Source organism: Manihot esculenta, chromosome 9 (assembly GCF_001659605.2).
Source record: "Manihot esculenta cultivar AM560-2 chromosome 9, M.esculenta_v8, whole genome shotgun sequence".
NCBI lineage: Eukaryota > Viridiplantae > Streptophyta > Magnoliopsida > Malpighiales > Euphorbiaceae > Manihot > Manihot esculenta.
In genome coordinates, this window is record NC_035169.2 from 17,262,494 (window position 1) to 17,334,582 (window position 72,089).

General features: G+C 31.7%; 2 protein-coding genes across 2 annotated transcripts; one reads left to right on the forward strand and one right to left on the reverse strand.

Moving 5' to 3' along the window:
• Window positions 1-22,527: 22,527 nt before the first annotated feature.
• Window positions 22,528-23,178, forward strand: LOC110622274 (60S ribosomal protein L27-3). Its single transcript, XM_021766736.2, has one exon. It carries the CDS (start codon window positions 22,584-22,586, stop codon window positions 22,989-22,991), a length of 408 nt encoding a protein of 135 aa, XP_021622428.1. The 5' UTR covers window positions 22,528-22,583; the 3' UTR covers window positions 22,992-23,178.
• Window positions 23,179-25,875: 2,697 nt separating this feature from the next.
• LOC110622273 (myosin-6) lies at window positions 25,876-39,916 on the reverse strand. Its single transcript, XM_021766735.2, has 7 exons — window positions 39,759-39,916; window positions 35,984-36,076; window positions 32,186-35,434; window positions 31,862-32,104; window positions 31,608-31,766; window positions 31,202-31,360; window positions 25,876-26,397 (listed from the first exon to the last, which is right to left on the reverse strand). Exons 2-7 carry the CDS (start codon window positions 36,059-36,061, stop codon window positions 26,140-26,142), a joined length of 4,146 nt encoding a protein of 1,381 aa, XP_021622427.1. The 5' UTR covers window positions 36,062-36,076; window positions 39,759-39,916; the 3' UTR covers window positions 25,876-26,139.
• Window positions 39,917-72,089: the final 32,173 nt, after the last annotated feature.

The window sequence follows — 72,089 nt, forward strand, 5'->3', positions numbered from 1 at the left end:
GTTTCAAATTTTCAAACTTGCATTATTGGTGCTCCTTCTCATTCAACCAAATACATCACAATCCACATGCCAGGAGCCCTATATATAAGCTGAAGCCGCCTCCTTAACTCTTATATTGTTCTAAAATTTTGTGCTAATTCTGAAACTAGCTAAACTTTTACAACTAGATTAGGAGCTTTAAAATCAATTGTCAAAATCCTATACTTATCATCAAGAACAAAAATTTGTCCCTTGTAATTTATTAAATTGATGCAAGGAGAAGAACCCACATCGATTTTTGTCCATTCTTCATCTTCACGTCTGCAGCAGGCTAATCTTTTATCTTCTCCAAGGATTTATAATGTCAAATGTGATTTTTCTATCTTTATAAACACTTTTCAATATTTCAATACTTTCAATAAAAGTTTTCGGCTTCTAGCCTCTTGTTTCTATTATTTTATCTTAGCCAAATGTTATTAGTTAAAACTCCTGAAAGAGTCTAATCAGTCCAAACTCTACCGTTTAGGCGGTCAATAAGAGTTTTCGATTTCTAGCCTCTTATTCATATTATTTCGTCTTACCCAAACATTATTAGTTAAAACTCCTAAGAGAGTCTAATTAGTCCAAACTCAACCGTTTAGGGGTCAATTTTGCATTTTGATTATTTTTTTATAATTTTTCATATAAGGGCTTTTCTATTATAAATAGCATTTCCTTGATTGTTTATAAGCACTTTTCATTCTTTCAAGAATTTTAATAAGAGTTTTCGGCTTCTAACCTCTTATTTCTATTGTTTCGTCTTAGCCAAACGCTATTGGTCAAAACTTCTGACAGAGTCTAATTAGCCCAAACTCCACCGTTTAGGAGGTTAAATTTTACATTTTGATTACATTTTTGTAATTTCCCATATTAGGGTTTCTCTGTTATAAATACCCTTTCCTTGGCTGTTTATAAACACTTTTCATTTTTTCAAGAATTTCAATAAGAATTTTCGACTTCTAGCCACTTGTTTCTATTTCTAATTTTCTATCTTAGGGTTTTTCAATTATAAATAGTGTTTCCTTGGTGGTTTATAAACACTTTTCAATCTTTCAAGAATTTCAATAAGAGTTTTCAACTTCTAGCCTCTTGTTTCTATTATTTCGTCTTAGCCAAATATTATTGGTTAAAATTCCTGACAGAATCTAATCAGTCCAAACTCCACCATTTTTGGAGGTCAATTTTGCATTTTGATTACTTTTTTGAATTTTTTTATAATTTTTCATATTAGGATTTTTCTATTATAAATAGTCTTTCCTTGACAGTTTATAAACACTTTTCAATCTTTCAAGAATTTCAATAAGAGTTTTTGACTTTTAGCCTCTTGTTTCTATTATTTCGTCTTAGCCAAACGTTATTGCTTAAAACTCTTGACAGAGTATAATTAGTCCAAATTCCACCATTTAGGGTGTCAATTTTGCATTTTGATTACTTTTTTGGATTTTTTTATAATTTTTCATATTAGAATTTTTCTATTATAAATAGCCCTACCTTGGCAGTTTATAAACACTTTTCAATTTTTCAAGAATTTCAATAAGTGTTTTCAACTTCTAGCCTCTTATTTCTGTTATTTTGTCTTAACCAAACGTTATTGGTTAAAACTTCTAACAAAGTCTAATCAGTCCAAACTCCACCATTTAGGGGGCCAATTTGGCATTTTGATTATTTTTTTTGTAATTTTTCATATTAGGATTTTTTTTATTATAAATAGTCTTTCCTTGACTGTTTATAAACACTTTTCAATCTTTCAAGAATTTCAATAAGAGTTTTCATCTTCTAACATCTTGTTTCTATTGTTTCGACTTAGCCAAACGTTATTGGTTAAAACTTCTGACATAAACTAATTAGTCCAAACTCTACCATTTAGGGGGTCAATTTTGGAATTTGATTACTTTTTTGTAATTTTTCATATTAGGGTTTTTCTATTATAAATAGCCTTTCCTTGACTTTTTATAAACACTTTTCAATTTTTCAAGAATTTCAATAAGAGTTTTCGGCTTATAGTCTCTTGTTTCTATTGTTTTATCTTAACTACTTATTAAGATTCAATTGACACTGGTCTTAATAAATTTTATTGAGTACATAATAAGTTATAGTACAATTAATACAGTTTGTTTTGGATGCTCTATCACTGTGTCCAGTTTAGGTTCACTTGTAATTTACATCATCTTACCTATAAATTCAGAATTTGATCAACCATGAAAGTTTTAGCTTTTTTTCTCAGATTTCATTTGGTATATTTTAGGCCTAATTTTAATAATTATACAATGAGTTATGAAGTTGCTAACACATACGGCCCTATTAAAACCTATCCTGTCAGGTTTGCACTTTTAGCTCTCATGTTAAATTTTTTACTTTATACCTTTCAAACACCATTTTGAAATTCATATTACATATTTATACAATCAACGAAACATTTTAGCAAGTAAAATCAATCCCTAATTTCACATATTCATGAGAAAATTAAAGGATAACAGAAAATCATACAAACACCAAATATTTCTTAAATTTCTCTTTCTTTTCTACTTCTACTCTCTAGATATCCCCTTTCTCTTTGATATTTCTTCACCTAGGTCAATTTATATCTTACGGAAGGATTGAATAAATTATAAATTACAGCTTTATAATTTAAATTCATGCATAAAGAAGTAATAAGATGCTATTTCCTACACATTTTTAAACTCACCTCTGATTTTCAAGTTTGGTGCATATGGAACCCTAAACTTTTCTTCTTCAATTCCTTCAATATATATCTCTTTCTTTAGCTCTTGATCTTAGAGTGAATTTTGGTTAAAGAAAGAAGTTGATTTGGTGAGAGTTTGGTTTGGAATTGGTGGAAGAAAGAAAAAGTAAGATTTTTATTTTCAAATGGTATAAGCTACGACCATAAGGTGGGTGGAAGAAAACAACCCATTTTTCATTTGCTTTGTCATTTCTTTCGTACTTAGTTAGGTGACACATGAAGGGTTTAGGTGAAGAGATGGAAAACATAAAGGACTAAATTGAATTTTGTCTTTAAACTTTCCATATTCATACTTTAACCTACTAAACTATTTACCATATTTCAATTTAGTTTTAAACTTTCAATATTGATAGATTGATCAACTAAATTATGCTTTTAGCCTTTAGAAACCAATTTTACTTAGGTAAGCACGTCGAATTTTAACAAACACCTCAAGTGAGCACGTCGGGAAATTTTAAATACCTCCCGAAAGTGACTCAGTCTAGACTCACTAATCACACTGTCTACTTTATTTCTAAATATGTTTGTTTTTTTTTTATTTGAGTTTTTTATGATTAAGTTATTAACAGTTTAGAGTTATGCAAGCACCTCCCCTAAAATAGCTCGGGGTAAGTTAGCACCCTTCCTAATGCCACTTGCTCTAATTGTAAAATAGTCTAACCCATACCTAGTGATGTCATTATTTCTAACTATGAGTTTGAAGATATTACACTTACTTATATTTATATTATTAATAAATAAAATAAATAAATTATCACAGAAATTTATAAATATTTAAATTTAAAATTATTATGAAATATAAAAAATAATTTACTCTAAAAAAATTCAAATTACCTTTTATTTTTTTAATTAAATACCAATTTTAATATTAACCTCTCATTTAACAACTTATTAGTGTTATTTAAAAATGTAAATATTATTATAATTATAGATATTAGATAATATTACATATATAAAATAAATAATACAAACCATAAAAGTACATTGAAATTTTAATTTATAAAGAACTAATTAATATTTTTTTAATGAAACTTAATTATAGAAACTATGAAAATATAATAATTACCAAAAGTCACTCAAAACTAATAAAGAATTATAAAATATTTTTTCAATTAATTTATAATATTATTTAAACCTCATATCTATAAGAAAATCACATTTAAACTTTAATATATTTTATTATTTTTCTTATTTTTATTACATATATCATATTATAATAGTTGTGTTTTTTTTAAAACACGTTAAGAATTTTTAAGAGATTTTCTAATATTAAAGTTTGATCTTTATAAAAGAAAAAATATAAAATTATTTATGATTTTGATTGATATAAAGGATTTTAATTTACTGTTTATTAAGTTTAAATGTTAATTTTTTTCAAAACTTTAAATTATACTTTATTTATTTTATGAATTTTATAAAATTATTATATTTATTTATAAAAATATAAATTAACATAAATTATTTATAAAATAAATTATTAAAATATAATATTAAATTATTTATTTAATGACTAAAATAACTATTCTGATATTTATTAAGAGTTTTATTATTTTTTTATGGAGATTTAACGATGTTAAATTTTAAAACTTTTTGTATTATTTTTAATAGTTTAAGTTTTAAAAGATTAAATAGACCATTTTTTTATAGAAAATTAAATAATTTTTTATAAAATTTTTAAGGACCAAAAAATCATTTACTTAAAATATATATTTAATGGGTCATTTACCTAAAATAAAATTTAAATATATTAAAATATATATTTAAGGACTAAAAAGTCATTTACCTAAAATAAAACTTAAATATAGATTTTTTACATACACTTAAAAAATAAACAAAATATAATTTATTAAATTAAAAATAAAAATTTTCATTGAGTTAATTAAACTAATATTTAAATTATTTAAATAAGTAAATATTAATAATAAATCTAGATGGAGTTTGTTCTTAATTTTTTATTAATTACCCATATTATATTCAATTATTTATATATTTAATTATTTAATTATTTATGTCTATAAAATATATAAAATTTTCAAAGTGATATATAGCATGCTGATGTGGAATATTGTATCAAAGTTTAAACGTAAAGGGAAAATATAATATTGAAAATTAAATATTATTAGCATTTATTTAATATGCTATGTAATTCTTTATGTAATAATGTAAATTATAAATATTTTTAAATTTTTGTTATTAAATAATTATATTTTATAAAATTTAATTTGATAATTATATTTTATAAAAATTAAAGATTGAATATTTATATTTTTATAAAGGTTAAGTATGAAATATTAAAATAATGTGTTAAAATTTTATATTTTTATAAAGTTTATAAATCAGATATTAATATGTAAAGTCAAGTTAATTGATATATTGTTAATTGATATATTTAGTGTGATGATAATGAACCACTCATGTATTAAAATTCTTATAATTTTAGAGTAAACCCTTACTTTTTACAATCTCTTTTTTTTTACAGGAGCAATCATTTACTCAAAATCACATTCAATATAATAAATTTATTCAACAATTTTCACTCAATCTCAAAAGATAAATCAATTACAGCTCAAAATTAACTTTCAAAAAATTAATATTATAGCTCAAGGGTTAGAGAGAGAGAAAGAATGTAAAAAACTTGAATCTCAATAAATGTATGCTTAGATGATTATTGTAATTTTTTCAGATAAAAAACACATTATATTTATAGTTTTAATATAAATATAGTTGTTAGGGATGTATTAAATGCAAATAGAGCCGTTTGTATACTAAAATAGTTGTTATTTCGTACTAAAAAAAACTCAGGTTCGGTAATCTAAGGTTAAAGTTCAGCGGCCAAATCTTTGGAAGTGAAAACACAACTTTTTGAAAACAGACTTTCGGCAGCCTAAAATCCCAACTTTCGGCGAACGAACATTGAAAATTTTACCTCTATTTCTCAATGTTCGACGGTCTAACATTGACTTTAGGGGCACAAAAATATTTCATTAAATTTTTAAAAAATCATAATTTATACTATAAAATTTTGATTTTCAATATGTTTGTATCCTTGTAATCTATATTTTAAGATTTTTTAGTTTGATAAAAAAATAATTTCAAAATTACTCTATTTAGAAAATTTTACTTTAATTCCTCAAAGAGTTATGGAGTAAAAACTTAAGTTATAAACTTTCAATTTTTATTCTATTTGAATTTTTATAATCTATAATTTGAAATATCTTATTTAATAGAAAAGTATCTTAAAAAGGCTCCATATGTCAAATTTCATTTTGGTCCCAAAAATAATTTCTTAAAATTTGCCATATTTATAAGTTTTAGAATTAAAAAAAAAAAAAACTTGAGCCAACACAATTAATTAATTGAAATTCACAATGCATAATCTAAAAATTATATTTTGGTCCCCTTTTTTATAGTATGCTTCCAATCTTGGCACTTTTCGTTCTTGAAAATGAAGCAATTTCATTTATTTAAATTAGAGGTTTACAAGCTCACACAAACACTTCTAAATATAATTAGTAACACACCAATTGTTTATTAATCATCAAAACAAGGATTAGAACACTTAGGTCCAATAATCTCCCATTTTTATGATGACAAATCATTGGTGGATGATAAGATTATAATAACAAGTGTAGTGTGTGGATTTTAGAAATTAATCCCTCTTAATGCACTCCCCCTTAATGCACTTCCCCTTAATGTGCTCCCCTTTCAAAAATAATTTATGTCATGTTTGAAATTTGTTGAGACACATAAGGGAGGTTTTGACTCAATAAAATGAGATGCAATGAATCCTACATAAATGAATGAATCTATAAAAAAAAGATAGAATAAACCAACTCAAGGAGAACTATGAGAACTATAACCATAAAAGAAATAAAAAAAAACGTTTATAAAAAACTTTATGACTTAAAAGAGTCAAAAGAGCCAAGTAAGCATCAACCATATATATATACACTCACTTCTCAATCATCAACTAATATGTATATATCTCCCCTTTTTGACATTATTAAAAACTAAAAGTACTAAAAGGGTATAAAAGAGAAGTAAGAAAATATATATTAATGAAAAATTTTAATTAAGAAAACAAATCATAAGGATAAAATTAAAAGATTTTCTAAATATAAGAAAATAAATCATAAGAGATATCTAAAAATAAGCAGAAAATAATAAACATATAAAGTGTTCAAAGATAAATATCAAAAGATGTCAAAAACTCAATTTTCTTAAGTATTTCAGTATGCCCTCAAAAGTGAAGGTTAGGGACCAAAAGTATCTCCGAAAGTTAGTTAAGAGGTCGAAAGTGTTTATGAAACTGGAAATTTTTTCTACATAATCATTATTTCAAAAGTTTCAAAATCATTCATTTTTTCTTAAATTCAAAGTATTTATTTTTTTAGTAAGACCAACTTTTAAATTATTTGAAATAATTAACATATACTTGAAAAGTTAGAAAATATTTGTAAAATGAACCAAAATATTTGAAGTAAAAATGACAATTTTTTTAAAATACTATTCACTGCACTATTCATAAAATTTCAATATTCAACCAATAGGAATTTTAACAAAGAGTTCATTCCGAATATATTTTCAAAAGTTTCATATATATAAAATAGATTAAATAATCTTGAGAAAACACTTTAAGAATAATGAAATTGTATCAAAGATCTTGAAATAAAATTTGACAATTTTAAAACAGTATTCACAATAAATATAAAAACCACAACAAGTTCGCATTATAGAGAAAAATAATTTAATAACCATTTTATATATAATGCTTAAACTTGATAAAAGACTAAAGATATTTTCAAAACTAATCAAAACCCTTAAAATAAAAAATTTACCAAGCGAAAGCACTATTCACACTATTATTCACTAAAACACATAAACCATCATGAACTTGCATATCTAACAATAAAAAAGATATCAAACATATTTTACATACTCTCAAATAAGCTAGAACAAGTAAAAATATCAAGAACACACAAAAAAAATTTCACATATTCAACAAACAACACTATCTAACATTCTCAATTCTCTTTTAATGAAATTCAATCTTTATTTATTTAAAGGTTTAGTATAAATATTAGTTAGTTGGTTGTTTATATCCACAAACTCAAGAATAATATCATCATTTAATACATGATTACGAATGAGATGATATCTAATGTCAATATACTTAGTTTTAGAATGTTGAATATGGTTTTTGGTCAAATTGATTGCACTTGTACTGTCACATGTAATAAGAATATGATCAAGGGACACTTCAAAGTCTCTCAGTTGTTACTTAATCCAAAGAATTTGACTACAACAAAGATCTACCGCCAAACATTTTAAAAAATCTATTAGTTAGTATATTAATTTTACTCATTTAATATTTTACTATTTAGTCTATGTAATTTAGAAAAAATTATTAGTTGATTTCTAAGCGTTATAAAATGTCTACTAATTAAAACATTTGTATCAAAGATTTTTAAATTTTTTTTACAATATCTACCAGCTAAAAAATTAATGTATGAACTAATTAGTAGATTTTTTAAAATGTTAGAGATATTTTAATATATCTTATAAAATAGAGACATCAATTAATGAGTTTTTTCATAATATAAAAATTAAATAATAATTTTTTTTAAAAAAATTATTAATGATAAAAGTATCAGATTAGTTGGCAAGCACATATGTTATGCTTTATTTCCCCTTTTTGCTAGGTGTTTGGTTTTGAGCAAATATCAATTCTGATGGATTTTATTTATTTTCCTTTTCTGTAAGAGCTCTGACTCCTATTCTCCAAAAACAACGTTAATGTTGGCATTTGACATTCCACGCATGGTTTGTTTTATTTTATCTCTTTTAAGTATAAATATGGATTGTACTCACATATTTAATTTAGTGGGTAAAGTGCTAGTAAATCTGAAAGGTCTTAAATTCTATTCTCTCAATTTCTTATATAAAAAAAAAGAAAAAAAAAAGTATAAACATCAACTTAAATAGATTGGAGATCATACAAGAAAGAACGAAAGCAGTGTAATGGAATGTCCTCTCAAAATCAACAATTGATTTTTGTCAGTTTCACTATCGAAATGGTATTTTCTCTAAAAGGCGTTAATTTTTATGGGTTCCTGAATTATTAGGCCAAACGGCATTCCAATAATTTACTTAATTTTTTATGGGTTCTTTAATAATTTTGAAGGATGTAACCTTTTCTCTATCCTAAAGTTATAGTTAATTATGAATAACTATTAATTCTAAATTTTAAAAATATATTAATTGATCCTATCAAAATATAAAAAGATATAGGAAAAATATTAAAATTCTTAAAAAAGAAAAAGAAAATATGAATAGTAAATAAAGGGAGAGAAATGGCGTTATCTTTTTCTTTCAAATTGATATACCATTAGATAGATATAGTTATAGAATTTCAGCTGTAGTTTAAGTAGTTTCATTAATTTCTGCTCCTAAACTTCTTTCAGTTCTATTCAAAAAGACTACAGGCAGTGAGCATTTTTACTATCATTATCCTTCATAACAATAAAAATAATGTATAAAATTAAATTAAATAATAAGTAAATAATTTAATAAAAATTTAATATATATAGAGATTTGCAGCTGAAATCTTAAAAATAGATATAAAATTTTTTAAATAAAAAAAAGAAATTAAATAGTAAAATACCTATAGATAAAATTATATAAATTAAACAATATGATATCATTTTTTTTAAAAAAATTAAACAGTTTAATTTTATAAAATATTTTTATATGAAATATTTTAATTGAATAATTTTAAAATGGTGATAAATTAGTAAATTGTTTTAATATTACAGTGATTTAATGGTATTTTTTTTAACATTTGAAGGAAAATTATCTAATAAAACTTTAGATCATTTGAAAATTTTAAGAAGGGCATGGTCCCTCGACCCACCGCTGGCTCCACCAGTGTTTATTATTTAACTTTTAAGTGTATAAGCGTGTGCTCACTTCCGTTTGTAAATGTTTAAATCCAATTGGTAAATAACTTAAATATATAGGCACTTGAGAAGTAAGAAGGAAAAGAGAAAAGATGAAGAGTTGGTTTAAATTTCAATTCAAATAAAATTAATAATTAAAATATTATTACAATTCGAATTTTATTTTTAAAGTTTTAAATAGAATTTTTATTAGAAAAACCACAGCAGACTCCTCTTGCATAGAAAGGAAACAAGCAAATAAAATTATTTTATTTATAAATATTTTATTGTTAATATAATAAAAAAATAATCGTTTGTACAGTTTTATTCTTATTAAACAATTTTAATAATTATTTATTTTCATATTTCATTTGAATAGCATTAAAATTCTAGTTATTATAAATAAAAATTAATATGTTAAAATCATTTGACGCAAATTTAATTTATTAAATAAAATATTAGTGCTAAAATATATTTAGAATGAGCATTTTTGGCTAAAAATTTCAATCATGTACTACAAGTGAAAGCTATTAAATATGCCATTAATGTTAAACATATAGAATTGTGGCTAAAGATTTTAATAATTTCAGTGCTACAAGGTATTAATAATAGGAGTATTGTCGCTAATTTATTATTAATTACAAATTTAATAACCATATAAGGTTGTGTATGGTTCTAAAAGTATTCAACGTGTACTCAAAATTAAGCTTAGATTTAATATATATATATATATATAATTTGGACAATTGGTTTTAAAAATTTTAAAAGTTTATATATTTTAATAATTTTATTCAAATATTTCAACTTTGATAATTTAATTCAAAATTAAAAATATCTTGATAAATAATATCCTGATGATGTACCACTACATATAATTTTTTATTATTATTAAATATATATATTGTATAAAATGTATTAAAAATAAAGTTAAATATTACCCTACAAAGAATCTCAAAATTAATTAGAAACAAACTTTGTGGTAATCTTTGTTTCTAAATAACAGTAAAAAATTTAACTTTAAAATTTATATAGGGGTAGAAATAAATTAGAAAAAGCATATTACAATTGATTATTTATTCAATTCTAAGAAAAAAACGAGAGAACTCCATTTCAGTATCCATATGTATTATAAATTAAAAACATAATTAAGGATATTTGGATTCCTTATAGTGATTTATATTTTTTTTACACATTTTACTTTATTTTAATTAAATTATGGATTTAAAATTTATTAATAAAAATAAAAAATTATAAAATAAAAAATAAAGGTATATAAATTTTTTTTCCCTTTTTCTTTCCCATATAGAAATATGATCCTATTTCACTGGAATAAGGACCGACGAGCTTTTCTTTGTCACCTTAAGTTTTTCAATTTTTTCTATCTTGTTAAGGAGAATTATTATTAGATTTCTAAATTTTTAAATATTTACTAATTTATTCTATTTCAAAATCCACCAATTAAAATGTTTCTATATTTAATAAAATCAAAAATTTTTAGTTCTATTATCAAAAAACTATTACTCAATTTAATTTAGTATTAGTTAGAGAGATTAAATAATATGAATATTTAAAATTATAAAAATTAAGTAAGATCTACGATTAAAATTATAGAGACTAAATAGTATAAATAATTTAAGACAGCTAATGTTTTTTTTAATAGAGAGAGTAAATAGTTGAATTTTACATAAGGAATTTCGAAATAGAGATAATCTGGTTAATTTTATAAAAGGTGGATAGACTTAATAGTAATTTACCTTTTATTAATGATAACTTTTAAATGCTCATTCAAGGTTTGTATATCAACGGACACTAAAATATTATAATTAGGGTTGATTGGAATGTGCTTTCTATTAGTTATGTGCCCTACAGTCAATCGGTCTGTTGTAATTATACATTATTATTCATAGATTTTTAAGTATTTAAAGGCAATTATTTATTTGTTCATTTAATTAAATCCTGAGTAAAAATAAAGTTTATAAGACTATATTACTGTCCAAAAAAAATTAAAATGTGGTTGTAATTGTGAGATTCTTATTGTATTTAAATAGTATCTCTAAATATTTCTGATCAATGTTCTTATCATTATTAGAGCTATTGAAACTAATACATATTATATTTTTTTTCCTTTTAAAGAAATAATTTATCTCATAGATATATGAGATATCTATAACTAATATGTAGATGCTTAATTTATAAACAAGTATATTTCTTGTTTTATAAATAAGTATACTGAACTGATTTGTTCGAAAAATTCATATAGAGAATAAGCTGTGTATATGAATTATTCAAATGATAGTTGTGTAAATGATCCTTTAATTTGAAATCAATAAGTTATTTTATATAACGACTTTTATATTTTGATTTATCTTATGTATTAAATAATACATTAGTAATAAATGAAAATAAATTAGATAGAATAGAAACTACATGAAGGTGTTAATGCATTTTGACTTGTTAAATTAATAGTCTCTATATTCATATTAAAAAATAAAGTATTTTTATAAGTTTGATAAACTCAAAATATAGATATTAAAACATTGATGGTTAAAAAATCAATGAGTATAAGTGTTAGTTTCAATATAAGTTAAAAGATAATAAAATAGTATATCTTTAAAGTTATTTTAGTAAATTTTTTTATAAAATTAATAGAAAATTAGATAAATGGACTTTTTATTTTGATAAAAAGACAAAATATAAAAATAAAGAGACATTTATTTAATTTGCATGATTAAATGAAAGAGGAAAGAAATTTTCAAAAATAAAAATAGTGTTTTTTTTATAAAATAAAATTAGTTTAATTAATAGCATAGGATTCCATATATGTTTACCAAATTTATCAATGCTTTCTTATCTCTCAAACAAAGTGACACAAAAAAAGCAGCAGTAGGGATGGTTAAGGGGCATAGTCCCTCCTAAAATTTTTGAAATTTTTAAGAATATATAAATAAATTTTTCTAAAATATAAAAAATTATCATTAAATATTTATATATTTAAAAAATTTACCGGCTCATTCTTAAAATTAAATTATCATTATATTCTATAAGATAAAATTCTTTAATTCATTTGTCAAAAAATAACTATTATTTAGTTTTTCATCTTCTATATTATTTTCCAATCTAAAAAATTTACATTTTATTTTTAAGATTTCACATTTAAATCTCTATTTAAATTTTTTCTTAAATTATTTACTGAATATTTAATTTAATTTTATATATTATTTTTATTATTAAGTGATAATTTTTTTCACTTAATTAATAATTAATCTATTTATATGATTGAAATTATACAAAAATAAATTTTAATAGGTTAAAATATTTTTTTTAAAAGAAATTAAATTTCAATAGTAAATTCTGTATTAAAATATTATATTATTTTAATAGTATTATTTTTTTTATGGATTTGCATGATACAATTATAGTGAAAAGAAATTTTTTTTAGTAAATATTATTAAAAGTTGATTTTAATTATAAGGATGAATTATAAGTAATTGATTTATAAATTATATTAAAAAAATATACTTGTAAATGCTGACATTATTAAAAATATATTTTAATTAATAAAAAATAGATGAGAATGAAACTTATTTAATTATAATGGCTTATTATTTTTTTATAAAAATTTACTTTTTGAATATATATTTATTTTATAAATTTTATCTATTTTGATTTTTTACGCATATAAAACAAGACAATTTATTTTATTGACTTTTCAATTATACCATTTTAAAAATATTAAATTTTATTAAACATTAAAAAATATTTTAATTACTTATTTAGAAAAATAATAATTAATGATAGATTGATTTGAAAATAATATAAAATTAAATAGGATTGTAATAGTTAATTATATATTATTATAATAATAATAAATAAATAATAATTTTAAGAAAACAATAAAAAATTAACAAAAAAATAGAACGGAAGATATTTATTTAAATTGAACCTAAACTGAATTTTTCCATTACTCACAGAATAAACCACGACCCATCTCCTCAATGAATTATATGCTACAACTCCAGAATTATCTACATAGCACTATAAGTCAATAAAAATTAAATAGATAATAAATAAATAAGTGAATGCTAAAAGATGGTATCTGATATTTTTGTATAAATGTTTTTATCCTATTTATTGGCATTATAATGCATAAAGTTTAGAGAAACCTATAACTTTATATTATCAAAATTAAATAATTTAATTCTTTGCTTTTGTGGTTCTTCCATAATTTTCTATCCAAATTCCTATTAGTTTTAATAAAAATGATCAAAATCTTCTTTATTATATTTTCAACCTGAAATACATAAGCTCCTGTGATTTTATTTTATTATCAGATAACTTCTAAATTTAAACTTTATGTTTTTATTTTATATTTTAGTATATATAAAAAAATATTTTTATAATACTATAATTACATATTATCAAGTAATATTTCATAATCTAATGGTACTCTTTCAATATTTCATAAGTCGAGGAGATGGGTAATTATCAAAGCATATATTTCTATATCTATTTGTGTTGGGTTTTCAATTGAACTGAATCTAGAGGAAAAAATAAAAAGATAAAATTTTTCATTAACATGAAAAAAATAAAATAATAATATTGAGTAAAAAATAAATACTTTTTAATTTTCCTTTTAATAAAAACATGAGATTATTAGTTTTGGTTGGATTGTCGTAAACCACAAACTGTATAAGTGTCTAGTCTCTAGCGATGTTTATACAGAATGACAATCTTAAAACTATTTTAAGAGTTTGAGAAAGGGAGAGATTTTGAGTGCTCGCTCTCTGCCTTTCCTATAAAATTTAGAAACTCTCAAAAAGTCTCTCCTAAGGTCTCATAAGAGATCTTTTTATACTCAAAACCCTAGTGTTTTAATATAACAATATTTATTTATTTATTTAACTAATTAAATAAATAAATTACAACTATGGTCTAAAATTTTTATAAACAGACCATATAAATTTTATACAATTTTAATTAACTCTCTACTTAATTAATTAGATCAAAATTGTAATTTTTTCAAATTATAATTTTATCCCAATATCAATTTATATGCAATCAAGTCCTACTTGATTTAACTTCTCGTTTTATTTTCTCATATAATTATTTATGTGTGTGACCATTAGGTTTCAAATATGTTGGCAATAAATATAATTAACTAATTAATTAATTTGAAGGTCAAGAATATTGTCTAACAATATATCAAAACTATCCAAATATTCATGATGTCAAAACTAGTTTGACTTAACCTTTCAGTGCATGGTTTCTCAGTGTAATTAATATTCCTTTATCACAAATGTCCCAATTTAACATTTAATATATTAATCGTGTCTGCAATATCAAATCATATTAGAACTCATATATTAGCCATTGACCGATTGAATGAAATTTCAAATCTCAATTTACTAATTTCATTCCACCTTACATAACGATTTCATGATCAATACTAGCAGAGAACAAATGTGACATTCTCTAATTTAACCTTGGGTGATGAATTTTATTTCAATCATATAAACTCCTTCCTAATATATCCAATTTATCTTCATTCGTTACTCATTAACTAAGTAATATGTAAGATGAATCAAAATATAAAAATCTCTATACAAGATTATTTATTAATTTCAAGTCAAAGGATCACTTACACAACCATCACTTGCACTTATTTATAAAATAAGCACCTACATATTAGTTATAGATATCTCATATATCTTAACCTATGAGATCAGTTACTTTTCTCTAAAAGGAAAGAATATAATATGTATCAGTCTGAATAGCTTTAATTATTGTCCAATCATAATAAGAATACCAACCAAGAATATTTGGAGACTGATTGGTATCGAAACCTTAAAAAATAACCTATTAAAAACTAACATAAAAATAACCTATTAAAAACTAACAAATATGAATTGTGTATAGAGTGAATATGGTCGAATTCTCAGAGAATTGACACTAAGAATTTTCAAACAATGAACTAGAAAAATAGGCAATAAAAGTAAAAAGAGAGATTTTGATGATGAGTTAAAATAAAAATCAAAACAATTAAAATAAGCGATAATCAAAGGAGAAATAAATTGATGTAAATAAATTCTAGTCAAAATTTAGGATCCATTTCAGTTTTGGGAATTGATCATAGAAATAAAAATACCTTTATTTATTCTAATAAATTAGTTCTAGTTATAGAAGACGCTTTTTATAATCAATCTTTCCTTAAGTGTAAATTAATTAAGAAACATTCGCTAATTAACTTTAGTCAACAAAGCCCCCAAAAAACGTCTTTAGGATTTTAATTTATCAACCGCCTTAAGAATTAGAGAGACCTAATTCTAAACAACAAAACAAACTGCATGGTGAATTCAAGTTAGATCATGCAATTTTTTAGTGGGTTACAGTAATTGTTACTTGTTGTTGAATAACTTAAGCAATTACGGACTTCAAGCATTCAAACTAATTATATATCACTTTGAAAATATGAACAATAGGCCCTATTGATCAAATAACAAAGCAATAATAATATTAAAAATTGAAATTGTATAAATATTGAAAGAATAAAAGATGAACAATTATGTTTAGATCTCACAATTCATGTATAAACTGAAATTTCAATTTAACTCCAACTAGAAATAAAGAGTTTAGTCACTCATGATTTTGAAAAAAAAATACAAAAGAGAAGAATGAAACATCATTATGAGTCTCTAGAAGAAGATCTAACCGTATTGGAACACGACTTGTCCTAACAAATCTCACGGTGGCATTTCAGCAGCAAACATTACAGTCTCTGGTTCTTGTTCCATTTGTACATCAGTCTGTAGTTCTTAAACTTCTTTAAGTTTATCTAACTCTCACTACTTCCTTTAAAAGAAACGTTTTTCTAGAAAGATAGCATATTTTAAGACACTTTTCTCTCAATGAGATAATGGAAATAATATCCAATAATTTTTTTGGATATTCCACAAATTTACATTTATCTGACTTAGCTCCCAACTAATTAGATACCAGACGTTTCATATAAGTGCTAAATTTCTAAATTTTTATGTGTGATAAGACTTGACTTTTGTTAGTCCACATCTCATATGGAGTATTATCAATAGATTTGGATGAAACTTTATTAAGAAGGTATATCACAAGTTGTAAAGCATAAATCCAAAAAGGACAAAAGTAAGCCTGCAAAACTTATCATGGGTCATACTATATATAATAAAGTATAGTTTCTCCTTTTTGAAACTCTATTATATTGTGGTATTTTAGGTGGAGTCCATTGTGAGAGAATCTCTATTCTCTATTATTTAATCACAAAATTTATGACTTAAGTATTTATTAGTTCGATCAGATATAAGTGATTTAATACTTTTGTTTGTTTCTTTTCAACTTTAATTTTGAATTCCTTGAACTTTTCAAAAGATTCAGATTTGTATTTAATTAAATACACATAACCATATCTAATATAATAATCAGTGAATATAATTAAATATAAGTGCTTACTAATGGCTTGGATAGTTATTGGTCCACATACATCTGTATGTACAAGATCAATAATTCTTGTGACCTTTCACCTTTTCTTTTAAAAGGTATTTTACCCATTAAACAAAATTCACTAGTTTCATATGATTCACAATAAAAAATTATTAAGATATCATTTTTTATGTAACTTAGTGATTCTTATTTCATTTATGTGAATAAGTCTATGATAACAAAGATAAGATAGAAGTTGATTATCTAATTTGAATCTCTTGTTATTTATATTGAGAATCGGCCTTTCAGAAGAAATATTATATACTATATAAATTTCAGTTCTATAATAAACTCTTTTATTATAAAAAAAAACAAGTATTTTTTTCAATAATAAACTTGAATTCATTATTCAAGGCTAAAAAAATGAAGCTAAAATAATATTTTTGCAAAGTGCTAGAACATAATAAGAATTATTCAATTTTAATATTAAGCCAGAAGGTAAAGGCATATAATAAGTTCATATAGCTAATACAACAACTCTTGCTCCACTTGCCACTCGTAAGTCCACCTCTCCTTTCCTCAATCATAAAATTACTTAAAGCAGAAACTTCTTCCTTTAAGGGTTTTCAGCAGTTACAAATATATTCACTAGCTCAAGTAGGGTAGCATCCAGTTTGCTCATGTTAAAATTCCCAATAAACTGAGCAAAGCTAGATGGCAAAGATTGCAAGACCAAGTCAACACTTAACTCATGGTCTATGGCAAAACCTAATTGGACTAATTTTTTCTATGAACCCTATCATCTTCAGACCATTGGCATTGACTGAAGAGCCTTCTGTCATCTTGCAGCTGAACAATTCTTGAGATTTTATATCTCTCAGTCCTATCTTGAGAGTTAAACAACTCTTTGAGATAAAACATTATGGTGCGAGCGTCTATGTTCTTATGTTTCTTCTGAAGCTCAAGGCTCATGCTAGGTAACATCACACATGCATCTTGCACATCATCATCAATATGACAAATGTACTTATCCTTAACAGCATTAATAGCATTCTCATAAAGAACACTAAGTATGTCTTGATCAAGAACATACAACCTCTTTTGAGAATAATTCTCAAACTGCAGTATAAATCCAAGAAGTTTGTTTAGCATCAAGTATACTACGTAGGATAAAATATTACTCATGGTGGAATTAGATTCTACTAATGCAAAAATATTTAATTATTAGTCTTATATATTTTCTTAATTATTAGATAAGGTCTTTAATCTCTAATTAGCCTCTCCCTATTTTATTCAAATTAACAGGCCTATGTATTAATTCAGAAAATCCAGCGTTAGATTTCCTAATAGTCTAGAATCCCATTTAATTTAAATAACCTTGGATTTATCAAAAAATTATTATAAATTAAATTAGGTAGATAGTATAATTTATCAATCACATCTCTATGCGACTTTAGATCAGTTAGGTAACAATTCTCTGTCTTTATTATATCTTATATATTATATACCTAACACTTACTCTAAATTTATATGATCATGAGTTTGTCCATCCAAATCAAGTAATTTAGTTAAGTAGAATCATTGTTTAGAAATATCAAATATTTCATAGTACTGAATATATTCGGATGAAATTAATTTTGGATTTAGCCAACAAGTTAATCTAGACTTTTTTATATTCTTATGATTTATCTTTTAATTTGCATAAAGAAAAAATTACTTTTCTTTTTAATTCATCCTAAATTATAAGTTATTTATTTCTTTGGGATAGTAAATTTATTCTTTGGCTTCCTAATATTTCTATTATTTAACACGTATTAAAAAGTAAAATTTATTAATTTTGAGAATAAAATAGAAATAGAGTAATAAGTGTTGGTAATATATTAGAAAAGATAATATAAAATTTATTATTTTAATGATATTTTAATATATGTGAAAATAACTATTGGTCAGTCTTTCTAGAACTTGGGATGAACAATAAGAATAACTCAATTTTTTTGTGTTCTGGGATGATGAGAATTCCATTACAATAAATAAGATATAATTAGTTTTAAATAGTAAAAAAGAAAATAAATAATCAATAAAAAAGGAAATTAAAGTTTAAAAAGAAAACATAGTTTGGTAATAATAGAAAAAGTTAATTTCACTCATAATAAATTTGTAATATATTTATAACACAAAACCTATTTTTAACTCTAATTATATTTTTATAAATATTAAAATATTAAAAAGTTAATAAAAATTTAAAATATCAATTAATTTTCTATATAAAAGTGAAGATCAAAATATGTATTTATCTTTTAGTTTATGTAGAATTCTTTATAGGCAATTTATGAGTAAACATGCTAATGTGACAAGTATATATATATATATATAATCACTGATGCACATAGCAATTTAATTTGGAGGACCTAATTAAAATATTTAACTTATAAAAATAATACACTTAAAATAAATATAAGAGAATTTCTTACAAAATATTAATAAAGTGTTACAATTAAATTATAATATTGTTGATCTGTTTTTTATTAACTAAAACATATTCATACTAATTTCATTATTTTTTTAGTTTAATAGTAATTTCATTATTAATAATTGTAAATATATATCTTTTAATTTAAATCAAACAATCATTTAATAGCTAGTTTTTAACTTAATTGCGAGCGTTTTCTAATGATACTTATCTCAAAAAATAATAATAATAATAATAATAAAAGAATTCTTTATATTATAGCAAATAGTTTAACTAATAAATATAAAAAAATATATATACTTTTTTATGGTAACCATCTTCTTTGCAAAAATCTCTAATTCTACTTGTATAAAAATAATTTTTTAAGTTGATATTTAAATTCAATTAAATCAACCAAAGAAAATTCAAATGGATAAAACTTTTATCCTATCAACTAATTTATCTGTCAAATACAAAATCAACCTTTAAAATCTAACACATACTACATATATATAAAACTAAATTTATACTCACTTTGTCATATGAACCATAAAATAAAATAAGATTGATTATATGCTTACACCTTTATTTTAATTGAAATAAACATATTGAACACTAAATTAAAATTTCACATATTTAATAGAGTTAATCATTAAAAAAATTATATATTTTTTATTTTTTTAATTATACTCTATATTTTTTAATAAAATTTTAATTTTTTAAAATTATTTTAAATGCACCTAACAATCACTTATACTGTTAAAAAATTAACGTTGCATCACACCACATTTAAAATTATTTTATTGCAATTCTACTCTATAATTTTTTACTAATTATACTCTAAATAAATCCTATCCTTATTTGTATATATAGTTAGAAACTTATAAAATTAACAAAATTATCATTTTTTACTATTAAATATATTTAAAATTTATTATTTATAATATTATTTAATTTTTTATTAATAATTTTATAATAATAATTTATTTTAATTTTATTTTAACTAAAATTATTATCAACCGAATTTTTTTAATCTATTTAATATACTTATTAATTATTATTTAAATTTACTTTTAAAACTATCATAAAAAAAACTCATTTAAAAAAACTATCATAAAAAATAATTTTATTAAATATATTAATTATAAAATATTAAAAAATAATTTAAAATAATATTTAATATAACTCAATTTAAAAATATCAAAAATAATAAAAATAATTTTTTAGAATATTTTTTTAAATTATACTAATATTTAGAATAAATTTAAAAAAAAATTATAATATATAAATTAAATATTTAATTGTCTAATTTAATTTGATTAAATGGTTAAAAAAATATACAATTTATTTAAAATTATAAATTCAGTCTCCACTCTTCTATTTTTTAAAAAAATTATTAATAAAATAAATAATTATAAAATTTTTTATATTTTTTAGTTATCGTCCTATTTTAAAATTTTAAATTATTATTAATTTTATTTTAAAATTCGCTAATGTAATATCAACATAGCGAGCGAATGTGATAATTTTGTGAGTTGTTAATGGAACACGTAATAATAAAATATAATTAGGGTAATTTTAATAAATTTAATTAAAAAAATATAAAATATAATTATAATAAAATTAAAGTAGATTTTCTCTATTTAATATTTAAACTTATAAAAATAATAACAATTAAATATAAATACTATTATAAAAATAAGTTTAAAATATTACTTTAAATCATTATTTTAAATATTTAAATTGTAATCATAAATTAATAATAATAATTTAAAAATTGCTATATTTATTTTGACGGGTAAGTATAAGAAAATAATTTATTAATTTTTTTTATAATTAATAAAAAATATAGTTAAAATTATAATTTTATTAAATATAAAATAAATTTTTTATTAAAATATATTATTATATATTATAAAAAAGTATATTTCATTTATAATAATTTTAAATTATTATTTTAATATTATTAAGGTAATAATTTTACTGCTAAAATATAATTACTTAAATTGTAAAGCATAATTGTGAAATTTGGCTCTGATCTGACCCCTTAAAAAATTTCCTTTTTAACTTCCCGTGCATTAAAATTTTTCCCTTTATGTGTCTTTTCCACTTTTATTAATTTAATTTAACAATTATATGATTACAGTGTTTAATTGTCTTAAAAACTTTGAATTAACTCATTCAGAAAAGAAATATAACAATTACTTTGATGTATTACACTTACTAACTATCTAAGAAAATTACTTTTATAAAATTTAATATCCTAATATTATATTTTATCTTCGTTAAATTAAAAGTATTTTTTTAAAAATATTTTTAAATTTATAAAATTAAAATACAATACTAAAGTATTTATTTTTAAGAAATCAAAAAATATAAATATTAATTTTGATAATTTACAAATTAAAAAATATTTTATATTTAAGGATATTTTGATGATTTTAAAATTAATTAACAAAAAATAAGACAAACGAGACTTCTAATTAAACATTGTTATTTAAATTATTGATTTTTTAAAAATAGAATCATATATATATCAAATTTGACATATCTCCTACACATAAAAATAATTATTTAATTATTCTTTAGAAAAAAACAATTTGTAGGATGAAAAAAAAAATCTGTCCCTGCAGGTTAAAAAAGTCTTTAATTATAAATTTTGGTTAAAAAATTTTAAGTAATATAATATTTAAAATATAAATTAAAATTCATTATTAAACATTAAAATATTAATTTAATTTTTTTGAAAAATTAGGTCTATTCTGTTCAAATTTATATATATAAAAAAGATGTATTTGTGCGGAGGCATATTTAGAGTTTATTTCAAAATAAAAAAGGCCCAGAATTAAATTTAAAAAAAAAAAAAAAAAAGAGCTAGGGTTGCATCTCAAGTTGATGCTTTCTTGTGTATATAAATACAAACACATCTCCTCCTCCGCATTTCCTCTAGGGTTTAGAGAGAGTCAGAGCTTCAAACGGCGAGAAGATGGTGAAGTTTCTGAAGCCAAACAAGGCGGTGATCATCCTCCAAGGCCGTTATGCTGGTCGCAAGGCGGTGATCATCAAGTCCTTCGATGAGGGAACACGCGATCGACCCTACGGCCACTGCTTGGTTGCAGGGATAAAGAAATACCCAAGCAAGGTTATCAAAAAGGACTCTGCCAAGAAGACGGCCAAGAAGTCCCGCGTTAAGTGCTTCGTTAAGCTCGTCAACTACCAGCACTTGATGCCCACCCGCTACACTCTCGATGTCGACCTCAAGGACGTTGTATCCGTCGACGCATTGCAGAGCAAGGAGAAGAAGGTTGCGGCTTGCAAGGACACTAAGGCGAGGTTCGAGGAGAGGTTCAAGACGGGCAAGAATAGGTGGTTCTTTACCAAGCTCAGGTTTTGAGCTTTATACTAAGGGGTTCAGTTCGTAGAATTTTCTTGGTTTCTTTTGCTTAAATTTTACTTTTATGAAATGGGTATGTTTTGCTTTTGAGACTTGTCAAGTGGTTATTGCGAATTTGATGAACTTTTTCAGATCTATTGGGACGAGTTATTTATCAGCATATACAATCTTAGTATCTTTTTATGGATTTTGTTTGATTAGACTCTACTTTAACTGCGATTGCATTTTCTAATTGGTTAATGGGTGTGTATTTTTAAGAAATTTGTTGGCCTATGGAAGCATTGATTGTAAGTTTAGGTTCCTTGTTAAAATGGGTTTGCTATCAGCATTTGAGAAATGTATAATTTTACATATAAATGTGGGTTCTGGGTTTCTCCCAATCTTTATTAATTGAGACTCTGCAGTTTTATACAAAAATATCCATTAGTAGATATCCATATTCATTTTCTTGGTTTCTTTTGCTTAAATTTTGCTTTTATGAAATGGGTATGTTTTGCTTTTGAGACTTGTCAAGTGGTAATTGTTAACTCTAATCTTACTGTGAATTTGATGAACTTGTTCAGATCTATCTATTGGGACGAGTTATTTATCAGCATATACAATCTTAGTATCTTTTATGGATTTTGTTTGATTAGACCCTACTTTAACTGCTATTGCATTTTCTAATTGGTAAATGGGTGTGTATTTTTAAGAATTTTTTTGCCTATGGAATCATTGATTGTAAGCTTAGGTTCCTTGTTAAAATGGGTTTGCTATCAGCATAGTGGTTCTTGGGTTGATAACGATGGAGCTATATTATAGGGTAGAACAATTGAAGACTACTTGGAGTTAAACCTCCGTGTAGAACCAGGGAGAAAGAAGTGTTGAGGGAACTATGTTGTGTTTGGCAGTGAAATGCATTTGGTCCTAAGTGTGTTTGGATTCATGGTTTCAATAAAATTCATGATTTTTTGATGCCACATGTACTCATTTGCACTTGTTATAAAGTTCACAAGTGATATTGGTTATGTCTTGAATTAAATCATTGGCCTGGATTGTGTATTAGGATAGTTGAGTGATAGTCTTTTGTTCAATTTAGCATAAACATGTCTGTATCACTATTCTTTTAGGGAAAATCACAACAAAGGCCTAAGTTCGAGTTGAATAGAAATTTCTGAGTTTGATATGTTCTTTTTGCAACGTGCATGTATTAAAAATTGTTAAGATATGCACTCAACGTTTTGCTCAAGTTCTTGAGGTTGATGCATGAATTGTGCGTAGAAATTTTTATTTCCAACTCCTTTTCTGTTTTCTCGAGCCATCGAATGTGATGGGATGTTTCAGTTTGCATTGTATCCATATTATGCTAGTTTTAAAGGAAATTTCTTAAAACTACATTGGTGTATCTGCACTTTGCCAATAACATGTTGTATAAAAGAATTTTTCAGTTTTACCCTCTGATTAGTATTGATTAGTTTGTAAAAAAAGAATTCACTTGCATGATTTTGTTTTCTTTAAAATGAAAATTTTAAAGATAACAGTTTGTTTTCGTCCAATTTGCATTGTTTGATATTTTTTTTTTTACAGGTTTACTCCCTTCTTTTTGGGCCTTTCTGATTTCTATTTAATCTGGAAGTTTTATATAAATTAGAGAGTGATCCTACATTTTGGTTGAATCATATCCATATTATTGCTTGTAGTTTAATTCATATATTGTTTCTCCCAAATAGTTTAATTTATATTTTTTTGACGTTATTAAGTTGAAAATAATTACAATATGGTTGGAGAACATATCAATTTGACTTGAGGGTTTGTGTTAATTTTAACATAATTTATACATGGAAAAAAAAAATTATCCGTAAAAATAAAGCAATTTGGTCTGTGAAACAGTTTGAATGACTTCTTTCATTTTGCTCTCCCGTCACTTGAGTTTCGCATATTAGTTAGGACTATGCAAGATTTTTCCGTCTCAAACAGAATCAGAGAATGGTATTAGAATCGAAAAAGAAAAGCCATCATAACAAACTAAACCATACTCAATTGGATTTACATTTATTATCTCGGTTCGATTTATAATTTTTATAATTTTAAAAATGTTATACATATACTTTGTGTGGTTAGAATTGCATCTGGATTACCGAAGTTATATTATTTATAATATAAATACTCTTTATTGGGAATTATATATTACGATTATTATTGTTTACAGGTTAATATTTTTATTTTTATTATAATTTTAATTTTAAAATTAAAATAGAACTGAAATAAAAATAAAAATTATATTAAAATCGCTTAGAATTAAACTGATTAAAATTGAAATTTAATTTCAAATCTAATTTTTAAAATTCGAAGAATCTAAAATTCAGATTCTTAGCTAAAATTATATCAAACGCAGAATTAAACACCCTATTACTAATGTGTGATTTGGTTTATTTTTTTCAAGTATACCGTTTTGTGGGAAAATGACTTTCCAACACTCACCTAATATGTTACTAGTATAGACTGGTAGTTCAGTGATGGAATGCTTGCCTTGCAATTCATGCTGTAAATGCATGAGATTACATATATAAATTTTAGTAGTTGTACTTCTATGCTTGTTTGGAATAAAAAATAATTTCAATTCAATTTAATTCAGTCATTTTTTATTAAATTTTTTATTTGAAATAAAAATTTTATTTTTTTAATTTGCAAAATTTTTATTTTAAAAAATAAAATAGTATAATTTTATTAGAATTCATTTGAATTTTTTTTTTCTTATAATGAATTATGCCAAACAGTGAGTTAGGGAACATTCTCACCTAATCAATTTGTCAGCTACATCATTCTGCAGGAACTGTTTGGTATAGCATTGCTTATATGAATGACATTTGAAAGGCCCGAGCAGAATATATGCAACACAGTCAAATAAGACCAAACCCAAACTTGAATATTACATGAAATAACCATCTTTGCATTCAGGTAAGAGATGATATTGAAAAACAATTTCCCTTACCAACTTCAAACACCTATGCTAGGAAAGTATGCAAGCAAAGGTTTCAATCTGCTGTGCGTAATCTTAAATAGAAACAAGGATCATTACAGAAAATAATTTAAAAAAAGAACAATAGCAGATAAACAAATAGGAAACAAAACCTAGATACATGAAAAACCAAGACTCATAACACCAAAACTAATACCTCTTCCCTAGGATTATGCCGATGATGATAGATACAACACCCACTCCCAGAATGAACTTAATGTTCATGCCTTGAGAGACCTCTTTAGTTTGGACATGCATCTCCGAAGAGGATGATGACGTTTGCGCAGTCGCAGCAGCCTCTAACTTTTTCTTACTCTTCCTTTTTGTTGGAGCAGAAATCATTGATCCAATATCTCTGGATTTGATTTCTGTTCCATCGTTGTGTTCAGCCAAATTACCCCCATCGTCCTGCAACAGATTAAATTTAAATAACTGTTTGATTTATGCTAGGAGATGTTGCTTATTTTGACATTAGTAGCTAGGCTTCTGATGTACACAAAGTTGGCATTTTTGCCATACTGAGCTCAAGAAATCATATAAAAATCTTCAGACCATAGAGGCCATAAAGAAACAAAGAGCATGTTATCATGCTGGAGTCTGCAGATAACTGTACGAGTTTTTAGCACGGTTAATGCAAAATGATAATTGATTTAATTCAATTACATTAGAATACATAAATTTATAAAATTTAAATTTATAATTGTTAGAGCTTGAACATAATCTGTACATAATTATAGGAGATTACATAATTATAAACTAAGTGATTGATAGAGGATTATTAGGAATTGTCTTAATAGAATCTTGTAATATGTATATATATACACTTACTTCGACGGAGAAATATAATAAAATTGTGCAATTGTTCCTTATCTTATTACATGGTATCAGAGTTATTTCCGTAGAAACTTAATTTTTTTTTTCTTTCCTATCAAGTTTTAAATTTTTTGAGACTTAGGATTCGTGTTCTTTTGAGTTACCCATCTAAGGTAATATTTGTCTCTCATCATCCACCTAGGGAGGACATCCAAGTCGTCTTGCAGTCCTCTTATCAGATCTGTGGTTCGTTTGAGTGTTGGGTGGAGACGTTTTTGATACTGTTCATGTCGAGTATTGTTCACACCGGGTACTGTTTCACTGGGTTAGGTTTCGTTATTTTCCTTTAATTCGTTTGAAGGTATAGAAATATAGAGTTTTGGTTGAAATGATTTCTAACAGTAAGACCCATGTTATTAAAATTATCCTAACGTCTTCAGTAGCGGCTGAGACAGGTAAAACATGTCTTATTTCCTCTTTATATAAATGGGTCATTGATTCTGTATTATGGATCATATGACATGTAATTCTCATATTTTTACTAGTTTTTTATCTCATAAAGCACTTTCTCCTGTTTTATACCTGATGGGTCAACATATAATATTGAGAGTATTGAAACTGTTAAACCTACTCTTTCTATTACCCTATCATCTGTGCTAAATTTACCTAATCTTGTCTTTAATTTAATCTTTGTGAATAAACTTATCAAAAACCTAAATCATTGTATTTTCTTTTTTCCTGATCATTATCTTATTCTGGATCTTGTGAGGAACAGATTATTAGTAAAGGACATATATTTGGGGGTCTCTACATTTTGGATGCATGGGTGCCTTGGTCTGTTGCCTGCTCCAGTATCGTGTCTCCGTTTGAAGCACACTGTCAGTTGGGACACTCTTCTTTACCAATTTTAAAGAAGTTATACTTCAATTTCATGAGGTATCTTTACTGCAATGTGAGTCATGTCATTTTGCAAAACATTATCGAAACTCTTCAAGTCCTAGAGTCAATAAACGAGCTGAGAGTTTTTGAATTAGTTCATTCAGATATTTGGGGCCCATGTCCGGTTGAATCTAAGATTGGATTCAGATATTTTATAACTTTTGTGGATGATTACTCTAAAATGACTTGGATTTATTTTATGAAGCATCGTTTGAAAGTGTTTTCTCATTTTTTTACCTTCTCTACTGAAATCAAGACTTAATTTAATGTGTCTGTGCAAATTTTGCGAAGCAACAATGCTAAGGAACATATGTCAGAATCATTCTAAGCTTATGACTCAATATGGTATTCTTCACCAATCGTCATGTATTGATACACCCGCTCAAAATGGGATAGCTGAAAGAAAGGATCGAAATCTCCTTGAGACTGCTCGAGCTCTGTTGTTTCAAATGCAAGTTCCTAAGCAATTCTGGACCGATGCTGTCTCTACTGCATACTTTCTTAATCATATGCCCTCCATAGTACTAAACGGTAATACTCCTTATAATGTCCTCTTTTCTAAGAAGCTATTATTTCCTCTTGAATCATGACTATTTGGCAGTACTTGCTGTTCGAGATGTCAGATCTCATGTGACTAAACTTGATTCTAAAGCTTTTAAGTGTGTTTTTTTGAAATATTCTCGCCTTCAAAAGGGATATTAGTGTTACTCTTCAGATCTTAACAAATATATGATCTCAAAAGATATAGCCTTTTCCGAGCAAGTTTTTTTTATCCTGTTGCACAAACATCTCCTGATTAAGAGGATGATGATGAGTGGCTTATCTATAGAATCATATCTGATAGTGAAACCTCTTCGAGTATACCTTCTGTTGTACAATCTGATGGTAACATTCCTCCTAGTACTCAGCCTCCTGTTAAACCCTCAGTTGTTTAAGTTTACTCTCGGAGATCAGTACCTGATGATACATGTCCTGCACTAAAATCTTCTTCGCCATCAGATCTACCACCGAGTGACCTTGACCTCCCCATTAGTGATAGTGTAAATCTATCTATTCTGTTGCTAACTTTCTATCTTATGATCATCTGTCTCCTTCTTCTACCTCCTTAATTGTCTCTCTAGATTTCACTTCTTTGTCTAAGATAGTTAAAGAGGCCCTCACTCATTCTAGATACCGTGATGCAATTTTTGAGGAGATCAAGGTTCGAAATGAAAATCATACTTGGGAATTAGTTGATTTACCCTCTAGCAAGAAGGCTGTGGGCTATAAATGGGTTTTTGCTATCAAAGTCAATCCAGATGGTTCCATAGCAAGGCTTAAAGCCCGTCTTGTCGTCAAAGGTTATGCCCAAACCTATGGCATTGCCTATTCTGACACTTTTACTCCTGTGGCAAAAATGACCTCAGTTCGCTTGTTCATCTCTCTAGCTGCTTTCCAGTATTGGCCTTTACACCAGTTAGATATTAAGAATGCATTTTTATATGGTGACCTCTAAGAGGAGGTGTATATGGAGTAACCACCCGAGTTTGTTATTCAAGGGAAAAGTCTGCCATTTGAAGAAATCTTTGTATGATTTGAAGCAGAGTCCCCGTGCATGGTTTGGCAAGTTCAATGAAATTGTTCAAAAATTTGGATTGGAAAAAAGCAAGTGTCACCATTCAGTCTTCTGTAGAAATTCAGATATTGATATTATTCTCCTTATGGTATATGTTGATGATATTGTCATTACAAGGAATGACAGTACAGGGACCTCAAGCAAGTGTGACCATTCAGTCTTCTGTAGAAATTCAGATATTGATATTATTCTCCTTATGGTATATGTTGATGATATTGTCATTACAGGGAATGACAGTACAGGGACCTCAAGCAAGTGTGACCATTCAGTCTTCTGTAGAAATTCAGATATTAATATTATTCTCCTTATGGTATATGTTGATGATATTGTTATTACAGGGAATGACAGTACAGGGACCTCTTCTCTCAAAAACTATTTGCATGCGAGTTTTCATACCAAAGACTTGGGTCAGCTTACGTATTTCTTAGGAGTCGAAGTCTTGAGAAGTAAAAGGAGAATTTTCCTGTCTCAAAGGAAGTATGTCCTTGACTTACTTGTAGAAACTGGGAAGATGGGAGTTAAACCATGTAACACACTAATAATTCTTAATATATGTCTTACAAAAGATGACAAGAACTCTTATGATGATCCAGAGAGTTACAGGAGGTTGGTTGAAAAGCTGAATTACCTTATGGTAATGACTTGCCCAGATATTACCTTTGCAGTAAGCATTATAAGCCAGTTCATGTCTGCACCTATAGTGAAACATTGGGCCGCTTTAGAACAAATTCTATGTTATCTAAAAGGGACTCCTGGACTCAGTATACTCTACAGTGATTATGGGCATACTACTCTTGAGTATTTTTCTGATACTGACTACGCGGGATCCAAAAGTTATACAAGGTCGACTACAGGCTACTGTGTATTTATTGGAGGAAACCTAGTGACTTGGAAAAGTAAGAAGCAGAATGTGGTATCCAGATCCAGTGTCGAGTTAGAATACAAGGCCATGGCTCAATTCACTTGTGAGATTCTGTGGATAAATCATCTGAAGGAAGTTGGTATGGATGTTGCATCACCTACGAAACGAACAGACTAAGCATATTGAAATTGATTGTCATTTCATCCATAAGAAAATTCAAAAAAATTTAATATCCACCAATTATGTGAAGACAGGGGAGCAACTGGGTAATCTACTGACCAAAACTTTAAATGGGTCTCAAATAGAATATATTTCTAATAAGTTCGGCATGATAAATATCTATAATCCAACTTAAGCGGGAGTATTAAAGTGTGAACATAATCTGTACATAATTATAGGAAATTACATAATTATAGGAGATTATGCAACTATAGGAGATTACATAATCATAGGCTAATAGGCTAATTGATTGATAGAGAATTCTTAGAAGTTGTCCTAATAAGGCCTCATAATCTGTATATGTACACACTTGTTCCAATAAAGAAATATATTGAAATTGTCTAATTATTTCTTATCTTATTATAATAATATATCATTTATCTATGTACAGTAAAAAATTCTAATCAATATAATTAAAAAAAAAAATTCTAAATTAGACCGGTCCGGCTCGAAACCAAGTTTCAACCAGACGGTTAAGATTCTAATTAAAGGAAAGGGACCGGGACCGACCCTCTAGTAGAACGTTTTGGTCCAATCCAAAAACCAAAACAGTTTAATCAGCTTGATCTAAATTTGATAAGCCGATTCACAATCCAAATCAGACCCTGACCAGGCCTAGAGAGGGTAGCAAAGTTTTAGCGTTTACTTAGTAAAAGAATAATTTTATTTTTTATTTTTTTAAATTGAGCATTTCCTTGTTTTTTCTTTAACTTTTTGTCAACCACTGGCGTGGGTTCAGACAGGATAGACGAACATAAACTGACCTTGTGTAGTAACTTTTCATCTGCAAGTTGCAATTTCTGCTCAAGCTCCTTCACTTTGTTCTCTAGAAGTATGATTGCTTTGTTCTTAGCATCAAGGTCTTCAAGGGATTTCCTCATAGCTGCTTCTCTTTCTAAATCTTTTTGAGAATTTGCTTCCTTCTGCTTGGTTTGACATCAAAGATATGTTTTAAAAACAGTATTTTTGAATATCACATGCACATTTTCCAAATATCAAAAGCAAGAACAAATTTTAAAAACTGAATCCATACATACGAGATGCTGGCATATGACCGCCTGGTGTTAAGAATATGAGAAGATAAAGGTAATTCTTATTCTAAACTTCATGTAGTTCAGTTAATTTAAATCAGCAAAAACCAAACCAAAATATAATATTTAAATGCCTAACCTGTGCAGTAACAATGCTCTGAGCAAGTTGTAATTCACTCTGAAGCTGAAGAACTTGATCATTTAACATTTCTCTATCATGGACTTTCTTTGCATGATCTTCCAGTTTCAAGGTTAACTCAGCTTCTCTTCCAGCGGCAGATGCCTGAATGCTTTCAACCTGTAAGCAGTAGTATTTAGAGTTGATCGACTTCAATTAAACATCGAAGCCTTATTTGTGAGTTCTTTCTAATTCCATTAGTTGATAACAAATACCTCTTCTTTCAGACGAGCCTCAGCTGCTGCTAATTTTTCTTCAAATTCCTTGACACGGGTTTGCAATGCTGACTTCTCCGCAACCTCCATTTTGAGATTTTCAATCTCAGATTTTAGGGCTTCTTCATTTGCTTTCTGGTCTTTCAATTGACCTTCAAGCTGGATGATCACTGATTCAAGTTCCTTCTTTGCATTTTGATACGTGTCACTGAGAAGGTTGTTCTCTTCCATGACTGAAGATATCTGCAATTAGCAATTTATTAAGTCAGAAGATTGTATGCCAACTGAATTTACCCATCAGACTTCATAAAGGATTTAGCAAACCTGAGACTGTAGTTTTTGTCCTTCATCAGTAAGCTGCTGAGTTAAATTCTCTAGGGCCTTTTTTGAATTGTGAAGCTGTTCTACTGTTTCATCCTTCTCCGACTCTGCTGCAGACAGTTTTGACTGTAAATCGCTCAGTTGGGACTCATTTGAGGCTAGGTCCTGAGTGAGCTTCAAATTTGCCTCCGCTAGTGCTGCACTTTCTTTCTCAAAGTGACTTGACCTGTTTTGCAGTTCTTCAACAATACTTTCCAAATGTTTCAATTTCAGGCAAGTCTCTTCCAGCTCAAGTTTCCGAGTTTCGGCTATTGCAGATGCTTCATGAGCCTGTTCTTCATACAATTTCATTTGGCCTTCAAGTGCATTTAGCTTCTCATTCAAATTGTTTGTTTCAGCATCCTTCTGAGTTAGTTTCTGGATGGCCTCCTGTAGCTCCGCTTCTGCTTGAACCATCCGAGCTTCAGTTGCCGAATGAAGTTCCAGAGCCCTTGAGTGCGTATCTGATATTTCTGTGATAGTGTTCATGTGAGAAGCAAGTTGCTGAGATGAGGCTTCCTTCTCAGAAACCGCAGAATTGAGCAATTCCTGAAGTTCATTGACCTTGCTTTTGAGTTGGTTGTTTGTCTCAACGAGTAGTTCATTATCTGAGGAAGTGTTAGAAGCTCTATTTTCTACTTCTATTATCTGTTTTTTAAGTTCCTCATTTGAGGTTTCCATAGAAGCCACTTTTAGCAAACATAAATCCAATTCTTCCTTCAGAAATGCAGATTTCCTAGTTGCTTCAGCTACCTGCTCTTCATATAACTTCACTTGGTCTTCAAGAATCATCTGTTTCTCAACTAGGGTTTTTGCCTCAGACTCCTTGCTGGTGAATTTTTCTATCGCTTCTTGAAGTTTGAGTTCTGAATCAGTTGCCAGTGATTCTTGTAATGATTCAAGCTCAGAGTGTCTAGCAGTAGCCTGCTCTAATAATTTTTCTTGTCTCTCTAGCTGTTCCTCAGCAGACTTGAGCTTCACCATTGCATCACTTTCTTTCAGTCCAGCGGCCTTTAGATCATTTTCAATGCCCTCCAACTTCTCCTGCATCACAGTTAATTCATTGCGTAGGACTTCCACAAGATTCTCAGCATCGGCCAGCTTCTGACTGGAATCAATTGATGCATCTTCTAACTTTTTCTTTTCATCTGTCGCAGAATTCAGGCTTTCCATTAGCTCTCTCTCCTTTTCATTGGCTGTCTGCAGTGCAATTTCAAGGCTTGATGCCTTTGCTTGGAATGCCTCTAGCTCAGCTGTGAGTTCAGATACTCTGTTAAAGTATCTGTTGGACTCTGCTTCTGCATCCACACATTTGTTTTCTAATGTGCTAATCTGCTCTTCAAGTTCCTGAATTCTATACTTCTCTGCTTCGAGTAACAACTCCAAATCATTTACCTTTTTGCTGGCATCCTCTACTTTGGAATTAGACAACTGGAACAAATCTTCAAGTTCAAGGCTGCGCTGATGATTCATGTTCGCTCGGTCCTCATGTTCAGCACACTTCTCTGTGGCAATCCTCAGCTCAACCTCAAGCTCTGTACTTCTTGTCGATGATTGATTTAGGGAAGATTCAAGGTGGTTTATCTTCTCCTGGTATTCCTGCATCTGGTGGCTCAATTTTTGCTTTTCCTCCTCCAGTTCTTTCAATGCAGCACTGAGGTCAGTTATTTTCAGTGAGAATTCTCTCAATTCTCTCTCAGCATCACTGCTTTTCAATTCAGTTAAATTCAGTTGTTGCTCAAGTTCCACATTCCTCTGCTCTGCTGCGATCAAGCATGTCTCAAGTTCTCTCAGTTGGGAATTTACATTTTCTACTGCTTCATGTGAAGCTCGGATTGAATCCTCAAGCTCCAAATTCTTTTCAGTAGCAGATGCTGCAGCAGCTCCAGCTGCAATGTGAACCTCTTCCAAAGACTTCAATTTTTGTTCAAGCTCTGCATTGTTTGACAAAGCTTGAGACAAAAGAAGATCCGCTTTAGAGAAATTCTCATCTGAAACCTTCAACTTGTCTTCAAGGTCATTGCATAATTCTTTCATTTGTGCTGCATTACTAGTGAGATCTGTCACAGTTGCTTCAAGAGCTTCTTTTTCTTTAATTACTTTTGCCAGTTCTTCACGTATAGCTGAGACCTGTCCCTGGTGGTCTTTAATTGCTGCTTCAACCAATTCCCTTGCATTGACTTCCTCTTGCAGCTTCAACCTAGTGCCTTCTAACTCTGAAACCTTTGCTTGAAGATCGTCTTTAGTTGTAGTGAGCAAATTCTCCAATGTCAAGATATCTTCCTTCACCTGAGATTCTGAAGCTTTCCTCAGATCTAGTTCTTGGGTTAGTTCACTAATAAGAACCTCCTTTGAAGAGAATCTTTGCTCCATGTCCATCAGTTGTGATTTTGAAAGTGCAAGTTCTTCATTAACTGTTGCAAGTTCTGCTGTAGTGTCCTTAAGGGCTTGTTCAACTTTCTGGTTTTCTGCAATCTTCTCATATAGGCTCTTGACTTCCTCCTGAAGGGAAGCCATCTGACCTTCAATTTCTTTTGCACTTGATTTTGCTTCTTCAAGCAGCCTCTCAAACTCCACAGCCCTTTGTGTCTCAGATTCAGCATGTGAACCACTTTGTTTGTGCAACTCCTCAAACCTCTTTGCCTCACCTTCAGAAAATTGTAGCTTTTGCTCCAACTCTTGCAAACTCTTTCTAGAGCTCTCAACCTCAAGGCTGAGACTATCAAATGCTTCTTTCACCTCAGTCAATTCCTTGTGCTTCATATCTTGTGCTTGCAGAGCTTCATTCAAAGTGCCAAGCTGTGAACTATATTTCTCCTCAGCATCAATTAGCTGTTCTTGCAATTTCCTGTGATCAAGCTCAAGCTCCACATACTTCTTTTCACCAATCTCTAACTTCTCATTTGCAAGCAATACCTCTTCTTTCATCTTGGTATTTTCTGATTCAGAATGCTTTAATGCGTCAGCTACTCTTTCCAATTCAAGTTCAAGATCCCTAACCTTCTCCTGTGCTTCCAATAATTCCCTGGTTGAACTGCTTAAGCTTCCATCTGTGGCCGATGGCTTCTCCTCATCTGCATTTGCTGGCTCAACTGTAGGAGAAGCATCCTTGACATCAAGTGATTCCTTCTCTACTTTTATGAATTCTCCATCAGTCTCATCCTCTTCTTTCTTCCCTGCTTTTTCTACTTGTGGCAAGTCTCCATTTGTTACCTGATTAGGATCAATAATGATTTTCAGTGAATTCAGAATAATATGAAGGGTTAGTTTGCTGGGAATCCCACATCGGAAATCTATGAAATGAAAGGGTTAGTTTAACGATTGGATTGCACTACAGAATAGGCCAGTAATTTTGATGTGTAAAGCACTTCCTGACCTGTATAAGCTCGTATTAAAATGAACTAAAGTTTAATTTGTTTGACCCCCTGTTCAAAATTTAACATGGTTGTTTATTATAATTCTAATTCTTGAAATTATATGGAACGATAAGCATGGCTAGACATCCTCTTGTTTATCGTATGAAAACATTATAGGCATGTACATAAATTTTTTGTTACTAAAAAATATAAACACAAAATAATTTAAAACTTTAAAAAAATTTAAAAAAAAAAAAGGAAAAGACTAATCAAACCCTCAATAACATATTTGAATGTCACTTGAACTCAAACGAGAAATGCTGGACCTTTCCTCTTCATAATCATGCATTATCAATCTATTTTCATAATCATCTATAGCAGATTATATATATTATATATGACTTACATTGACTGTATCGGCTTTCTCCTCTGTATCAGCCTTCAGTACTGGTACTTCAGAAGCCATTTGAGAGTCGACTTCCATACTATATTAATACCACTGAAATTTTCAAGTTAATAGTTAATAGGCAAATCAAGGAAAGATACAGCAAACGTAAATGTGCTCGTTTATGGCAGGAGAAAGACAACAAAATACTGCTATATTGTATAGAAAACATAGAAGAGTGTTATTTCATAAGCAGCAACAAGATGATAATTATTAGGGTAAATTGCACTTTAGATCTTGAATTTTAAGGAATCGATCATATATTTTTAAAATCAAATACTTAAACCTCTATACAATCAATTTATGAAGTCATTCCATGTATAATTCCGTTAGTCAACAAGTCAAAAGAGAATAACATTTTAAATATCTAAAATAGATTTTATATTATGTAAACTATACTTTAATTCCTGAATTTTAGTATAATTGATGAATTAATTTTGTATTTTTAAAACTAAATACTTAAATCACTCTATATTTAATCCATCTAAAATTACAGTTCTATCCATTATAGATATTAGTTCAAAACTAGTAGATAATCAAACTTTTTCTAAAAATACAAATTCTTTCTAAAATACTTTTTTGTAAAATTTAATATCTACTTAAAAGTTATTTAGTACCACTTGAAAATAGTGGAAGTTAGTAAATATTTTCTGAAAATTTTGAAATTATAAGTATTAAAATATTTTAATGAATGGAAATTGAAAAATAAAAAATTTTAAAAATTAGTTAAATGAGATATTATAAATAAAAGTTAATGGGGATTTAAACGTTTTTTCAAATAAAAAATGAAAGATCAAGATGTTTAATTTATAATAGATGAAGGTTAGATGAGATCAAACGGATTGTAAAGAGATTTAAGTGTATATTTTTAAAAATATAAGAATTAATCCATTAATTATGTTAAAATTTAAAAATTTAAAATATAATTTATCTATATGAAAATAATAATAAAAATATTTCTGCACTTTTAACGGTAAAAATAAATGGAACAATCTCTAATTTAGAGAGATTGATTATATAAAAATATAAGTGTTCAATTTTAAAAATACAAAGAATCGATCTATTAATTACGTTAAAATTTAGGAATCAAAGTCTACATTACCTAATTATTATTGTTATTATTTAAAAAAAAGCTCGGGGATCTTGGCTGTGAAAGACAGAAGTGCAGCACATGCTATGGTACTAGATTTAGAATAATAAATAAAAAAGAAAAACTCTGTTAAATGGCAAGTGCATCAGCTGAGCTGGTAACCTAATTATGATTTTTTTTTTCAAATTTCAACATTTAAATGAGTGTCAAAATGGTAATGCAGAGCTGAAAACCATAAAGGGCTACCTAACTAAAAAACAGTAGTCTATACTCACATGTAACAGAGCCGAAAGCTGTTTTCTTTTAGTGTATGCATTTTGGCGTTTGCTAAAACAGCTATTCCTTCCTCTGCCTAAAACATTTGTTCTTTTAACCGCATCTTAACTAAAATTTTACGAGAACCCCAATTGTTCATGTCTTCAATTCAATATATATTGAATTATGAAAATATAATTACACTCAACGAACTTCACACTTATATTGTTACTTCTAAAAATATATTAAATAATCCCTTAATTTTAGAAAAAAAATTACACTACTTCAATTTATTTGTTACATTTTAGCTTATATTACAAGTAAAATAATTTGCTAGTCCATTAAAATTTAAATAAAATATTACTTTTAATCCTTTATAATATTAAGGATGAAACATACTGTTATTTTAAAAATTAAAAAATTATTAGGATTAAAAAATATATATATATTTTTAAATAGTGGTGAAATTAAAAAGTTGATAATAATTAAACTTATTTTAAAATATAAGAATTCTTTTGTTAAATTTCACAAGCTTTTTATAATTTATTCTAAATAAATAAATAAAAACCTAGTATATAAGGACCCGTTTTAAAGTTCATCCTTCTATAGAAAAAAGGGGAAAAAAAAAAAGGAAAAAAAAAACACACTACACAAGGATCCATTCCAAAAAGTATATATATAGAAAAAGAATCGTGTAAGATCCAAAATCACCTGCATTACTGCCCAACATTTGACACCATTAACGTGGCGGGGCCCAAACAATACTCTAAATCCAAGCATACACGTAAGAAGGCCCTCTAAATCTAGCGCAGTAAAAATTTTCCGTTAACAGTAACTCAAAAGGTGCAATCTCAACCGTTAATTGAAGAAGATGAGATGCACCAATCAAGCATTAAAGAAATACCCAAAGAAAAAAAGAGAGATTGCTTGTTTCCGATTCCCACTTCTTTTCTTTTTCCTTTTTGCAATATATATACAAAAATTAAAAAGAACCATAATTGGGTGGATCCCACTAAATGGGGTATTCCATCCCCATCTTGATCGTGCTTTTGCTTATTTTGTTTTGTTTTCTTCTAATTTTCCATCTTAAAAGCTTGACAGCTCAATATACTGAACATTTTCTCCTTTCATTAGGAACCTTAACTGCAATTTCGCAACTTACAAATCTCCTAATTCTGTCTATAGTTGTTGAAAAATAAGGAAATGGAGCAATTAGTTAGGGAAAACTTTTATCTAACATTTAAAAAAACAGTTCTAATAGAGTATTGTTAAATTTTTTTTTATAGTTTTTAATTAAGTGATATTTGTTTTATTCAAAAAAAAAATTAATTGATATTTTAATAAATTTAATTATTTTTTGAATGGAAATAAATTTAATTGCTGAATATAAGACATAATATATAAACATAATAGTAAAGACTAACTAATGGTTCATTTATCCTATATTGTAATAACGTAAATACCAAGTTAAATATGGTGAGGAGTAACTTAAAAGATCAAGTAGAAGGTGGGGCTATCTATAGAATAACAAGTGGGCACAAACTTGATAAATTTATATAATATAAATAAATTTTGATAAATAAAATTATAAATTATATAATTTATTAAAAATAAATCAAAATCTCGCTAAAAATTTGAAAAAAAAAATTGAAAATACGTTCTTATTCAAAAAATAAATAACAAGAGATATTTCAATTAAATTTTAAATTTTTAATCATTAATCCAAAAATAATATTGCAACCATGGTTTTATGCTTCCTTCCAACTTCTTCATATGAGATTAGATCTGTCCTTTACCTTATGGTGTAAAGTAACAAAGTAGCCTGCAAATAGCATTTTTTTTATTCTGAAATAAGCCATAAAATTATTTAATCATGGAGACAGTTCCAGAATAATTTAAATTCCACCGAACACCAAGCAGTCAAAGAGGAGGGAAAAATAAAATAAATCAAGTTTTATTTAATCAAAAGAAAACTAAATGATCAATCAAGACTAGCTACTTCTTCTTCACCTCTCTTTTTGCTATGAGTCAGTATATTCATTCGAACACGAACTTGATATTGATCAGACTAAAAAAACCAGGAAAAAATAATAAAAATCACCATTGACAAGAGTTGATCGTGATCATGATCCAACGATAATCAAAAAGAAGGAAAATAAAAGGATTAATTAGAGATCTACTTGATACACAATTATCATCATCTTATCTACACCATCAAAACAAAATCAGGATAGCAAAATTTCAATCGCTATTTCTAAATCATCAGTAACTGAAAAAGAAAAATAAATTGGAAAAGAGGAAACAGATGCACAAAAGGAAGAAGAAGAAAAATAAGAAGAAGAAGAAGGAAGGGATTGAAAAGGAGAAAAAGAAAAGAGATTAATTGCTTACCTGAGAGATCGAAAGTTGTTTTCCTATGCGTTTAGATTTTGAAAACAAGAGAGGAAATGGAGTCTCTGAGGGGATGATGATCAAGGAATTGAAATTAGTGAGAGAATCTTTTGCATATAAAGGTGGAGAGAGAAAGAGAGAGAGAGAGAGAGTGTGTGGAGTCCACTTAGTAGTAGGTGGGTCCTTTTATTACCGCCAATCACACCACGGTTTTTGTTCGGCTCCAACGCTGCTGATTTGTTTTGCTATCAACTTGTTGCCTCTGCATCTTCCTTTATTTACCATCTTGTCCTTGCCGCCGGTCCCTAATTTATAATTTATTGTTTTGGAAAATTTTTTTTATAACTTATTTATATGGAAAATGTAATCTTTAAAATTTAATTATTTGTGTTTATTTAAACAATAAGTTACGCGTTTTAATGAAATTAGTTATTTAATTTTTCTAATTAAATTATTTTATAATCTGTTAATTATTTAGTCTTTCATTAATTAATTAATAGTACTGAATACTTTTTTTTTTTGAAATGGAATAATACTGAATACTTGTAATGTGAAATTGTAAGAAATTTGTGATTTTATATTTGTATAAATTGAATAATTGTGTTTTAATAATGTAAAACTAATTTATGTACAAAGACATTTTAGTAATTTTACATTATCTATGATTTAAATAAATAGTAGAATTAAATTGTTAACAATTTAAAAAGACAAATTCTAAAAAATTTATAGTTGAAAAGAATAAATTAATATATTTTTTCAAAATAAACGAAATAAATAATTGATTTCACTAACTGATAAAGATTAAATAATAATTTTCAAACGTAATTTACACTGAAATATTCAGTTACAAAATCAAAATTTTGATTTTGAATTTTTTATCAAAAAAATTCAAAAATTAAATTTATGAGAAATTTTAGGAGTAATTATATATTTCTAATTAATAACGTATTAATAAATTCAGGTTTTCTTTAACAAAAATTCAATTTCAAATCAGCATCGACATGAATTGTTTAGAGCTCAATTCCCAAAGTGTAACGTGGCTGTAAAATATAGTATGTTTTAATTATGGTTATAATATAAATTCTGGCAAAGAAAATTATATTTATAAATTTAAAAGATAAGGATAACGTATGATTTTGTCATTCAGATAATTTTGTTATCAAATATTCAGATAATTTTTATAAGATAATTTATGATATAATTTCTGATATTTATAAATTATTTATCTTTAATTAAAAGAAAAAAATTTTAAATTTTTAAAAAGTAAAAAAAAAAATAGCAGCTACACAGACACTATTTTTACACTCTTAAAAAATTTAAGTTATTTAATTAAATTATTCCAACCAAGGTTTAAAATTGATAAATTCATTTTAAATTAAAAAACTTAAATTATTACAAAATTAAAATTATAAAATTAAATTATTATAAATTATTAAAATTAAAGATATTAAATTATTAAAAAAATTAAATTAAATACTAAACTAGCTATTCAATTAAAAAAAAATTATTTTTTTAATCTTAGAATATAACAATTGAGGAATAGAAAGTGTCATATAATATAATTTAAAATATGAAAATAAATGTTAAATATATTAAGGTCCTTTGCATGTTTAAAAAGAGAATGCATTTAATTTTTGGAGATAAAATTATTTTTTTATAAATCAAAAAATGAATATATGGATCCTGATTAACCAAAAAACTTTTGAATTGATAATTACTTTACTTATTTGCATAAAAAATTTATATTTAAAAAATATTTTTTATAAAAAATATTTTTTATAAAAAATATTATTTCAAAAGTGTTTTTCATGAAATATATTTTCAAAATATTTAAAAAATAAACTTATTTTTCTATTGTCTATGCGCAATATTAAAAATAAAGAATATTAATAAATTTATTATAATACTGTTAATAAATTATAAAAATTTAGAAAATAATTTTTTTTTAAAAGAAAATCATTTTCCTTAAATAAATTTAATTTTTTATTTAATTAAGAAAATATTTTTTTGTTAATTAATTTCTTTAATTCTCACACGTAAAAAAATATATTTTTTTTAAATAATATTTTTTGTAAAATAAAGTGAGACTCAATGTATAAAACAATTGTATATTTGTGAGTTTTTGGTAAGTATTAAGGTATGTCTTATTTTATAGAGAGAAAATCATGAAATAATAAATTTTTAACGAAAAAAAGTAATGTGAATAATATTCATAGGTAGACTCTGACGTTATATTCGTTGTTCAAGAGAAGTATATTCAATTCTTTTTTAGAATCAGCGAAGGACCCAAGTATAGGTCAAGGGCCATGAATTCACCAGATTTTTTAAAAATTTTTATAAGGGTATTTATAATTTTTATTAATTTTAAATAAATAAATAAAAATTATTATTTAATTTCTAAAATTTAAAAAAAAAATTATTAATTTATCTTATTTAAAAATTATTCAATTAAAATATTTTTATACTTTATAAAATAAATTTTTGAATTTTTATAAATTTATTAACATATTTTAAATATTTATATCATTTAATTTATATAATTTTAATTATACATATTATTTAATATTTATATATTTAAATATTTATGTTATTTATCTTTCTACTAAAAATAAAATATATTAACTAACAGTTATTTTAACTAAATAATCTAATTTTATAAAATATATAAACATTTTAATGGAATGATTTTTATAAAAAGAAAAATTATTAAAATTTTTAAAAATTTAAAAATTTAATAATAATTCTCTTATAAATAAAATTTCAAACACCATTATCATTTTAAAACAGTCATTCTATCTTAATTTATATTTTTTTCTCTATTTTTTATTCAATTTAAAAAATTTATATTTAATTTTTGATCTACTTAATTTTTTATTTTTGAAATATTTATAAAATAAGGTATTCATTAATTATTTAATTTATTAACTTAATATATATAGTTGAAATTAATCCATTAAATATTTAAATTTATAAAATTATGATAATTAAATATAAATTAACTATTAATATATATAGTTGAAATTAATCCATTAAATATTTAAAATTATAAAATTATGATAATTAAATATAAATTAATTATCATTAAAAAATATTAAATTTATAATATATATTATTAATTCCACACTAAATTTATTGATTATATTCTAAATTTTTATAAATTGATAAAATTAAATTATAATAATCTTATTATTTCGTAAAAATTTAAAACATAATTATAAATATATATTTAATTTAATTTATTCATATGCACTATTCTAAAATTATTTTCATTTATTTTTATTTTTGTGATTGAAATTATATATTATATTATTTAAATTTAAAAAATAAAATTTAAATTTATAAAAAAAATAATTTTAAAAGTAATAGTTAGATTGTTTAATAGTTTTATAAACTATTTAATTTAAAAAATAAAATTTAAATAAAAAATGAGTTTAATAGTTACGGTTATATTTAAAATTTAAAAATTTTTAAATATAAATCAAAATATTAAAATTAAATAGTATTAAAATTTATATGAAAAAAGTTTAAAAATTTATATTTAATATTTAATATAAGTAAATTAATTTAATTTATAAAATTTTATGTGTGTAATTTTTTTTATTTCTCTATTTAAAATTAAAATTTACTAATTAAATATTTTTTATAAATTAAATAAAATTAAAATTTTAATAAAATTGAATCCTAATTTAAATCTTCTGGATCCATGACTCACTAGACCATTGAATTTTCTATAACTTTATTTTTTTTAAAACAAATATTTTTTTTATAATTTTTTTTTCTTATTTGTATGTTTTATTTTATCAATTTTTATTTTCATGCAAGTATAAAAGTCGCTTCGGAAAAGAAAAGTATTAAAGTTGAGCCTTAAAAATGGTTGACCAGAGTTGCCACCTAACGTAGCCGCGTTGCTACGACATATTCTCCTTAATTTTTTTTATATTTTTATATAAAATTAATTATATTTTATTTAAATATTTTAAAATTGTAATTATCTCATAAATATTAGGTATTTAATTTTATTATATATACACACACTCGAGCTTTTAAATTGCTTTCTCAAAGTTTGCACCTAACTCGATAAGGGTATTTAAAAGTCACCATCTAATAAATTCCCTTTTAGCTTTATTTTTTACATAAAAAATTAAATTGTCTTATTAATATTAAGTTTTTAATATTTTTAATTTTCAATATTAAAATAGTTATTAAAAATTTTTCTTTTTACATTTATTAAAAAAATTAATAAATATATTATAAAACTCTAACTCATAATATTTATACATCTAACAAACAAAATAATAAATTTATTACAAATAAAAATTAAATTGTCATTTTTAAAACTTATTTTTATAATTACAAAAATATAGTAAATGAAGAATTTATTACTGACAAAAAATGTTGGAATTTTTCATAATGTATAAATAAATAAATAACTGCAAAATATGCTCATGAAATGTTTATACTTTAAAGTTCACAATTCTATAATTAGAGATTATTTATCTACAAAATGTTTTTTTTTTCAAATAAAATGAGATTATTATTTGATTTTTAATTTTATACAAAATTATAGTCGGCAACTTTGATTCTGTCATAATTAAAATTTATATTTAATTTTAATAAAAGTATAATTATTTAATAATTAGATGCAGACATGACTTGGTGCTCATTTGAATTAAAATTTTTTTTTTGGCCCAAATTTGAATTGAAGTTGAAATTCGTCAAAAAAAGAAACAAAGAGGTTGAATGGTCAAAGCTATTTTTAGAATATAGTTCTAAATTCCATATAAGATGGTTTACAATTATTTTTATTATTTTAATATTCATAAAATTTATAATATTTAATCTTAAATATTTTTGATACGCTTTAATTAGAATACTTAAAATGCGCTCTTCTTAACCATAACTCATAGCTCTCTAATTTTTTTTAAAATTAAATGTTAAATGTTAATTAAGAATTTTTTTTCTTTTCCCCTTTTTGAAAGCATTTTCAGAGATTGAGACGGCTGATGGCCGAAGGGTTTTGATGGTAATTGGAACCGAAAGAAAAATGTTTGGCTTTTGGGTCTCAAAGTGGCGGCCACAGACGACCGACCAAACCGCCCTCCTATGCGTGCAAATTGTCTTTTCTTAACCTGATTTTGACATTTGCTCTTCCCATTTTAGAGTTTTTATTTTAGGATAAAATACTATTTATTTTTATAAAATTTATTATTTTATTTTATTTTAAAATCACTCAATTAAAATAATATATATTTTATAAAATTAAATTATTTATTTTTATTAATAAAACTGTTAATTTGTCTTAAATTATTCATATTGTATAATATTTATAATTTAATTATATATATTATTTAATATTTATAATTTTAAATATTCATATTACTTATTTTTTTATAAAATTAATATAAATAAACTAATGGTTACTTTAACATAATAATTAAATAATTTAATTTTATAAAATATATAAATATTTTAATTAAATAAATTTTAAATAAAATAAATTAATAATTTTTTTTTTAAAAATTCAGTCATCTAATAATAATTCTCATATTTTATTCCTTTTAATCAAATGCTGCTACTATAGTTTCTCATTTTAAATAAAATAAAGCCCCAACTAGTTTATTTCGCAATTATACTAAAAGTAAAACTGGACCAATAATCAGCTTAATTAATTTTATATTTGAATTTTAAATTGAATTAAGCGACTTAAAACAATAAAAATTTATTTAGTAAATTAATCAATTAGTGATAAAAACATTTCTTAAATTTCAGATTTTTATTAAATTCTTTTAATTTTATTAATTACACATAGTATTTTAAACTTGCATCAGCATAATCAAATTTGAAACACATGAATTAAAATGGGTAAATCACCAACATTGCGTATTGCCTTATTTTAGAAAAAAGGCTTATCTACCAAACCTTTACGGTAAAATTTTTTTATTTTGGATGATAGTCTATTTTTAAAAATTTTTATAATTATGTTAATTTCTAAAATAATTTATATAATTTAATATAAAAATTTAGACTTTTACGTTTAATCAACTAAAATTTTCTATTTTTAAATTTTTTATAATTATAATTAATTCTTAAAATAATTTATACATTTTAATATAAAAGTCTAAACTTTTGCGTTTAATCAAAAATAAAAATAAAATTTTAAATTTTAAATTAAAATTTTTAAATTTAATATAATTATATTCAATTTTTAAAATAATTTTGACTAATTTTAAATTAGTACACACCTCATGCTCTTATTTCCTTTTTTAAATATTTGTTGAACCTATATAACTAATTTATTAGTTATAATTTACCACATACCTCAAAAACACTTACATTTAATTATCTTAATTTATAATTTAAAATTAATTAAATTTAAGAATTTATTCAAAATAGGAAATTGTGATTTTAGATTTGAAAATTCATTCGAAATATGAATTTAAATTTTAAATTAGAATAATAAGAATTACGTATTTTTAGAGTATATGCAGTTAACTATAATTAAAGAATTACTTATATAGATTTAATTAATATTAAAAAATAATAAATAATGTATGATATAATATGTGTATCAAAATTAGTCAAACTTCTTTTAGGGATGATTGTAACAAATTAAAAGTTTTGGCTATAATCATGATTAAATATAAAGTTTTAAATTTTTTATATTTGATTAAATGAATTATTTTAGGAATAATTACAATTGCAATTAATTTAAAAAATAGATTTTTTCATGTAAAATTGAAATTTTTAACTATAATTATAATTAAACATAAAGTTTTGAACTTTATAATTAATAAAACTTCTAAAATAGTTTCACATAAAAGATTTTATTTGGTATTATTTATTTTGTAAAAAAAGAATTCAAATGAATTATTGTAAAATCTTGGAATATTTCAGTTTATTTTAAAGTAAAATTTTTAAGTTAAAAAGAATTAAATTTTTTTCATTTAAATAAGAGAATTGGTAGAAAGAAATCAATTGAATTTATTTTTACGAAATTCCTGATTTCAAACAAATGGAATAAATATTAAAAATTTACTCGAATGTAAGTTAATAAGTTTAGAGAGAGAATTTTCTTTTGATTTTTCTTTTTTCTTAGGGTAAAGCCCTAGTTTATGCTACCTAGAGTGTAGCTTCCCCTGCTCTCTAAGAAGGGGAACATTGCTGTCTAGATCATGAGTGTACCCTCCCTTGTTAGAGCAGGATGTAAATATTTTTTTTTCTTTTGTTTTTTGTTTTTGCTGTAAATTTGGTGCTTCCATTTGAGGGTTTGGGAAGCAATCTACTTCACTGGGATTCATCCATCTTCTATTGAAAGCACTTCAAATGACTATTATTTTCTTTTATTGCACATGGAAGAGTCATATGTTTTTATGTTGCTCAGTGCATCTTTGGGATCACTAAGCTGCTCCTCCCATGGATGTGACTCTCAAAAGCCATAGAAGTTAAGGGCTTTAATTGTGCACTCTTTTGTTTGCACGATGGTTTTCGAGTTTGAGATGTACTGAGTTTTTCTTAGCTTATTTTGGATTGGTTAAGGCTTGCAAATGGCTTGTATGTGGGTTTTTCTTTATTTTTTAGTGTATTTTCAATCGGGTTTGATATTTATAAAGTAAAAATCCCTTTTTTTCTCAGCTTCAATGTTCTGGTTTTCCCTATTATTAATAGTCTAGTGGATAGGTTATGGTTTTGTACGCTTTTTATTTGTTTTTCTTAATGCTGAGTTTTCTTTAAGTAATATCTTTAAATGTTTCTGATCGATATTTTTATCATGATTGGACAATGATTAGAGCTATTGATATTGGTACATTTTTTTTTTCTTTTAAAAGAGGCAACTGATCTCATAGGTTGAAATATGTGAGATATCTAGAACTAATATGTAGGTGCTTGTTTTATAAATAAGTGCACTGAACTGACTCGCCTAAAAAATTTATATGGAAAATAACTTGTATCTATACATTACTCAAGTGATGGTTATATAAGTGATTATATGACTTGAAATTAATAAATAATCTTATATAGAGACTGTTATTTTTTGATTCACCATACACGTTACTTAGTTCATAAGTTAGAAATGGGAATGAATTGGATATATTAAGAACTGGTGAAGGTGTTTATGTGATTGAGATAGAATTCATCACCCTAAATTAAATTAGGGAAATGTTTCACTTGTTATCTGCTAGCATTGATCATGAAATCTTTGCACAAAGTGGAATGAAATTAGCAAATGAAATATGAAATTTCATTTAATAGGTCAATGGCTAATAGATAAGAACTAATATGATTTAACATTACATATACACTCTATGTATTAAATATTAAATTGGGACATTTGTAATGAAATGATATTAGCTACACTGACAAACCATATACTAAAAGGTTAAGTCAAACCACTTTTGACATTCTGAATATTTGGGTAGTCTTGACATGTTACTAGATAATATTCTTGACCTTTAAATTAATTAATTAGTTAATTATATTTTTTGTCAATATATTTGGAACCTAATGGGTCACACATATAAAGAATTGTATGAGAAAATAAAACGAGAAATTAAATTAAGTAGGATTTGATTGCATATAAATTGACATTGGGATAAAATTGTAATTTGAAAGAATTATGATGTTGATCTAATTAAATAAATAGGGACTAAAAAAAATGCCATTGAGAAATTATCCAAAATTATTCTAAAATAATTCTAAAAAATAAATAAGAATAAATAAAGAAAGAAAAACTCTAGGGTGTGTAAATTCCTCCTATTTTTTGACTCTCTCATGATCTCTGCTATATAGAGGTATGAAAAAGTGAGTAAAAAAAATCCTCTAAACTCTGAAAAGTGTAAAGTATTTATAGCTGTTTGAGACTCTCACTTGTTTCTCTAATGAAAAACTTAGAGTTCTATATTTATTTATGAAAATATGGAGTAAAATATGAAAACACAAGCAACCATAAATTATACGGGGCTGCACCATGTTTTCTCTACATAAAAATCCTTTTTGCATATCTTCTTTAGCGAAACATGGGGCAAATGCTTAAAACATAGAATCAGGTTTGCTCAAAGGAGCAAGGTTAATCGGTTTGCACTTTTAGTAATATAGTATCCTTGAAAATCAAAATACCACACCATAGAATCAGGTTTGCTCAAAGGACTAAGTGGAATCTTCATAATCCTCTCTATATCAACTAAATAAAAAAAAAAAAAGATATGAGGGTCCAATTCCAACTCCTATCTCCTTATTGAATTAATGAGTCTACTCTTGCTTCCTTATGGAGAAGAGAGATGATTTTAAAAAAATGTGGTTGATAAATCTATGGGTCTTTTCAAATTCGAATTAACCTACCATCCTGTTAGGAAACCTAAAGATTACTGCAACCCAAACACGCAGCGGAAAAATTAAAAATCTCTGTTTTCTTTCCCGGGATCCGTGTGCTTCGTTTATTTCGAAAGGAATGATAAGGGATTGACCTGTTAGACTCGACGAGAAGATACAATTCCGGATTAATGGTGTTGCTTTTTCAACGAACATCCTCAATGGTATCAACACGAACGTCTTTTACCCTTCTAGAGTGCTAGCTCTCTCAAGATGGATAAACTATGTGCTCCACAATCTGCAGCTTGAAACGATTTCTCAAAAACGTTACCCCCACAATTCGCAGCAGGAGTTTTATACGTTTTAAAACTTTTAGTTTTCCTACAATTCTTTTCGCAAAAGAGTTGTGTTTATCACCCACTATCACAATCTCGCAGATACTCAAATATCTTACGTGACAGTTTGTTTTGATAAGGAAACTGAAAATCTTTTATCTGTAATAGTTACAGATAGACTGCAGATCTTTTAAATATTATTATCTTATAATAATAATAATTAATAATAATAATAATAATAACATCTTTATTATTATTAATTATACTAATGGGCTTTTAGCCCATTAATATAGCACATCAACAATGTTCTCTTGTGTGTAACCCAATTGTAACGACCCGGGAATGGACCGTCACCGGCGCTAGGATTCAGGTCGGCATAAGGCCGCCAGAACCCGTAGCAAGCCTGCTATACTCTCTGTGTACCTGTAAAAACTCATACATGATCATATATTTTCTGTGAAAATAAAAACTTTTCTTTCTCTGAACTATGGCTTAACCTGTGCATGCACAATCTCTATACTTTGTATTCTATACCCCTGACTAGAGCTTGCTCTAGATGGGTTAAATCATACCTGTTAAGCCTGGTTTTTCACCTGTTTGTAAAACAGTTATATAACTTGATCATGTATACAAAAGACTTATAAAATAGAATAACTAAGTCAAGCACACTTTAACTATTTACACAACTAATACATCTCTTTAATATTACATATCCACTCTAACTATTACAAGCTCTTTATTTTTTTTATTTATTTTTTTTTTACACCTCTGACTTGCCCTTGTACAACCTGTATACTGAAACCTGCAAAACTGGGAATAAGGGAGAAGGATGAGCTCTATAGCCCAGTGAGTAGAACAATAAAACCTGTCATTAAAACATGATCTTATGGAATGCATCATATCACAGACAATTCACATCTAGGGTAAACCTGTCACCACATAGTCCCAGTATCTAATCCGTGCCAGGCCGTCGACTGGGGTCCTGGTCTTCCTGTAATGCATACATACATCCATACATACATACACACATATTTTAAATTTCCAGGCCATTGATGAGGTCCTGGATTTTTCCTGTATAAATAATAAATCTGCCAGGCCATCGCATGGGGTCCTGGACTTCCTGTACAAAAACAAACCTGTCAGGCCGTAGAATGGGGTCCTGAACTCTCTATACCTGCCAGGCCGTAGAATGGGGTCCTGGACTTCCTGTCTGGGACTATTGGATCATTCAGCATTCACCCACATCAACAATTAACTATGCAATGCAACATATTCGTGATTTCTAATGCAATCATCCTATGCATACTCATGATGAATGAAATATGCTAAAAACATTACATTTCGTAATTAAAAGAATTAAGTGTAGTTCCACTCACCTCTGACTGACTCTGACTGACTCTGCAGGCTCCTAAAGCGGTACTCACTGCTGAACTCTCTGGTTCCTCTGGTCTGTGCCTACACAGATAGACTTAAATGAGGGACCAAACATACTCTAACATATCTCTAAACATCTCCCCAAAAACCCCTTAAAACACCTTAGAACAACCATGGAAAACATGCAAAGGAAAGCTGGACAGGGCACTTTCGGGGGCACCTTCGGCGGCCGAATGTGCATGACAGATCCGAAAGTCCAAATGTTCGGGGGCAACCTTAGGCAGCCAAAACTGCCTTCAGAAGAGGTTCGGCGGCCGAACTCCCACATTCGGCGGCCGAACCTGAGTTCATCCAGAACTCAGCTTCGTGCACAACCATGCCATCCAAACACTAACCCTCCAAACATGCATCCCACCTCTCCAAACATGCTCTAACACTTAATCATGCATATAGGAGTCTTAAACCACATTAAAACTCCAACCAACAACACACATCAAGCATACATATAGCATAAACGATTTATGCACCCTACTATGCACAACTTATGCATACACATGCATAACTCCCCTTCTCCTTCATCAAGCTTATGTAAAACATGATAAAAACTAAGGATTCACACTTACCTCTTGAAGAACAAAGGCTGGTGTGACTCCAAACTTGAAAAGATGGAGATTCAAGCTTCACAAGTTCTTAAACTCCACAACTTCTCAAAACTATCTTAAACTCACTTTAAACTTGTTTTTCTTTGAAAGATTTGATGAGAAACTAGGTAAGTCACTAAGGGGAAGCATGAACATGTCTCTGACCCAAAGGAAAGCTTAAGCACCTCCTTTCTCGGCCAAAAGCACCTTTAACAAAGAACCACCGCTTCACATTTGGTGGCTAAAGCTACATGCAACACCTCACCACCTTCGGAGGCCGAACATTAGAGTTTAGGGGGCCGAACATGGGGTACTTTCGGCGGCCGAACTTCAACTTTCGGGGGCCGAAAGTGGCAAAGACTTCCTTAGCCTTTTCTCTTCAAAACTCATTTCTTTTCTAAAACAAAAGCTTAAAACATGTAAAAATATTTTAGAAAACCTTCACTCTACCCTTCAGGGATGCTTTGACATCCTAGATTCCATCGGACGGTAGGAATTTCGATGTCTGAACATGCCGGGTATTACATTCTCCCCCCCTTAAGAACATTCGTCCTCGGATGTTTCTAAAACAATAAACAAAACACAAGGAGGAAACTAACCTCAAAACAAATATGGATACTGCTGGAGCATAGACTCCCGCGTCTCCCATGTGCACTCTTCTAGGTTATGGTGGTTCCATAGAACTTTCACCATCGGAATCTCCTTGTTCCTTAGCTGTATGATCTGCGTGTCCAGAATCCGCACTGGCTGCTCTATATAGGTGAGATCCGTATGAATCTCCACCTCAGGCTCACTCAGAACCTGATTCGGATCTGACACAAACTGTCGTAGCATAGAAACATGAAATACCGGGTGAATCCTCTCCATAGAAGCAGGTAAATCCAGCTTATACGACACATTTCCGATCCTCTGCAACACCTCAAAGGGTCCAATGTACCGTGGAGCCAATTTACCTTTCTTCCCAAAACGAACCACTCCTTTCATTGGAGACACTTTCAGCAATACCCAATTACCTTCTTGAAACTCTAACTGCTTTCTGCGAACGTCTGCATAACTTTTCTGTCTACTCTGAGCTGTTCTGATTCTCTCTCTGATCATGGGCACCATTCTACTAGTAATGTCTACTAACTCTGGCCCTGCAAGAGCCTTCTCTCCTACCTCTTCCCAGCAAACAGGGGATCTGCATTTCCTCCCATACAAAGCTTCATAAGGAGCCATCCCAATGCTAGCATGATGACTGTTATTGTAGGCAAACTCCACCAAAGGTAGATGCTGCCTCCAAGAACCGCCAAAGTCTAACACACATAGGCGAAGCATATCCTCTATGGTCTGGATGGTCCTTTCTGACTGTCCATCAGTCTGTGGGTGGAAAGCAGTACTAAAATCCAATCTCGTGCCCATTGCACTTTGCAGACTCCGCCAAAAGCGAGAGGTAAACTGTGGTCCTCTGTCTGAAACTATAGACACTGGAACTCCATGTAATCTCACTATCTCATCCAGATAGACCTGTGCCAACTTATCCACAGAATAGTTACTCCGTACTGGAAGAAAATGAGCAGATTTCGTGAGTCTGTCCACAATCACCCATATCGAGTCTATCCTGTTGGACGCTACTGGTAAACTCACTACAAAATCCATGGCTATGTTCTCCCATTTCCACTCTGGAATCGGTAATGGGTTAAGCATTCCGGCTGGTTTCTGATGCTCTAATTTCACCCTCTGACAAACCTCACAGGCTGTCACGAATTGCGCCACTTCTTTCTTCATGGCTGGCCACCAATAGACCCTTTTCAGATCCTGATACATCTTGGTGGCTCCTGGGTGAACACTGTACCTCGCATTATGAGCTTCCCTCATAATGTCTTCCTTCACACTGCCCCTATCTGGTACACAAAGTCGACTCCCATAGCGAAGGATCCCTTTGCTGTCAAATCTAAACTCTGCATTGTTGCCTGACTGAACAGTTCTGGCAATTTTCATCAATTCAGGGTCCTCGTGCTGTCTCTGAGCTATCTGCTCCAGAAACACAGGTGTCACTCTCATCTGTGCTATCAACGCACCTGTACTAGACAACTCTAACTGTAATCCCTCGTCAAAGAGCTTATAAAGCTCCATCACAACCGGTCTCCGCTCTGCTGCTATATGGGATAAACTGCCTAGTGACTTCCGGCTTAGGGCGTCTGCGACAACATTTGCCTTACCCGGATGATACTGGATTTTACAATCATAATCACTGAGCAATTCGACCCATCTTCTTTGCCGCAAATTCAGCTCTCTTTGACTTAAGATGTATTGTAAACTCTTGTGATCGGTGAAGATCTCGCATTTAACCCCGTAGAGGTAATGCCGCCACATCTTAAGTGCAAAGATAACTGCTGCCATCTCTAGGTCATGGGTGGGGTAATTCAACTCGTGCTTCTTCAACTGTCTAGAAGCATAAGCAATCACCCTGTCTCTCTGCATCAAAACACAACCCAATCCCACTCGAGACGCATCACAGAACACTGTGAAATCTGTATTACTAACAGGCAGAGCTAACACTGGTGCTGTGGTCAATCTCCTCTTGAGCTTCTCAAAGCTCTCTTCACACTGGTCTGACCAGACAAACTTCTGGTTCTTCTGAGTCAATTTGGTCATAGGAGCAGCTATTTTCGAGAAGTCCTGAACGAACCTCCTGTAATAACCTGCCAGTCCCAAAAAGCTTTTAATCTCTGTTACTGTAGTGGGTCTGGGCCAGTTAGTTACAGCCTCTATCTTCTTGGGGTCTACCTCAATCCCTTCTGCTGATACTACATGTCCCAAGAAGGAAATGCTCCTTAACCAAAATTCACACTTTGAGAACTTGGCATATAATCCACGCTCTCTCAGTGTCTGCAGAACTATTCTCAGATGCTGGGCATGCTCCTCTGCATTTCTGGAATACACTAAGATATCGTCAATGAAAACAATAACAAAGTGATCCAGATACTCACTGAAAACTCTATTCATGAGATCCATAAATGCTGCAGGGGCGTTAGTCAACCCGAACGGCATCACTAAAAACTCATAATGCCCATATCTGGTCCGGAAAGCTGTCTTAGGCACATCTGCCTCTCTGACTCTCAACTGATGATACCCGGATCTCAGATCTATTTTCGAGAAACAACCTGCTCCAGCTAGCTGGTCAAATAGATCATCAATCCGAGGTAAGGGATACTTATTCTTGATAGTGACCTTGTTCAACTGTCTGTAGTCGATACAAAGTCTGAGGGATCCATCCTTCTTCTTGACAAAAAGCACTGGAGCACCCCAAGGTGAGGTACTAGGGCGGATGAAACCCTTATCTACCAAGTCCTGCAACTGCTCCTTCAATTCTTTTAACTCTGCTGGCGCCATCCTATAGGGAGGAATAGAGATAGGTCTGGTACCTGGCAATAATTCAATGTCAAACCCTATCTCCCTATCAGGTGGTAGTCCTAGCAAATCGTCTGGGAACACATCGAGAAACTCTCGGACTACTGGTACTGTGGCTGGTTCCCTAACCTGACTATCTAGCTCTCTCACATGAGCTAGAAACCCCTGACAACCCCTCCTAAGCAAACAACGAGCCTGAAGGGCTGAAATCATACCTCTGGGTGTACCTCTCCTGTCTCCTCTGAAGACACACTCTGACCCATCCTGGTCTCTGAGACTCACTAGCTTCTCTCGACAGTCCAACGTAGCACTATATGCAGATAGCCAATCCATCCCTAGAATGACATCAAAATCAGTCAAGTCTAGAACCACAAGGTCAGCTGGAAGGCATCTACCCTCTATGAACACTGGACTGAAACGACAGACTGACACTGCCACTGATGGGTCACACTTGGGTCCACTGACCCAGAGAGGATACTCTAACTCAGAAATGATCAAACCCAATCTCTCTACGGCTCTCGAAGCAATAAAGGAATGAGAAGCACCGGGGTCCATCAAAGCATACACATCAGAACACCCAATGATGAGATTACCTGACACCACTGTGTTTGACGTGTTAGCCTCCTCCTGAGTCACAGTGAAAATCCGTGCTGGGGCTACCGGATTTCCACCTCAGGAACCTGCTGCTGAAGTAGAGGCTGCCCCTCTCCCTCTACCTCTGCCACTACTCTGAGGCATGACTGGAGCTGCTGGCTGTACTACACTGCCTGAACTCATCTGCTGAGATGGTGCCATAAAAGTCATCTGAGGACAATACCGAGCAATATGCCCTTCCTGTCCACATCTATAACAAGCTGTAGATCCCAACTGACAAGCTCCCCTATGTGGTCTTCCACATCTCTGACATACTGGATTAGCTGTGCCAGAGCTTGAGCCACTACCAAATCCCAGACCAGACTTAACTTTACCCCAGAACTTTTTCTTTGCTCCTTTTGCCTTGTCCCATCTCTTACTGCCTGACGTACCTGTACTAGGGGCCTTAGAACTCGAAGCCTGTGCTCTTGATTGTTTCTGAATATTGGAACTTGCCTCCATTTTCTTGGCTGCATCCACTATAGAGTGGAAACTCTCCTTTTCTGCTGGAAGAATCAAGGAAGAATACCTGGGATGAAGTCTCATAGTATATCTCCTTGCCTTCTTCTGATCAGTATCATAGGCTTGACCCACATACTGAAGCAAATCCAGGAACTTGTCTGTAAATTCATCAACACTCATTTCATCTGTCTGTCTCAACTGCTCAAATTCCACTACTTTCATCTCCCTAGAACTGTCAGGAAAAGCCCACCCTGCAAATTCATTGGCGAACTCTCCCCACGACATACTGTCCATCCTGGGTTCCACATAGTTTTTAAACCATTCCTGAGCTTTCTTGCATTTAAGTGTGAACCCTGCCATTTCAATGGCTCTACAATCATCTGCTCCCAACTCACTGGTTATCATCCTGACTGATCTGAGGTATTCAAATGGATCATCTCCTGGGTTAAACTTAGGAGCATCCAATTTCAGGTACTCTGTCATTTTCACCCTTCTTCTCTCGGGTAAATGAGGTCGAGGTATCTGAATTACTGGTTCTGGTTGTGGTGGAGGTACTGGTTCATCTTGTTCTGGATACGCTGTACTTTGATGCACAGGTGAGGGTGGATACATGGGATATGGTGGATCATAATGAGGTATGTATGGCGTGTAAGGAGAATATGGGATGTAACTGGAGTACTCCGACACATCTCCCATTGAATAATCTGGGTCCTGAAAAGAGAATGGATAACCAAACCCCGAGGCCTGAGTGCCTCCCTGAAACTCTCCCATACCCTCATCAGACCTACCAATACCCATGCTTTCATCCATGGCCTGTTCTACCTCCATAGCTTCTCTCACTTCCTCCGATCTTCCTCCCCTAACAACGCCTCTTCTGCTCTCGTCTAAAGACCTTCTAGGGTCCATTGACATACCCTCCCTGCTTGATCTCTGAGATCTTGCCCTTGGCAAAACAGGAGGTTGAGCATCTACTCTCTCACTTTCTGGTGGATCTCTAGTCAATCGAACTGATCGACGAGCTCCTCGCATCTTAACTTCCTGAGAACAAAACACACAATATAGCACATCAGCATATAACAGCACATGTCAATAATACACATGCATATTCATGGCATATCATAACATCAAAAGACAGGACTAACATCCTATCCGAGTGGACATGTTTTCCTATTGTGCTTGACCAATTCTATCCTCTATGAGCCCGACACTCTCTCTATAGGTCCGATCATGTGAACCTAGGGCTCTGATACCAATCTGTAACGACCCGGGAATGGACCGTCACCGGCGCTAGGATTCAGGTCAGCATAAGGCCGCCAGAACCCGTAGCAAGCCTATTATACTCTCTGTGTACCTGTAAAAACTCATACATGATCATATATTTTCTGTGAAAATAAAAACTTTTCTTTCTCTGAACTATGGCTTAACCTGTGCATGCACAATCTCTATACTTTGTATTCTGTACCCCTGACTAGAGCTTGCTCTAGATGGGTTAAATCATACCTGTTAAGCCTGGTTTTTCACCTGTTTGTAAAACAGTTATATAACTTGATCATGTATACAAAAGACTTATAAAATAGAATAACTAAGTCAAGCACACTTTAACTATTTACACAACTAATACATCTCTTTAATATTACATATCCACTCTAACTATTACAAGCTCTTTATTTTTTATTTATTTTTTTTTTTGCACCTCTGACTTGCCCTTGTACAACCTGTATACTGAAACCTGCAAAACTGGGAATAAGGGAGAAGGATGAGCTCTATAGCCCAGTGAGTAGAACAATAAAACCTGTCATTAAAACATGATCTTATGGAATGCATCATATCACAGACAATTCACATCTAGGGTAAACCTGTCACCACATAGTCCCAGTATCTAATCCGTGCCAGGCCGTCGACTGGGGTCCTGGTCTTCCTGTAATGCATACATACATCCATACATACATACACACATATTTTAAATTTCCAGGCCATTGATGAGGTCTTGGATTTTTCCTGTATAAATAATAAATCTGCCAGGCCATCGCATGGGGTCCTGGACTTCCTGTACAAAAACAAACCTGTCAGGCCGTAGAATGGGGTCCTGAACTCTCTATACCTGCCAGGCCGTAGAATGGGGTCCTGGACTTCCTGTCTGGGACTATTGGATCATTCAGCATTCACCCACATCAACAATTAACTATGCAATGCAACATATTCGTGATTTCTAATGCAATCATCCTATGCATACTCATGATGAATGAAATATGCTAAAAACATTACATTTCGTAATTAAAAGAATTAAGTGTAGTTTCACTCACCTCTGACTGACTCTGACTGACTCTGCAGGCTCCTAAAGCGGTACTCACTGCTGAACTCTCTGGTTCCTCTGGTCTGTGCCTACACAGATAGACTTAAATGAGGGACCAAACATACTCTAACATATCTCTAAACATCTCCCCAAAAACCCCTTAAAACACCTTAGAACAACCATGGAAAACATGCAAAGGAAAGCTGGACAGGGCACTTTCGGGGGCACCTTCGGCGGCCGAATGTGCATGACAGATCCGAAAGTCCAAATGTTCGGGGGCAACCTTAGGCAGCCAAAACTGCCTTCAGAAGAGGTTCGGCGGCCGAACTCCCACATTCGGCGGCCGAACCTGAGTTCATCCAGAACTCAGCTTCGTGCACAACCATGCCATCCAAACACTAACTGTAATACCTGGCTAGAGCCCGGCACCGGAATTCCTATTGTCTGATGGAATCCGGGGTGTTGGGATTCTATCTAAGGGTAGGAGTTGTGTGTTATTAAGGGTTATGATGTGTTTGAATGTTTTAAAGATTAAGGGAAGTGAGTTTTGAGTTGAAATGACCTAAGGCAGTTGAGCCAAGTTCGGCCGCCGAAAGTAAGTTCGGCCGCCGAAGGTGTTCGGCTTCCGAAGGTGAGTTCGGCCCCCGAACGATTGCATGGTCTTGCATGTGATTGAGCAGCCGACGATGAGCTGGCTGGTGAGCTGAGTCATGGTTTTTGACAAGTGTTGGCCTCAGATTCTTGCCATGGAATGGCCACGTCTCTATGACTCACCTGTACATGTTTTGGGTGATCATACAGAAGCTTGAGGTGCTTGCAAAAGTGTTGAGAGTTGAGAGAAACTAAAGTTACGTTTTTGAGAGAGTTTGAGAGTGTGAGAAGAGGTGATTCGTTTTTCCTTGTTCAGAGTGTTTAGCTTCTTGCTACAGGAGGTAAGTGATGCACTTGAACATGTATATATGTTTCTGAGTTTATGGGGATAAGGGAAGGAGATGCATGCTTAGGGTATTAATGATAGTTTTGATGAGTTATGCATGGCTACATGTTTATGTGTTATGTTTGATTTATTGTTTGGGGTTATTAGCTAGTTTTGGACCCCTGTGATCATATACATGAGTATATGTATGTTGAGGAGGTGAAGTTTGCATGGTTTGAGAAGTTGAAGGGAAGGAGGAGATGGTTTGCCATTAAAACTGAGTTCTGGATGAACTCAGGTTCGGCAGCCGAAGGTTCATTCGGCCGCCGAACCTCTTGCATGGAGGCTTAGGCTGCCACAGCTTACCCCCGAGTGTTTTGCATGTTCGGCTCTGTTTGGGGGATTCGGCCGCCGAAAGTGCCGCCGAAGGTGAGAGACTTTCGTCTCTGGAGTGCCTTGTGGCCTCCGAAACTTGCCCCCGAAAGGGTTCGGCCGCCGAACATAGAGATTCGGCCGCCGAAGGTGCTTGAGTTTCGTCTCTGGAAAGGACATTCGGCCGCCGAACCTGCCGCCGAAAGTGTTCTGTCCAGCTTTCTTTTGCTTGTTTTGCATGACTATTAGAGTGAGTGTAAGGGGATTCTTGGGGAGTTTAAGTGAGTTGGTCATAAGCTTGTTTGGTCCCTCATTTGAGTCTTTATGTGCTTATACAGACCAGAGGAACCAGAGAGAGCAGCAGTGAGTACTGCTCCAGAGATTCAGAACCTGCAGAGTCAGTCAGTCCAGTTAGCCAGAGGTGAGTGGAACTAAACTTATAACTTTTAATTGAACCACAAACTGCTTGCATATCTCATGCATCATGATTATGTCATAGGATGATTGCATTAGTATCCACGAATATGTTGCATTGCATTGTTATTTGTTGATGTGAGTAAATGCTGAATGATCCAATAGTCACAGACAGGAAGTCCAGGAGCCTTTGACTACGCCCTGGCACGTATAGCAAAGACCAGGAGCCTTTGACTACGCCCTGGCAGGTATAGCAAAGTCCAGGAGCCTTTGACTACGCCCTGGCAATGGTAAGTTCACAGGTGTTATATACACATATACATATATGACAGGAAGACCAGGTGCTCGATTCTACGCCCTGGCACAGAGTTACTGGGACTATGTGGTGACAGGTTTACACTTGATGTGGCTTGTCTGTGATATGGTGCATTCCATGAGATCATATTTTACTGAGATGTTTTACTGTTCTACTCACTGGGCTATAGAGCTCATCCCACTCCCTTAACCCCAGTTTTGCAGGTTCAGTATTCAGTGTACAGTGTACAGGAAAGGACAGTCCAGCCGAGTACAGGAAAAGAGAAGAGATCTGTAATAGCCTAGAGTGGACATGTAATATTAAAGAGATGTAATAGTTGTTGCTTGACCTAGACCTAGTGATGTATATGTTTTGTACATGATCGGTATATGTATATATGTTTTCCTGTATGTGGAAACCAGGCTTAACAGGTATGAGTTAACCCATCTAGAGCAAGCTCTAGTCAGGGATACAGAGTACAGAGTACATGAGTACAGAGTACAAAGATAGTGCATGCACAGGTTAAGCCTCGGTTCAGAAAAGAGTTTTATTTTCACATAAAATGTATGATCATGTATGAGGTTTACAGGTGCACAGAGAGTATAGCAGGCTTACTACGGGTTCTGGCGGCCTTAAGCCGACCTGAATCCTAGCGCCGGTGACGGTCCTTTTTGGGGTCGTTACAGATTGGTATCAGAGCCCTAGGTTCACATGATCGGACCTATAGAGACAGTGTTGGGCTCAGACAGGTTAGAAGTGGTCAAGCACAATAGGAAATCATGTCCACTAGGATAGGGTCTTGAGTCCTATCTGCTATAATATGCCATGAGTATTGCATGTGTATGAGTGATATGTGATATTTATGTGCTATGTGCTAAAGCGATATGTTATATGTTGTGTTTCCAGAGTAAAGATGCGAGGAACTCGTCGATCAGCTCGATTGACTGGAGTCCCACCAGAAAATGAGAGACTAGCTGCTCGTCCTCCTGCATTGCCAAGGGCAAGGTCTCAGAGATCTAGCAGGGAAGGTATGTCAATAGACCCTAGAAGGTCTGTAGACGAGAGCAGAAGAGGTACAGCTAGGGGAGGTAGATCAGAGGAAGAGAGAGAGGCTATGGAGACTGATCCGTCTATGGATGAAGGTATGGGCGATTCCGAGGGAGGTGTTCAGGCCTCAGGTTATGGTTATCCATCCTTGTTTCAGGAGCCAGAGTATCCGATGGAGGGTATGTCGGAATACTCTCGTTTTGACCCATATCCTACATACATGCCATATATGCCATATCCTCACTATTACCCATCATATCCACCATATCCTATGTATCCATCTTCCCCTATACATCCAAGTGCAGCACACCTAGAGCCAAATGAACCAAATGAACCAGTACCACCACCAGAACCAGTAGTCCCTGTTGTTGACGGGCATGAACCTAGCTCATCTGGAGGTAAAGTTCAAATGACGGAGTACTTAAAATTGGATGCTCCGAAATACAATACGGGAGATGATCCATTTGATTACCTCAGAGCAGTTAGGATGATCACCAGTGAATTGGGAGCAGATGATAGGAGAGCCATTGAGATGGCAGGTTTCACATTAAAGTGCAGGAAGGCCAGAGAATGGTTTAAGAATTATGTGGAGCCTAGAATGGACAGTATGTCATGGGGAGAGTTCGCCAATGAGTTTGCAGGGTGGGCTTTTCCTGACAGTTCAAGGGAGATGAAGATAATTGAATTTGAACAGTTAAGACAGACAGACGAGATGAGTGTTGATGAATTCACAGATAAGTTCCTGGATCTGCTTCAGTATGTGGGTCAAGCCTATGATACTGACCAGAAGAAGGCAAGGAGATATACTATGAGATTGCATCCCAGGTATTCTTCGTTGATTCTTCCAGCAGAAAAGGAGAGTTTTCACTCTATTATAGATGCAGCCAGGAAAATGGAAGCTAATGCCAATATTCAGAAACAATCTAGGGCACAAGCTTCGGGTTCTAAAGCCCCCAGTTCAGGTTCTACAGGCAGTAAAAGATGGGATAGAGCGAGAGGAACAAGGAAAGGGTTCTGGAATAAAGTCAAGTCAGGTCTGGGAATAGGTAGTGGCTCAAGCTCTGGCACAGCTCCAGTCTGCAGACGATGCGGAAAACCACATGGCGGAGTTTGTCAGTTGGGATCTACAGCTTGTTTTCGATGTGGACAGGAAGGGCATATTGCTCGGGATTGTCCGCAGATGACTTTTGCACCATCCCAGCAGATGAGTTCAGGCAGTGTGGTACAGCCAGTTGTACGGCCAGTAGCTCCAGTCATGCCTCAGAGTAGTGGCAGAGGTAGAGGGAGAGGGGTAGCCTCTACTTCAGCAGCAGGTTCCCGAGGTGGAAATCCGGTAGCCCCGGCACGGATTTTCACAGTGACACAGGAGGAGGCTAACACGTCGAACACAGTGGTGTCAGGTAATCTCATCATTGGGTGTTCAGATGTGTATGCTTTGATGGACCCCGGTGCTTCTCATTCCTTTATTGCTTCGAGAGCCATAGAGAGGTTGGGTTTGATCAGTTCTGAGTTAGAGTATCCTCTCTGGGTCAGTGGACCTAGATGTGACCCATCAGTGGCAGTGTCAGTCTGTCGTTTCAGTCCAGTGTTTATTGAGGGTAGATGCCTTCCAGCTGACCTTGTGGTTCTAGATTTGACAGATTTTGATGTCATTCTAGGGATGGATTGGCTATCTGCATATAGTGCTACGTTGGACTGTCGAGAGAAGCTAGTGAGTCTCAGAGACCAGTATGGGTCAGATTGTGTCTTCAGAGGAGACAGGAGAGGTACACCCAGAGGTATGATTTCAGCCCTTCAGGCTCGTCGTTTGCTTAGGAGGGGTTGTCAGGGGTTTCTAGCTCATGTGAGAGAGCTAGACAGTCAGGTGAGGGAACCAGCCACAGTGCCAGTAGTCCGAGAGTTTCTCGATGTGTTCCCAGACGATTTGCCAGGACTACCACCTGATAGGGAGATAGGATTTGACATTGAATTATTGCCAGGTACTAGACCTATCTCTATACCTCCCTACAGGATGGCGCCAGCTGAGTTAACAGAATTGAAAGAACAGTTGCAGGACTTGGTAGATAAGGGTTTCATCCGCCCTAGTACCTCACCTTGGGGTGCTCCAGTGCTTTTTGTCAGAAAGAAGGATGGATCCCTTAGACTTTGTATCGACTACAGACAGTTGAACAAGGTCACTATCAAGAATAGGTATCCCTTACCTCGGATTGATGATCTATTTGACCAGCTAGCTGGAGCAGGTTGTTTCTCGAAAATAGATCTGAGATCTGGGTATCATCAGTTGAGAGTCAGAGAGGCAGATGTGCCTAAGACAGCTTTCCGGACCAGATATGGGCATTATGAGTTCTTAGTGATGCCGTTTGGGTTGACTAACGCCCCTGCAGCATTTATGGATCTCATGAACAGGATATTCAGTGAGTTTCTGGATCACTTTGTCATTGTGTTTATCGATGATATCTTAGTGTATTCCAGAGATGCAGAGGAGCATGCCCAGCATCTGAGGATTGTTTTACAGACACTGCGAGAGCATGGTTTATATGCCAAGTTCTCGAAGTGTGAGTTTTGGTTACGGAGCATTTCCTTCTTGGGACATGTAGTATCAGCAGAGGGTATTGAGGTAGATCCCAAGAAGATAGAGGCTGTAGCTAACTGGCCCAGACCCACAACAGTAACTGAGATTAAAAGCTTTCTGGGACTGGCAGGTTACTACAGGAGGTTTGTTCAGAACTTCTCAAAGATAGCAGCTCCTATGACCAAATTGACTCAGAAAAACCAGAAGTTTATATGGTCAGACCAGTGTGAAGAGAGCTTCGAGGAGCTCAAGAGGAGATTAACCACAGCACCAGTGTTAGCTCTGCCTGTGAGTAATGAGGACTTCACAGTATTCTGTGATGCATCTCGAGTGGGATTGGGTTGTGTATTGATGCAGAGTGATAGAGTAATAGCTTATGCTTCTAGACAATTGAAGAAGCACGAGTTGAATTACCCTACCCATGACCTAGAGATGGCAGCAGTTATCTTTGCACTTAAGATGTGGCGGCATTACCTCTACGGAGTTAAATGCGAGATCTTCACTGATCATAAGAGTTTACAGTACATCTTAAGTCAAAGAGAGCTGAATTTGAGGCAGAGAAGGTGGGTCGAATTGCTCAGTGATTATGATTGTAAAATCCAGTATCACCCGGGTAAGGCGAATGTTGTCGCAGACGCCCTAAGCCGGAAGTCACTAGGCAGTTTGTCCCATATAGCAGCAGAGCGGAGACCAGTTGTGATGGAGCTTTATAAGCTCTTTGACGAGGGATTACAGTTAGAGTTGTCTGGTACAGGTGCGTTGATAGCACAGATGAGAGTGACACCTGTGTTTCTGGAGCAGATAGCTCAGAGACAGCATGAGGACCCTGAGTTGATGAAAATTGCCAGGACTGTTCAGTCAGGCAACAATGCAGAGTTCAGATTTGATAGTAAAGGGATCCTTCGCTATGGAAGTCGACTTTGTGTACCAGATAGGGGCAGTGTGAAAGAAGACATTATGAGGGAAGCTCATAATGCAAAGTATAGTGTTCACCCAGGAGCTACCAAGATGTATCAGGATCTGAAAAGGATCTATTGGTGGCCAGACATGAAGAAAGAAGTGGCGCAGTTCGTGACAGCCTGTGAGGTTTGTCAGAGGGTGAAATTAGAGCATCAGAAACCAGCAGGAATGCTTAACCCATTACCGATTCCAGAATGGAAATGGGAGAACATAGCCATGGATTTTGTAGTGGGTTTACCAGTAGCGTCCAACAGGATAGACTCGATATGGGTGATTGTGGACAGACTCACGAAATCTGCTCATTTTCTTCCAGTACGGAGTAACTATTCTGTGGATAAGTTGGCACAGGTCTATCTGGATGAAATAGTGAGATTACATGGAGTCCCAGTGTCTATAGTTTCAGACAGAGGACCACAGTTTACATCCCGCTTTTGGCGGAGTCTGCAGAGTGCGATGGGCACGAGGTTAGATTTTAGTACTGCTTTCCACCCACAGACTGATGGACAGTCAGAAAGGACCATCCAGACCATAGAGGATATGCTTCGCCTATGTGTGTTAGACTTTGGCGGTTCTTGGAGGCAGCATCTACCTTTGGTGGAGTTTGCCTACAATAACAGTCATCATGCTAGCATTGGGATGGCTCCTTATGAAGCGTTGTATGGGAGGAAATGCAGATCCCCTGTTTGCTGGGAAGAGGTAGGAGAGAAAACTCTTGCAGGGCCAGAATTAGTAGACATTACTAGTAGAATGGTGCCCATGATCAGAGAGAGAATCAGAACAGCTCAGAGTAGACAGAAAAGTTATGCAGACGTTCGCAGAAAGCAATTAGAGTTTCAAGAAGGTAATTGGGTGTTGCTGAAAGTGTCTCCAATGAAAGGAGTAGTTCGTTTTGGAAAGAAAGGTAAATTAGCTCCACGGTACATTGGACCCTTTGAGGTGTTGCAGAGGATCGGAAATGTGTCGTATAAGCTGGATTTACCTGTTTCTATGGAGAGGATTCACCCGGTATTTCATGTTTCTATGCTACGACAGTTTGTGTCAGATCCGAATCAGGTTTTGAGTGAGCCTGAAGTGGAGATTCATACAGATCTCACCTATATAGAGCAACCAGTGCGGATTTTAGACACGCAGATCAGACAGCTAAGGAACAAGGAGATTCCGATGGTGAAAGTCCTATGGAACCACCATAACCTAGAAGAGTGCACGTGGGAGACGCGGGAGTCTATGCTCCAGCAGTATCCATATCTGTTTTGAGGTTAGTTTCCTCCTTGTGTTTTGTTTTTTTGTATGTTTTAGGAACATCCGAGGACGAATGTTCTTAAGGAGGGGAGAATGTAATACCTGGCTAGAGCCCGGCACCGGAATTCCTATTGTCTGATGGAATCCGGGGTGTTGGGATTCTATCTAAGGGTAGGAGTTGTGTGTTATTAAGGGTTATGATGTGTTTGAATGTTTTAAAGATTAAGGGAAGTGAGTTTTGAGTTGAAATGACCTAAGGCAGTTGAGCCAAGTTCGGCCGCCGAAAGTAAGTTCGGCCGCCGAAGGTGTTCGGCTTCCGAAGGTGAGTTCGGCCCCCGAACGATTGCATGGTCTTGCATGTGATTGAGCAGCCGACGATGAGCTGGCTGGTGAGCTGAGTCATGGTTTTTGACAAGTGTTGGCCTCAGATTCTTGCCATGGAATGGCCACGTCTCTATGACTCACCTGTACATGTTTTGGGTGATCATACAGAAGCTTGAGGTGCTTGCAAAAGTGTTGAGAGTTGAGAGAAACTAAAGTTACGTTTTTGAGAGAGTTTGAGAGTGTGAGAAGAGGTGATTCGTTTTTCCTTGTTCAGAGTGTTTAGCTTCTTGCTACAGGAGGTAAGTGATGCACTTGAACATGTATATATGTTTCTGAGTTTATGGGGATAAGGGAAGGAGATGCATGCTTAGGGTATTAATGATAGTTTTGATGAGTTATGCATGGCTACATGTTTATGTGTTATGTTTGATTTATTGTTTGGGGTTATTAGCTAGTTTTGGACCCCTGTGATCATATACATGAGTATATGTATGTTGAGGAGGTGAAGTTTGCATGGTTTGAGAAGTTGAAGGGAAGGAGGAGATGGTTTGCCATTAAAACTGAGTTCTGGATGAACTCAGGTTCGGCAGCCGAAGGTTCATTCGGCCGCCGAACCTCTTGCATGGAGGCTTAGGCTGCCACAGCTTGCCCCCGAGTGTTTTGCATGTTCGGCTCTGTTTGGGGGATTCGGCCGCCGAAAGTGCCGCCGAAGGTGAGAGACTTTCGTCTCTGGAGTGCCTTGTGGCCTCCGAAACTTGCCCCCGAAAGGGTTCGGCCGCCGAACATAGAGATTCGGCCGCCGAAGGTGCTTGAGTTTCGTCTCTGGAAAGGACATTCGGCCGCCGAACCTGCCGCCGAAAGTGTTCTGTCCAGCTTTCTTTTGCTTGTTTTGCATGACTATTAGAGTGAGTGTAAGGGGATTCTTGGGGAGTTTAAGTGAGTTGGTCATAAGCTTGTTTGGTCCCTCATTTGAGTCTTTATGTGCTTATACAGACCAGAGGAACCAGAGAGAGCAGCAGTGAGTACTGCTCCAGAGATTCAGAACCTGCAGAGTCAGTCAGTCCAGTTAGCCAGAGGTGAGTGGAACTAAACTTATAACTTTTAATTGAACCACAAACTGCTTTTAGCATATCTCATGCATCATGATTATGTCATAGGATGATTGCATTAGTATCCACGAATATGTTGCATTGCATTGTTATTTGTTGATGTGAGTAAATGCTGAATGATCCAATAGTCACAGACAGGAAGTCCAGGAGCCTTTGACTACGCCCTGGCACGTATAGCAAAGACCAGGAGCCTTTGACTACGCCCTGGCAGGTATAGCAAAGTCCAGGAGCCTTTGACTACGCCCTGGCAATGGTAAGTTCACAGGTGTTATATACACATATACATATATGACAGGAAGACCAGGTGCTCGATTCTACGCCCTGGCACAGAGTTACTGGGACTATGTGGTGACAGGTTTACACTTGATGTGGCTTGTCTGTGATATGGTGCATTCCATGAGATCATATTTTACTGAGATGTTTTACTGTTCTACTCACTGGGCTATAGAGCTCATCCCACTCCCTTAACCCCAGTTTTGCAGGTTCAGTATTCAGTGTACAGTGTACAGGAAAGGACAGTCCAGCCGAGTACAGGAAAAGAGAAGAGATCTGTAATAGCCTAGAGTGGACATGTAATATTAAAGAGATGTAATAGTTGTTGCTTGACCTAGACCTAGTGATGTATATGTTTTGTACATGATCGGTATATGTATATATGTTTTCCTGTATGTGGAAACCAGGCTTAACAGGTATGAGTTAACCCATCTAGAGCAAGCTCTAGTCAGGGATACAGAGTACAGAGTACATGAGTACAGAGTACAAAGATAGTGCATGCACAGGTTAAGCCTCGGTTCAGAAAAGAGTTTTATTTTCACATAAAATGTATGATCATGTATGAGGTTTACAGGTGCACAGAGAGTATAGCAGGCTTACTACGGGTTCTGGCGGCCTTAAGCCGACCTGAATCCTAGCGCCGGTGACGGTCCTTTTTGGGGTCGTTACACTAACCCTCCAAACATGCATCCCACCTCTCCAAACATGCTCTAACACTTAATCATGCATATAGGAGTCTTAAACCACATTAAAACTCCAACCAACAACACACATCAAGCATACATATAGCATAAACGATTTATGCACCCTACTATGCACAACTTATGCATACACATGCATAACTCCCCTTCTCCTTCATCAAGCTTATGTAAAACATGATAAATGTAATACCCGGCTAGACTCCGGTATCGGAATTCCTACCGTCCGGTGGAATCTCGGATGTCGGAGACCTCTAGAAGGGTAAGAGGCATGTTTTATAAAATGTTTTCATGTATTTTAATGTTTTAAAGTATGAAACTAAATGAGTTTTTGCATGAAAATAGCATTGGAGGAAAACCCAGGTTCGGCCGCCGAAAGTCAAGTTCGGCCGCCGAACATGCATGCGTTTTGGAGGCACGTTAGGCCCCCGAAAGCATGAGTTAGGGAAGTTCAGGTTCGGCCGCCGAAAGTCAAGTTCGGCCGCCGAACATTTGCATGGATGCGGAGGCACATTCGGCCCCCGAACGTGGCCTGGCCAGCCACTATATAAGGGGCACTTAGCCGAAATGGGCGAGCTTTCTCCCATTTTCGGCCACAGCAAGCTTCCGACTTTCCCTTTGCAAACCTAGTGTTCTTCCTCCAAATCCCCACCATTTTTCTTGAGTTTTAAGCTTGCATTGAAGGTTTTGAACTTTTGAAACAAGTTTTGGAGCTTTGGGAACTCAGGAGCTCATCTTCTTGGATCTCCAAGTTTAGGTCGTCTCCCTCTCGATCTTCAAGAGGTAAGAGCCGATCTTAAGCCCCATGTATGTTTAAATAAGTTTTATGAAGTTTTATGGGGTAGAAATGCATGATTAAGTTAGTTGAGCTATGTTAGGTTTTATGTGATTTTTGAACAATGTGGCATGTTTGAGTATGTTTGAAGTGTTGTAGATGGGGTATATGCTTGTTTGAGGCCCCTAGGAGCTTGTATGCATGTTTTGGTTGAATGGTATGCATGATTTGAGCTTGGGAGGCGAAATGTGCATTTAGGAGCCAAGTTTCTGCCCTTTGGCAGAAACCAGGTTCGGCAGCCGAAGGAGCTTTCGGCCGCCGAACATGGCTGGTGAGGCAGGCCTTTCGGCTGCCGAAGTTGCCCCCGAAGGGAGACTTTCGTCTCTGTCTGGGACTTTCGGCCGCCGAAGGTGCCGCCGAACATGCATGAGTTTCGTCTCTGTCTGGGAGTTTCGGCCGCCGAAGGTGCCGCCGAACCTGCCTGACTTTCGGCTCTGGAGGGACTTTCGGCCGCCGAACCTGCCGCCGAAAGTGCCCTGTCCAGCCATTTCTTGCATGTTGTTATGTGATTGTTTCATGATGTTTTAGGGGGTTTTTGGGGAGTATATTAGAGTTATGTTTATGTATGTTTGGTCCCTCATTGGAGTCCACCTGTGTAGGTTCGGACCCGAGGAACCGAGGACCCCAGCAGTGAGCCAGCTGCTACAGAGTTTGTCAGAGCTAGCCAGAGGTGAGTGGAATAAACCTTAAGTTTTAAATAAATGAAATATGAATTTTGAGCATGATCCATGCATCATGAATGCCATGAGATATAATAGGTTGCTTGCATTAGTATTCACGAATATGTTGCATTGCATTTATGATGTTAATGTTGATGTGGATTGGTTATTGGATGATCCTTTAGTCCTCATATGATATGATTGATGTTATGGCATGTTATGGTATGGAAGTCCAGGTTGTACCCATTCTACGTCCCTGGCACGATGTAAGAGAAAGTCCAGGTTGTACCCATTCTACGTCCCTGGCACAGTTGGTCCATATGATATGTTATGATAAGGGAAAGACCGGTTGACCCATTCTACGTCCCGGCACAGTTGGACCTATGTAGAGGACTATAGGTGACAATACCATCCGAGATGTGATTTGTTGTGATGTGTTGCATTCCATGAAAGCATGAAATTTTAATATATTGTTTTATACTATTCTGCTCACTGGGCTTTGTAGCTCACCCCTCTCCCCTAACCCCAGATGTGCAGGTACAGGGTAGATCAGAAGGTTAGCCAGAGTTTTGAAGTATGTCTATGTATGTAATAGTTAGTATTGTGGACATGACAATTGATGAAATGTAAAAATATTCAGAATGTTATGTAATGAGGTTATTGAGGATAGAGTTGTGCTTGACCATAATGTATTGTTAATCCCTTTTGTCTATACATGATCTTATGTTATGATGTTTATGTAAACTAACTCAACACAGGCTGTTTTGCCTTTAAGGCATGATGAGATCCCACAGAGGGACTATGTTATGTATATGTTCAGGGTATGCACAGGTTGAGTTAGTTGATGACAGTATGTATGAGGAAAAGTTTTAATTTTATGTATGATTGTTGATCATGTATGGGATTAAACAGGTTTACAGGTTACATGTCAGGCTTGCTACGGGTCCCGGCGGCCTTAAGTCGACCCGGATCCTAGCGCCGGTAGCGGTCCGATTTTCGGGTCGTTACAGAATGGTATCAGAGCCCTAGGTTCATATGGTCGGACCTAGAGTGTCGGGCTCATAGATGTTATAGAAGGTCAAGCACAATAGGAAGGTCATGTCCACTAGGATAGGATGTTGAGTCCTGTCTTGCATGATGATGTGAAATGCCATGACTTTATGCATGTGCATTAATGATATGATATACTATGTGATGTATGTGATGAGGGTTCATGTGTGCTCACATGAACCATATGATGCTAATGTTTGTATGTTGTGTACTGTTTTCAGAAAACAGGATGAGAGGAACTCGTCGATCTGCACGGTTGACTGGAGTGCCACCTGAGGATGAGGGCACGAGCGCCCGTCCTCCTACATTGCCTAGGGCAATGTCTTGTAGAGCCAACAGAGAAAGAGTGTCAAGGGACCCTAGAAGGTCTTTTGATGCTAGCAGAAGGGGGACTGATAGAGGAGGAAGTTCTTCAGATGTGAGGGAGGTTATGGAAGAGGATCAGAGGAGGGATGGGAACCTGGATGTGAGCATGCAGGAAGAAGGGACAGGGGAGTCACAGGGAGGCGTTCAGGCCTCGGGGTATGGTTTTCCACCCCATTATCCACCCTTCCCACAGGGTTCAGGGTATCCGATGGGAGGTACATCGGATTACTCCAGCTTTCACCCCTACCCTACCTACATGCCTTATCCACCTTTCTATCCACCCTACACACAGTACCCAGCTTATCCACCCTCACCCTTCTATCCAAACCCGGCAAACCCCACCTCGGGGAATGCTGCACCTCCACCTCCACCACCTACAGAACCAGCAGCCCCAGTTACTCAACCTCCTAGACCTAGCTCAGTTGATGGGAGCAAGGTAAAGATGACAGACTACCTCAAGTTAGATGCTCCCAAATACAAGTCAGGGGATGACCCCTTTGAGTATCTGAGAGTGGTGAAGACGATAACTGATGAGCTAGGGGCAAGTGACAGTAGGGCCATTCAGATGGCAGGGTTCACTTTAAAGTGCAAGAAGGCACGGGAATGGTTCAAATGTTATGTGGACCCGAGACTAGACGGTATGACGTGGGAAGAATTTGCGAATGAGTTCGCTGGATGGGCTTTTCCAGACAGTTCTAGAGAACTGAAAATGATTGAGTTTGAGCAACTGAGGCAGTCAGAGCACATGAGTGTAGAGGAGTTCAC

Coding starts and splice junctions, on each gene's coding strand:
- LOC110622274 (XM_021766736.2), top strand. CDS start 22,584: ATGGTGAAGTTTCTGAAGCCAAACAAGGCGGTGATCATCCTCCAAGGC.
- LOC110622273 (XM_021766735.2), bottom strand. CDS start 36,061: ATGGAAGTCGACTCTCAAATGGCTTCTGAAGTACCAGTACTGAAGGCT. Junction 31,767..31,861: donor AGGCTCGTCTGAAAGAAGAG/GTATTTGTTATC, acceptor TACTGCTTACAG/GTTGAAAGCATTCAGGCATC. Junction 26,398..31,201: donor ATGAAAAGTTACTACACAAG/GTCAGTTTATGT, acceptor AATCTGTTGCAG/GACGATGGGGGTAATTTGGC.